At 46.9% G+C, this 56,951-nt stretch overlaps 1 protein-coding gene across 1 annotated transcript; it reads left to right on the forward strand.

Moving 5' to 3' along the window:
* The first annotated feature begins 18,905 nt into the window (after positions 1 to 18,905).
* rbpjb (recombination signal binding protein for immunoglobulin kappa J region b) lies at positions 18,906 to 48,819 on the forward strand. The gene is made up of 11 exons (XM_018735427.2): positions 18,906 to 18,995; positions 37,295 to 37,333; positions 41,520 to 41,615; positions 42,746 to 42,911; positions 43,510 to 43,684; positions 43,978 to 44,115; positions 44,207 to 44,319; positions 46,002 to 46,142; positions 47,221 to 47,376; positions 47,466 to 47,569; positions 48,091 to 48,819. Exons 1-11 carry the CDS (start codon positions 18,976 to 18,978, stop codon positions 48,419 to 48,421), a joined length of 1,479 nt encoding a protein of 492 aa, XP_018590943.2. The 5' UTR covers positions 18,906 to 18,975; the 3' UTR covers positions 48,422 to 48,819.
* Positions 48,820 to 56,951: the final 8,132 nt, after the last annotated feature.

Raw genomic sequence — 56,951 nt, forward strand, 5'->3', positions numbered from 1 at the left:
GCCTGGAGCGCCGTAGTCTCTGCTAACCACATTTCTGTTACATTTCTGTTTCCAGCATCTCCAGCGTTTCCAGTCGCCAGCGCTAACGTCGACAAGGTCTGCTCCGCTCCAGCAGAAGGGAAAAAAAGAGACCTCGGTTTTCTGTCCCGGATCAATTCGTCCGAAAAGTAAGGTCTTGAGCTAACAAAATGGCTTGTGCATGCGCAAAAACGACGAGCTCTTCTTTTCCCATCCCGCTCTCCTTCACGGGCCTCGGAAGCCACTGGAAAGAAGCAAAAGCTGCTGGGACTTTGCCGCACTAACTCGAGCTGGTCTGCGTGTTTCCGCATTTTCGTTCCTACATCTAGAGCCCCGTCCTCGGGCTGCGTGTCAGAATCTGAGATAAGGGAGACGTCGCTGCACGTTTCTTGCCGGAGCGTTTAACGATGATGGGTTGAGACGGAGCCGATTTCCGTCATCTCGGAGCAATGCCGAGTAACTCGGCCCGGTGGTTTGTTCCGTTCCTGTGGGGAGCTCTCTTGCCCAAGTGCTCTTGGAGCGAGCCGCGGAAAGGTCTTTGGGACGCAATGGTGTAACACGAACACCGTGGTGGGAATAGTGAAATGGAACACTGCTTCGTTTCCAGTGCCTTTATCTCTCGCCGCGCGCCGCGTGGTTTGCAGTTGAACGGCGATGGATTCCGACAGGGCGAGGGACCGGATGTTGGCCCTGTTAGAGCAGTTAAATCATGGAAATACGCTCGAGGAAACAGTGCTAATGTCTCCCTGATATAACCTCCCTCTCCCTCCCTCCATTCCTCCCTCCCTCCCTCCATTCTTCTTCAAGTTTGGACTTGTGGGCAAAAATAATTTAATTGCCTTTAAGTTAAATGTAAAGAGGAGAGGAACGAGAACTGCGAGCACAACCTGCCAGTTCAGAAAACGTGAATCTTTTTTACTTTCATCAAGTCTCCTTTTCAGAAACCACAGTTGGCATCATTTCAAGGGAATGTGGATGGGGCACAACGATGGGCGTATCAATCCCATGTCACCGATTTGCTCTTTTTTATCAACATTCTGCTGCTTACCATGTCTATACCCCTAATCCCACTTCTCCCACCAATTAAAGAATAACTATGTTTTTTGGTTTATAAAAGTGTAGCCATCTTTCACATACAGACAACCCTCTACTTACATAAATTCCATCCATCTCTCTTTCATCAACAACTTCTTACCCCAAGTGGGGTGACGGTGAGCCGGAGCCTTACCCAGCAACACAGGGCACAAGGCCGAAGGGGGAGAGGACACGCTCGGGACGGGACACCAGTTCGTCGCAAGGCACCCCGAGGGGGGCTCGAATCCCAGACCCCCTACACGGCAGGCACTGGCCAAGCCCGACGCACCACCGTGCCATCCCTTACATAAATTCGATTTACGTAAAAACCCCCGGCATACACATTATTTACGGATAACGCTTACACAAAACGTCGGAAATACGTTAAGCGCAAGTCGGAGTAGCAGTAGCTGAGGTGGAAAAATTAGTAACGTTATTATGTTGAATGTTGGGGGAGGAGGGGAATCTGACATCCGTAAATTTCGACTTACCTAAGGGGGTGGAAGAACGGTCCATTTGCGTAAGTCGGGGGTGTCTGTTTCTTAAAATGAAAACCCAACAATACTCTGAGCTGGGAAAAAAAGGAAACACAACGACCGAGGGAGGATGCGCTTGGAGTCGCCTGTGGCGAGCGGAGAAAGCCTTGTCACTTTTTCCATGTCACGCCTGAGCAGCCCATGCTTCTCTCTCCCACTCGCTCCCCCCTCCACCTCCTTCCTCTCCGCTAGAGGAAGATGTACCCTGATTTCCGGAAAACGGGATTACTTTAATCTCAGTGCATGCGAAAAAATCCACGGAGAACACCCCCCCAATCCCCCAGCCGCTCTTCGGCTTCCCGGTTTCCGCTGACCTTTGCAAAACTCCTGATTCATCCCTGTTTCATCAGTTTAGCGCCCGTTTGTTTGTGTGTTTGCTCTCAGAGAGAAGGGATGCCCGCTGCTCATCGTGTACCATCCAGTCGTGAAGGAGCCACACGGGCCTGTCCATTGTGATCATTGTAGAGCCTCCGACGCTACATTCAGACGCAGTCCACACTGAGCTTAGTGGGCATGTGTCCCGAACTGATTTACCATAGACTTTCCCTGAAGTTACATGTTTTACAGCGAATTCAGACTGAGAGGCACCTGCCTCGCAGCACACAGAAGATGCAGACGACACGTTGCTCAACAGAGCAGTGATCCTCAGCCTACAAGGTCCTGGGCTTATGGGTTATGAGTGGGGATGTTGGGGAGGGGTTCAGAAGGCAGGACGCTCAACCTTGGCGGGACCCCGCTTCTGCCACCACCTGGACGAGCAATCTGGACAGAGGAAGAAGCCCAACGGCTCTGAGCACGAGCCCACCGCTTTGCCGGTGCCGCTTGCGATGCATCGGATGCCCGCTTTGACAGCCCTTGGCACCTCCGAGGTGCCCGCAGTCTCCGTATCGCAGCCCCCTCCTCTATTCCAGTGACTCTAGCCCAGTGTTGTTTCCTTTCCACATGTTTACTCCCCCATCACGCAATCCTTCGTGCTCATTTTTAATTAGCCGCAATCAGCAACGGGCTGGAACGCAAAGCGGAGAGCGAAGGGTGGAGGACTCCATTCTCGAGAAGGGTTGAAAAACGCCGCTGAAATTCCTCTCTTTTTGCCTGGAAAAGGAACGCTCCCTGACACTTGGATGCCATCCACAGCGGTTTATTAAGTGAGGCCAGTCAAGCAAGCCATTACATCAGCATGTGGCCAGCGCTGGCTACCGTCGAGTGCAGCGCTCGCATGCGAAGCAGAAGTGGCCTCCAGTTTGCATTAACAAGTCAGCGGAGGAGGAGGGGAAGAGGACGAGGGGGAAAATGTGTTTTTGTTTAAGGCTTTTGCTTTCCTTTAAAGTGGCTAAGCACCGACCTCAGACACCGGCATCGGCAGGGGACGAGGGAGCCTGGCAGTCAGTCGCCGTGGAAACGGAGGAGCCGCGATTGCTCTGGAAGTCCCCTCCAAGCAGACACCGAGCTGTTTCGAAGTTAGCTGCGATGCCGCACGTCCAACAAATTCGTGCTGTGATTCCTTTTCGTACTTCGGTACCGCCGAAGCGCCGTTCCAAAGTGATGGCCATTTCGGCATTTGCAGCGACCTCTCAACTGGCGGGATGTCTCCTACCGTCTGCTCTTGCCTCCTTCTGCTGGCTGAGCACTTTTTTTCCTTTCTTGCCACTTTTAGAGTTTCAGGTTCCGGCTACATCAGCAGCCGTGTGTCAAAGGTTATCCTCGGAAATGACGGCGAATGAAATAATAGCGCTCCTCGCTTTGCCCCGTATCGATAGTGCGTCTCCTCGCTTTGTCCGGTGTCAGCAGTGCCTGGTGTGCACTTAATGAATGAGGAGAAGACACAGATAGCACGGGGGGCTCCTGGCTTCCTGGACCAAACATAATAATAGGAAACATTTTTTTATGCACATCGAAAGAAAACGTTCTTCACCGGAGGATATGATGTCACGGGCCCAAAATTTTCTCTCTTTTTTGGCGGATCCGCTCAGTGGAGCTGTTAGTTTCACTTCCCCATGTCGGTGTGCCCTCTCCAAGAACACTTTCCCAGGGTATTCCAGCAGATTTCCTGTCTTCTGTTGCAGAAATTCTGAACCGGACCCCCTCCGCTTCCTCCCTCTCTCTCTCTTGCGCATGATGTCTCGCTCCACTTCCCTTTCTGCTGATCCACCAACACGCTCTCCTCTCTCGTCTTAAGGCCATTTCTTTGGCCGAGTCGCTCTCGTTCGTTTACGATTAATACAACTAGGCTGACCTTTGACCCTGCAGTCTAGGGTCGGCCTTAGAGTTCCCAGCGATTGCAGGTTCGAATCCCACCTCTAGCTGTAGTCATCTGGCTGAAAGTCCAGAGTCACGTCACCCATGATCTCTTAAGTTCATGCAAGGTGCAAATGTTCATGATGATGCCCGGATCAGCCCTTCACACAGCTACCCCTGTAACGTAACGCGAATGTTTATATGTATCTCAAAAAAAAAATTACTAGGAAGGTGATGAGGAATCGTTGATATTCGGATAAAGTTTTATGCAGCTACACGTGTGATAAACGTTGCTTCATATGGCGGAAAGAAACAAACTAAGTGAACGTAAGAATCACACGTCTGCATCCAAGTGTGTCTGGTAATGTAATGAACGCATTGTATTTTCTATAAAATATGCGTCCGCTAAATGAATACATGTAAATGTAAATGTTTTACCCTTGAGCGACACGTCAACTGTAAAATTACTGCAGTACAAACAAAGAAAACCGGGGAGCTGTGTAAACGGGCAAATAATTGTAGCTGTTATATAATTTATTTATACGATAACTGTCGGTCGCTCAACATCGCGAGTTGCTTCGGAGAAAAGTGTCAGCTAAACGTAATGTGAATATGGAGGCCCTACCTGTCTGCTTTTGTTTCGTCGCGTTAAGCTGGGGGGCAACGACCCCTCCCCGGTGCCCTCCTCCCTCACGCACCAAGCTCATAACACGGCTATTTCCAGAGCCACCTCCATGGAAACAATAACCCTCTAAACTGCCTTAACAAGCTCGCGGGAGACCACCTGCTCTCGGACGTGGCTCCCAGGCTGCGCTTCGGATTATTCGGTCATTTATCTGCTCGTTCGGGAGCTGCTGAGCGGCCAGGCCAACCGACAAGGTCACGTGACCCTGTTCGCAGCACAATACGTCCAGTTCCGAGTTGGCCCCCGGTTTAAAAAACGGTAACGCGCAATATTGCGCAACACGTGTCCTCGTAGTTGTATTGCAGCGGAGAAATTAATAAAAGATGCACTTCGGAAGTCAGTTGGGTTGGAAAATTATCCAAAAAAAGAATTTTCGTAAAGCACCAAGGATAGAATAACAATTACGTTTTCATAACATTTCCGGTGATTTAATGATGCACCGTTGGCTGAGAGTATAAACAGATAAACATGATGAAAAATTATTTACATATATCATATTTAAAATATCATCATGTAGTCGTGATATATTTTAAGGTTATATAACCGTGTAATTGTAAGTCACCTTGGACAAGGGGGCTGCAAATCATGGTCAATAATAATCCCTACCAGACTGTTGCCTTTGTTTTGTGTTTTTGTGTTTTATTAGTCCAGTTGCCAATGTTCAATTTTATTTGCACAGCAGATGATGCTGCATTTTACAGATCCCTTGCGTAAGTTGCTTTAACTCTTTGCGCATGCATTTGTCACCCTGCCACCCTGTAAACTGCTCTTTAACAGCACCTGCCGGATGAATAAATGTAGATGTAAACGCGGTGCAGGTTTTGACGGCCGTGTAGGAGGAGGACGAGGGCATGACGGAGTGGATTTGATTTGTATGTGATGCCGGTAGACGCAACATTGAAGAGATTAGGAGGTTTTCCAAGGGCGTAAATCTTCAGCCCATAAACCATTTACATTCACAAATGCATAAAGGCTTAGTGTAAAATAAAGCCAAACAAACATAAGGATTTAATTTCAGTCGTCCCAGCCAATTTCCTGATATATAAACAACATGCAAGACGAAAAAAGCACGGGTGAAGCGCGGATCTCGAACGCTGGGATGCCATCTGTAAAGATCATCTGATAAGTGAAGCAGGTGAAATATGTCAGATTGCGTTTCGAGCTATTTAAACACCTTGGGCGGAACACAGCAAGACTGTTCGATCAAAAAAAAAAAAAAACTGTGCAGGTCTTCATTCGTACACGTATGTTTTTATGCAATGTCTGTGCATTTCGGGTTGCCGACGGCGACGCTGCAGCAAGCCGTGCGTCCGCGGTCGTGCTGCTCTGTACCAGTTAGCGATCGGAAAGCATTAAATCAGCGCAGCGGAGAGGCAACAGAGGACCTGCTCTCGACGGAGGCTGAAAGAGGCCTAACGGCAAGTTCCTCTCCTCCCGGGGCCCTCAGCGCGATGGCCTTTGTAATGTATATCAACTTCTGGGGCCTTTTAACCTGCCAGCGCATTGTTCTGGCCCTGGGTGCCGGACGCGGGGGTGGGGAGGGTCGGCTGCATTCTTTATGCAAATGAGAGCTGGGCCGGCTGGGCGTCTGCAAGGGACGACGCCGACCTCGACACGCGGCCCGACCTGAGCAGATGGCTGGGCAGGGCTCCGGTGAGCCGGCACTAATAGCGTGTGCCATGTCACATTGTCCGGGGCCGATGGCCGAGTCCCCCCGCCCGTGCGCCCCCCCCCCGCACGCTCCTCTCCGCGGCAGCTGGAGAGGCGGCCGTCCGGTGAGGCCCGGGCCCTGCTGTCACCCGTTCGCCCTCGCACCCCTGGCCTCTCGCTCTTGGGTTCAACCGCCAACCGGTTCCCTCCGCTCCTTCAGGACGCCTGCAATAACCCATCCGACAGCACGGCCCGCATGGGCCTTTTTCTCGTTTTTAATGCTTTTTCTAAGGTTCCTCGACGTTTCAATTTCGCTCTCTCGCTCCGACTACGCCGTCTCTGTCTGGAAGAAGGGATCCGGGTGACGCGCCTCGAGCCTCGCCTCTGCTGCTCTCCTTTCTTCGATGTCTATTCTCTTCACCTATTGGTGGGGAATCAGACCCCACCTGCTGCAAATGTACAGATGTCTTGTAGGCCAGAGGCAGAGAGGCAAGCTGCTCTTAGTCCCGCCCACCTTTAGCAGCTTCGGGACGCACTGCGATCGCATCAAGCCCCGACTTGTCTTCCACTGCACGATCTCTCTGGGTCTTCTTATTCCCCAGGTGTGCTGGTGGATACCGGTCTACATGTCTAGAATACAGCGCCGCTCCAAAGTGTGCGAACCCCTTGTGTCCCTTAGTTTTACTGCGAAACGGGTATTTAATGAGAATCGGTGTTTCTCATGTGACACAATAGGTGTGTGACGACCAATTCCATATGTTGCTTCAGAGGAAATCGTGTGTGTGGTAGAAACACACAAGTACTGCAGGTGTAAAAATAAGTGAAGCCCAAGTTAAACTGGTTAAGCCAAGTAAGTAGAGTCAGGAGTGTAAATCATGGTCATTTCTTCATTTTATACGTTTATTTTAATGTTTCAAGAATAACGACCATCCCTGTAGGGTTCACGTACTTTCAAGCAGCGGTGTACACGAGCACACGGCCCCACGCAGTACGGCCTCATCGCCGTCGCCGCCGCCATCGCGCTTCCCTCGCAGGGGTTTCGGCGGTGGTTCGAGAAGCTGCGAACAGTCGGCCGATCTGACCTTTGCTCCAAGTCGTCTTTTTTCTCACGTGACGCCTTTATTCGAAAGTGTCAAAATTCCCCTTTCGCTGACAAAAATACTCGTGCTGCTGAAGACCGACATCAATGGAGCATGAGAGGTGTTTAATGTCTCGTGGCGGAACGCTAAACGGTACCTTTTCGCTGTCGTCGGGCTGTCCGTTTATGGTGATTGATGGGCGGGGCGGTGGGGGCGGGGGCGGGGGGTGCCCTAAAGTGTCTCGACAGGTCCGTGTGCAGCAGGGCGGCCCCAAGCAGTCTTACTCCTAAGCCTCTCGCTTTCCCTTTGTGCGCCGAGTCTCGTCCCGATCCCTTCCCTCGTCCTCCTCGTCCTTCAGCCGCATCTGAGATCTTCAACCCCACACATCTGTTCTGGATTTTTTTGTAATCTGAAACATTTGTTGCTCGTTGTCTGTGTATGTAATAATGTTGTATTTGTAAAGTATTAGGAAAACACATGCGCGCACACACACACACACACACACACACACACACACACACATACACACACGCACATACACACACTTTCAGCTCTTGTCTTGCTTTGCAGCTTGATGAGGGTTTGTGTCTGTTGGCTTGCATACACACACTGCTGTGGAATGGTGGTTGGGAAACGGCCCATGTGACAGTAGAAATATTGGTTTGAATCCCAGGTGGGTCGGCGCTATTCTGTGGGTTAGAGTCGATGTGGGGGGTTGGGGGGGGGGGCAGCGGTCAGAGCCCAGCTACTCTGGGCCCAAATTGGAGACACTGCAGCAATTGCATAACGTCGTGAGGTTTGCACAAAGCATTGCCTGCCTTTCCGCGTGCAGTCGAACCCTCGCCATCTGGGCAAGGCCGCTTCTCCCGTCCCCTGGCCGCTCCGCGTGGACGCGTACCCTGCTATCGCTCACATTTACATCGACATTTACATGCACGATGTCGCCCGCTTGCTGCTTCACCGCCGCCTTTGCACGGTTAACGCACCATTACTAGCAAAAGCAGAAGTGTTTCGTCAGACGTTGCCAGCAGCGAGCAGATTTTCTGTTGTGGCAACAGCGGCAGGATGCTGATCGTTTGCTCTAATTTGTCCCCTTTTTTCGGTCCCATTTCTGTGTTTGTCTCATGTCCTGCGGTAAGCAATCAAACAACTTTTGACTCTGCGGCTGGCCGAAGGCGGATGCTCACGCTGCAGTCAGTCACAGAAGAGTGCGGTCACTCTCAGTTGCAGAGGATCCTTAAAATATGGGAGCAGCTGCCATCGCCCCGCAGCGAGGCACACTTGGTCATTGCCAATCTCCGTCACCCAGGGCCTTCACGTCAGGGTCCCCCCATGATCACAAAGTACCTCCCAATTCTTATTTACTTACTGATTTGTTGATTTATTTATTTCAAGTTTTCTTTCTGCTGCTGAGGGTTGCCATACCAAATGTCATTGTATTGCATACAATGACAATAAAGTTTCTTATCTTATCTCATCTTTTCTTATCTTATCTTATCTTATCTGCAGTCACAAAGTCTACGTGATTCCAAGATGTGTATAAATTTCCTTTAATGTTCTTTTGACCCACAACTGATTATTTCTCCAACCGCTTGGACTCAGTTATGGTTTACCTGCATTATGGTGAATTTAGTGGTAATTAGAATACTTTGTGTTACGGAGTATTTGAGTGATGATATTTGATTAATTTGCAATTTATCTGCTCAGAGGTCCAACCAATAAGTCGCTGGTTCCCATAGATATGTTTTTGTAACAGAGGAGACTGAAGAAGGGCATCAGCTGCATGACGATCCATCCATTTGTTTTCAGAAACCAGTTGTCCAGTGCTGGGTTGTGCTGGTCTGGAACCTGTCCCACAAGCATAGGGTCCCCTGAATGAGACACCAGTCTACAACAGGGCAGTAATACACACTTATTCACTCACAAGGACACACACTATCGGTAACTTACAGCCTCCAGTTCACTTGAAGCATGTCTTTAGCCTGTGGGAGGAAACCAGAGCACTCGTGAAAACTATGAGAGCATCCAAACTCCACACCAGCAGAGCCTGAGAAAACCCATGACCACAGTAACGGTCCTGAAGCTGCGAGACACCAGTGAGACCATCTGTCTTCTATTAGAATGATGGCAACAGTGGTCATAATGACAATGATGATGATGATGATGATGATGACACCAATAATAATGTAAATCGTTTGTGTTATTTCATGTCAATGTACTTAATTTACTTTCTTTTTGCCTTCAGTGATACTGCTGTATGATAACATTATAGGAACCTAAGCTGGATTTTCTATGTTCCTCTCTCCTGTGCTGCCTTGTCAAGTTGTGTTTATAAGAGTTGCCTTCGCAAGAACACACTTTCATAGGACTTCAGCTTGCGTGCGATACCACCTCCGATTCCAGCCAGAACTCGGTCGCTTCTCCATGTCTCCCACCAAAGGTTACAGAATTTAGTTTGCGTAAAAGAACCAGGAATGGCTGGTGTCCAGTAAATTCATGTGAAGAGAGGTCTGCGGAATAATGACTCTCTCAGCAACTACCAGGCGGATCAGAGCCCATTCTTTGACGGGAAGGACTTTATTTGTCTTTGAGAAATTGAATGAGTTACAGATTTTTTAAAAAAATGGAAAGCAAAATAAAAATGATATTTATTCATTTAGTAGACGTTTTTCTCCGAAGTGATGTACGTCTCCGAGAACAACGCAAAAAAAGCGCATTACATCAAAAGGAGAGCTCTAGAAAGACACATGATCTCGAATAGGGTTTGTCTCATACCATGGTATTATACAAGAAACTATATGTAAGTGAGTAGGGGGTGCGGTGGCGCAGTGGGTTGAACCACAATCCTGCCCTCCGGTGGGTCTGGGGTTCGAGTCCCGTTTGGGGTGCCTTGCGACGGACTGGCGTCCCGTCCTGGGTGTGTCCCCTCCCCCTCCGGCCTTACGCCCTGTGTTATCGGGTAGGCTCCGGTTCCCCGTGACCCTGTATGGGACAAGCGGTTCTGAAAATGTGTGTGTGTGTGTATATGTGAGTGTTTTCAGCGTGATGTAATGCATGTTTATGGAGCACCGAGTCGGAGAGAGAAGCATTTTCAGACCCTTCTTGAATGTTGAGAGGGATTCAGCAGTTCCGAGTGACAAAGGGAGTTCGTTGCCAAAAAAATTGGAAAAAACTCTAAAATACTCCAACATTTTAATATAAAGAGACCATTTACCACACTTTCATACTACGAGTGAGTGTTTTACTAACTATTATTGTCAATGGACTTCTGCAGTTAGGCTCCTTCATTCCTGTGAACTCTTATTCATGAGGTTTTGTAGCCCAGATTTTTTTCAGTGTTGTGCAAGGAAATGTGAAGAGCTTATGGCAGAACAGTTCATGCAGAATGAAATGTTTTTGTTCACTGGCACTGCACAGCATTGCACTCATTTATTTTGGCTCCTTCTTATTGGGCTCAAACGGTTGCAGAAACTCTACGCCATTTTTAAAAGAAAATATTGCTGCTGAAGATGTAGGATGTCGCTGTGTGAACCACAATGTCGTATTCTGAGAACCTGGAGATAAAGCACAAAACCACATCCTCATAACAAACATAATAATACACTAGTGGTACAAAAACTGCTGATGATTAAATATGACTCAATCTGGATTCTGTAAAGGAATCTAATGCATCTAGTAAGTCGAGGGAAAAGAAAGTTATAAAACACCACTTACCACTAATAATTTGGAATATGTTTGGAGAGCAGCTAACCGTTACACAAACACAAAAAAAATGTGTAAGGGAATGTATATTACTTGTCCATCCCTATTTCTGTATTATTCACATTACATTTATTTATTTAGCAGACGCTTTTCTCTAAACCGACTTCCGATGAATTCTGTGTAGTGTTATTAGCCCAGACACTTTATTCACCGCAGTGATTTACGCTGCTAGATACACTACTTACAATGGGTCACTCATCCATACCACACTCTGTCACTCACACACTATGGGGGAACCTGAACAGCATGTCTTTGGACTGTGGGAGGAAACCAGAGCACCCAAAGGAAACCCACACAGACACAAGGAGAACATGCAAACTATATGGCACTGGACATGTGTCCGTTGCTGTACAACTAGAGTCTTTTCAGTAATTCATTTAGCTGATGCTTTTCTCCAAGGAGACTTACAGCGTTAAGCAACTTACAATTATTTACACATTTATAAGGCTGGGTAATTTTGCGGGAGTGATTTAGGGTAAGTACGTTGCTCAAGAGTACTTGAGCTAGAGGTGGGGCTCAAACCCATGACCTTTGGATCCACGGGCAGCTAACCCCTACACTACCAGCTGTCTGCAGTGTTACTGGTGTTTCGGTTCATCGAAGCGGGCAAATGGAAACTCCGGGAAAGGGTTAGTCACCGGGACCCGTCCGACAGTTTTACGCCCCGAAAAGGACTCAAGAATTCCAGTGCTGTGAACTCTCCCTTCCTGTTTATTCTCATCCCAGCGTCTGCAGATAAAATGTACATTGAAAGTAAACCATCCGCAAAGATGGCTTTGCGACGCGTGCCTCGTCACATCCGTCCAGCGTGTTGCATTCAAACACTCCCAAAGTCCCGAACGTTGTGAGAAAAGCCACTGCTGGGGGTTGGACTTCTGGCGATGATCTTCGCCATGACAAAAATTCCCAGTAAGTATCATCCTCCCGGCGTGTTTGTTTGAACTGAAGGGGTGTTTCTATTTTTAACCCCCATTTCGTCTCCTCTTTCTGCTTTGCGTGCCATTGATTTTTCTTCCTGGCGACTTTGTCCTTCAGAAAGCAAAGTGTCTGTCACGCCGTCCTCATCCTCCCATTTCTTACACCGTCGCCCAGCGGAAATAATCTTTGGGGCTTTGCACGATGGCCAACGCTCATCGGAGAGCGGAAGAAATCAATCCACCTCCAGGTTTTGTCATGTGGGGCTGCTCAAGCCTGTGGATGAGAATAATTTCAAATGACCAAAAAAAAGCACCCGGAACAGTTCTCTGTACATCTCCACAATACATTTATTTATTTATTTATCAGACACTTCTCTCCAAAGCAACTTCCAATGAACACACACCTTATTCACCAGGGTAACTTACACTGCAAGATACACTACTTACACTGGGTCACTCATCCATACATCAATCGAACACACTCTCTCTGTCACTCACACACTACGAGGGAACCTGAACAGCATGTCTTTGGAGTGTGGGAGGAAACCAGAGCACCAGGAGGAAACCCACACAGACATGAGGAGAAGACACAAACTCCACACAGACTGATCAGGGATCAAACCCGTGTCCTCTCGCACCACCCACATGCTATGAGACGGCAGCGTTGCTCGCTGTGCCACCATGCTGTCGATAAAGCGTGTTGTTCTGACCCCACGGCAGCTGCACTTGAAACGCAGCGCTTTGGAGCAGCGGCTCCCAGGGGCCTGGAAGGTGACAGACTGGAACACCACAACCTGCTGAGTTTGGGACCCTACAGCACAGATTGGTGCAGTTTGCTTGGTCTGGAACACAGCAGTCTGCAAAAGCACAGCATTCTGGGCCTTTTTCTTGCTACGGCACCAGACCGCACCTACGGGGCTTCCGGCGCTTGACCTACAACCACGTTAACATCTCAAGAGGATCCGCGCTATGACACACTACAGAAAGGTGTTGAACCAACCGGCAGATTCCCCTCTATAGCGGATGAACTGTGACATCTTAAGCTGCGTAACTTACTTTTATTAGGCATGTTCTGCCCCCAGGGCTCTCCTTGCTGGGCTTGTTTTAAACCATTACCCCCCCCCCCCCCCCCCCCCAACACACAGTCATGCTTTCATTACCAAAAGGCTGCAGGGGCAAAAACAAGAGTTCCCATGTGGTTAGGGTTTGCGTTCACATATTCAGGTTAATAGTTACAGCTTTTCTTCATTTACAGCCGCAGTGAGGTTTAGAACCGCATTAAGGATTCAAACATTATTATCAGGCTGCTGTTTCCGCTGTGACGTCCCAGTCTGGTCGCAGTGTGTGTATAAGGATCCACGAAGAATCGTAGATAACGTGTTAAACATGCGGCAGCGATTGAGTATTGCCCTGCTCCGCCGCCCGTCTGCTGGCCCAAGGCTCCCACCATAAGCACTTCGTAGGAGCCGATAGGCAGGGCACCCCGGGCCGCTCGGAGCGCAGACGCCGAGAAGCCATGTGACGCGTAGAAGGCGCATAGGAGAAGATGCCGACCCAACGTGGGCTCTTCAGTTGGGGTGGTTCCGTCGTGAAAATGCACCAATGGCTCTGTGTTCACGGTTAGGTATGAAGGTGTGCTCCGCCCACCTTGACTCTTCCCCTGGGACCTTCACGGCTTCTGTTCCATGAGAAGGTGGAGCGACGCTATTGGTTCTGCTGAACAAATCCCTCGCACAACACAGATTGTTTGGAGGACGATGTGCCAAGGAACCCATCCAGCGTCTGTGGCTGCAGTCATGAGCATCCGAAAAAAATTACCATCATTACGACAATGTTACTAACTGAATTATTACAGCACAGCAATTTTTACTGCAGTAATAATGAAGTGAACAGTAGTCATTGTTACAGTACAACTATTGCATTATTACAGTATAGTAATTGTATAATTATTACAGAATTCTTATATTACATTTATGTTTATTTATTTATCAGACACTTTTCCCCAAAGTGACAAACATCTTATAGAAAATACAATGTGTTCATTAGCAGGAAGAGACACTTAGATGCAGACGTGTGATTCTTAAGTGCAGTTAGTTTGTTTCTTTCCACCATATGAATCAACGTTCATCACACGAGTAGCTGCACAACTTTATCCAATATCGACAATTCCTGATTGCCTTCCTAGTAATGACTTTTTTCTGAGATGCATAGAAACATTTACATTTATTCACTTAGCAGATGCTTTTTTCCCAAAGCAACTTACAACGAATACTATGTAGTGTTATGAGCCCACACACCTTATTCACCAAGGTGACTTACACTGCTAGAGACACTGTTTATAATGGGTCACTCATCCATACACCAGTGGAACACACTCTCTCTGTCACTCACACACTATGGGTGAACCTGAACAGCATCTCTTTGGGGTGTGGGAGGTAACCAGAGCACCTGGAGGAACCCCACACAGACACAGGGAGAACGTGCAAACTCCACACAAACTGAGCAGGGATCGAATCCATCTGCTTTTGCACCACCCAGGCACTGTGAGACAGCAGCACTACTCACTGTGCCACTATGCTGCCTAAGGAGTAGCTCTGTAAAGGTTTATCTGGGCACCATCTTACAGTTATAGAGCATGAACATTTACACCTTACATGAACTTAAGAGATGATGGGTGAAGTGAGTCTGGAAGAGGTGAATTTTAAGACCCTTTTTAAATGTGTACAGAGATTCAGCAGTTCTGAGTGACAGGGGGAGGTCGTTCCACCGCAACGGAGCCAGAACCGAGAACCTCCGTGCTTTACCTTTCGTGAGGGGGACCACCAGGCGGGCAGATGTGGAAGAGTGAAGCAGTCTGGTTGGGGTGTCCTTTAAATACAACCGATTAATTTTTATTCATTATTTATATCTATATAGGGGTGCGGTGGCGCAGTGGGTTGGACCGCAGTCCTGCTCTCCCGTGGGTCTGGGGTTCGAGTCCCGCTTGGGGTGCCTTGCGACGGACTGGCGTCCCGTCCTGGGTGTGTCCCCTCCCCCTCTGGCCTTACGCCCTGTGTTACCGGGTAGGCTCCGGTTCCCCGTGACCCCGTATGGGACAAGCGGTTCTGAAAATGTGTGTGTGTGTGTGTGTATATTTAAAGGAGCTGGAGCTGTACAGAGCAGAGCATTTGCAGCGAAATGGGTGCAATGTCATATCTGTTCTGTTGATGCTCGAGTTTGTGCAGCGATACACACTTGCAGCTGTGAGGCTTCCTGGAGCCCCTTTCGGCCAACGCACTGCACGTGTTCCCAAGAGGAATGAAGCCACTCGCAGAGTTCAGTCTCAGGACCTCCCCGAGTGAACCGAAAGCCCAAAAGTGCGGTGATTCATCACACTTCTTCCTGCTCAGATGTAAAAATGGAAAACAAAACCTTGGCCTAAAAGCACTTTTCTTCCTTCATCCTCAGTATTTCACATTATCATTATTATTATTATTATTATTTTATTTATTTATTTATTTATTGGGGGGCGTGGTGGTGCAGTGGGTTGGACCGGGTCCTGCTCTCCAGTGGGTCTGGGGTTTGAGTCCCGCTTGGGGTGCCTTGCGACGGACTGGCGTCCCGTCCTGGGTGTGTCCCCCTCCCCTTCCGGCCTTATGCCCTGTGTTGCCAGGTTGGCTCTGGTTCCCCGTGACCCCGTATAGGACAAGCGGTTCAGAAAATGTGTGTGTGTGTGTGTATTTATTTATTTTAAATTTTATTCATTTTTCACCAGGCTTGTCTTTGGAAAGATGTTCTACTCTCCATATTTCTTCCCGCCTGCGCTCGAAATGCCGTCCTGGACAACAAAAGTGCGGAATCCGCAGAAATGCAGCGTGTCAGAGGAGAGTGAGTGACAGCTTGGGCTGCGATGGCATCTCGCTTGAGGTTCCAAGGAGGAAAATGAGGCCCACATCTGGCTGAGAGCGTGGCTGAGTCCTGAGGAATTAGATGAACGTTCCCCCTGACAATATACGCGGGGAGAATTTATAGGGGGAACCTGATGCTCGCAGCACAAGTTTGATTGCTTGTATTGGCAGCCGGTTCCCTGTTTGTACCGAGCTCTGGAGATCGGTCCTTTCCATTGAAAATAATCATTTTATATGTGCGGAGCTGAGAAAAGCGGATGCGAGATGCCATAAATTGCTTGTGCTGGAATCTGGGACGGTATTAAAATGTAATAGTGAAATCTGGACTCCCTGCTCATTCCGGACGCTCCGAACATATATAAATCCATTGGAAAGCGGCTCGATTTCGTCGATAAACCGAGATGCGAAAACGAAAAACGGAAGATACTGTGTCTTCGGGATAAAAGCCTTTGTGACGCAGTGTTGCGGACGAGTAATTTATAGATCCGACTTTGTCCCCGGTACTTCTCAAAAGTTGCAATTTCACAGTACGGCACATTTTTTTAAGTTAACAAATCTGAAGGAATGGAGACAAACACGGAATAGAAAGAAAATCTTCCACCTTTTTAAACGTCGCGGATTTGAAACTGTCCCTCCCGGAACCAGTTATGAGGGCTGCATGTGGGCCGCAGAAATATTTGTGAAATTAGTAGTAGAGTGCGGGAAGGCGGCACAGCACCTGGGTGGTGCGAGAGGACGTGGGTTCGATCCCCACCCAGGCTGTGCGGAGTTTGCATTTTCTCCCCGTGTCTGTGTAGGTTTCCTCCGGGTGCTCTGGTTTCCTCCCACAGTCCAAAGGTGTTCGTTTAAGGTTCACCCGTAGTGTGCGTTCCACTGATGTATGGATGAGTGACCCATTGTAAGTCGTGTATCTAGCAGTGTAAGTCACCGCGGTGAAGAAGGTGTAAGGGCTGATAACACTACGTGGAGTTCATTGGAAGCTGTGTTGGAAAAAAGTGTCTGCTAAATAAATAGATGTATATGCTATACCTGCAAATAAATACTACAGATGTCCTCATGTCACATGATAATATATTTACAGAGACACACACACACACACACACACACACACACACACTTTAACACTCATTATACCTAAATAAAAATTTTTTAAAAAAGGTGTAGTATTTGATTTTTTCGAGCGCGGCCCTTGTACCTGTTCTCAGTAACGATTGTGGACCTTTGCCAAAGAAGGTTGGAGACCCCTGCTTTAGAGTGACAGTCATGTCACAGCAAATCAGCTGAATGTCACATAGAGCGATAAAGTTCTCTTGCCTGAGGTTCGGCATTTTTATTTCAGTTGTGTTTCCGCCGCAGAGAGCAGCGTACCGTATCTGGGCTCAGAATAAGCTGCAGGAAGCCGTTCGTCGCGAGGGATGGGAACTCGGAGGAAGTCGAGCACCATTTCCGTCACAGCCATGAGAAAAACTGCTCACGGAGGGGATGGGAGAGTATGATGTCCAGGTGTCAGCCCAACACGGAATAAATCATTTTATTGGAAGTTTCATAACATTTCTGCACATCGAAATGTACATGTGTTATATTTCTCACGTACATTGCTTCATGGCCTGTCCACTGTAACAAAGGTGACCCTGTGCGCCCAAGTATTACAAAAAGCCCAAATTTTTAAGATACCATAAAGCCCATAACTAACAGTTTGTTAAATTGTCATTCTACTGTATTTCTCCCTTTTTTAGTCACCAGCCATGGGATGATGGCAGAAGCTGAAAATCATGTGAAGAAGATTCATGTTTTAAAAATGGCCTTGTCTTAATATTAAGAAATATTCATTTAGCTGATGCTTCCCTCCAGAGCAACTGACAATTTGAACCTACTCACAGTTATTGATCTAGAAGGGGAAATTTTAGAGCAATTTAGAGTGAGCGCTGCACTCGGGGGCAGAGGTGGGATTCAAACCTGCAACCTTTGGGTCCGAAGGAAGCAGCGCTAACCACCGTGTTGTCAAATACCCCATTTATTAGCTCTTTCTAAAATTATAAGGTTATGGAGTCTGCTGCTTGGGTTGTGATATAAAATGTGCTGTTTGGGACGTGATGTGGATCTCGTGGTTAGTAAGGTTCGAAGACTGTGTTTCATCAGACGCCGTGGTAAAGCGAGGAGGACTACAGTGTCTTCTGAGTCCTGAAGTTTGTGCGTGATTTGTGCGCGCTATTAAAATGAACCAACCAAGCGCCGCCCTGTCGAACCCTGGCGGTCCATGATACACATTAACATGAGAAGCGTGTGAATCGCGAGTGTCTGCCGTAAATCCCAGCGCCGGGCCTCCCCCCTCTCTATAATTATAAATTCTATTTACACTGCGAAGCCAAGTCACTAATTTTCCGAGGGCGACGGGACTCGATGCGCCCTTTCCCAGCCTACACAACGCATCTTGGGTCGCTTCCCCGGCCGACCGGGGGCCTTCCTCGCACCATTGTTTGTGCGGCGGGGAGGAGGCCGGAGCTCGGCCGGAGCTCGGCTCCTCCCCGCTTCTCGTGGGATCAGGGGACGTGTCGGGCCACACACACCATCAGATTCGTGTTCCTTCACATGTTTGCAGTTAGGGAGGCGAAAGTCGGGCCGCTTTCTGTGTTTCCCGCTCTTGGCGGAGCGGGCAGGATGAGAAGAGGAGGAACGCTCTGCTGGGGGTGTGTAGGGGCCGTTAGTGCCACCAGTCAGCGGGCACTTGATGGAGCTGTGACTGACACACACACACACACACACACGTGGGAAAACGGTACCGGCGCCATAAAACGCGGCGCGGCGCGGCGCGCGCACCTCTCGCGATACGACGAGCTGCGCCCCGTTCTAGTCTATTGTGAGAGTTTTCCTAGTCTCGCGTGCGTTGCGAAGTTTCCCACGCCTGTTGTTGTGGCGTCTGCCCCTTTTTTTTTTTTTTTTTTTTTCCTCTCTGTCGCTCTCAGCCCGCCGCCCCCACCCCACGCCACCCCACCCCGCCTCTTTTTTCCCGCCCCCCTTTCTCTCGCTCTCCGCCGCTCCTCCGTCTCCAGTCTGCTCGCGTGGTCTCGGCGGCTCGTGGCCCGGGAGGACGGATCTCGCGAGAGTTGGAGTTTTGGTGAGAGTTTGTGGAAGATGGCGCCTGTTGTGACAGGGTAAGTCTGAGATTCCCAGTCGATGGGGGCTGAAAGACTTAAAGTGAAATTAATTAAGTCGAGACAAATTGAAGGCGCTCGCCTCGCCGCGGACCGACGCGGCATCCCCCGTACCGTTTACGCCGTCTCTCGCCTGTGGCTCCCGGCCTTTTCTTTCTTTTAAACCTATTGTGTGTGCTTTTCTCCCACTACTAGCTACTCCTCTCAGGCTGTTGCTGCGCCGCCGAGGCGAGTCGAGCCGAGCGGAGCCATGCAGCCCTGTGGCCCTTCGCCTGTCGGGACTGCCGGCTGAACGGCCGCAGGCTCCTTTTTTTGTTCTTGGACACAAGGAGGAGGCGTTCGTAGCGGCCGCTGCGGGGAAATGTGCGTTTTTCCCTTCTCTCCTTTGTGAACTAATTCGGAATACTTACTCTCTGGTACTAGAAGAATACTACTCGCCCGTCCTGACACAAATCGAATGAAACGGTCGGTATGTTATTTCAGCAAAGACAAAGTGCGACGACGTGTAGAAACTTTGGTTTTATTTTTTTTGTAATTTATTATTATTATTATTATTATTATTTTTGCTTCGTTTTCTGTCATTTTTTGCCTTTCTTTTTAACTTAAAAGTTGAGCCGTGCGCTCAGCGCGAGCCCGTCGATTGTCCCGGAGCTCGCGCATACGTGTTCGGAACGGGAACGGTGTTTTGACACGCGCTCGCGTGTATCGATGCGTGCGCGCGCTCCAGCGTGAGTGTCGGGCGCTGTTTACCTAACGCCCGCGCGCCCTGCCTGCTCCTCATTATTTATTTAATGTTTTTTTTTTTTTTTTTTTTAATTTTTTTTTTTTGGGGGGGCAGCAGAGGACATCTCTATCTTTACCCCCAGGTGGGAGCGACGAGCCGCGGCTCCCCCCCCCGTGAAATCGCAGCCCGACGCGTCCCTGCTGTGTACGTGTGTGACACGCGGGGCTTTGTTTTTAACGCGCGTGACGCTCTCTTGCGTGGGGAAACGATATGCATGACGTCAGGTGGGGTCCCAACTTCATTCACAGTCGGGGTTCTTTGTTTTCGCCTGCTGCCTTCTGGAAGTGCCATGATGCTGAAGCAGGTCAACCATTCGGTGCTCATTCCTACAGTGTAAATACAGTGTAAATAGAGTGTTCTGTGCTCCCCCTCTCTCTCCTTGCCTAAGCTGCTTCTTTTTACTTGGCTTGGGGTCACAGCCAGCAAGGTCAACTCCACAGTCGCCTGGGCCCTGCTAGTGTCTGTACTAAAGACTGTTTCTAGTGTCACTTACGCATGCGATAATAGGGCGACGCACCCAACCTGTCCGTTTCCCCGGTTTCTCTGTCATTATTGTATGTCCACTGTAATGTGCGATTATTAATGTGTGATGATGCGTCATTGGAAAGGAGCTGGCAGTTAAATATCGTCACATACCTACGAGACAAATGGAGTAAAAGTAGTGCCCTAAGGAGTAAGGACACTAAAATTAATGACGTTTTTGTGCCATTGCTGAATTTGTAATGCACATAGACAGCTCAGTGGGGGGTTGGTGTGTGTTTTGGTGCAGCTTGTGGGGGCTTTCCACAGGACATGAACCAGTGCTGTTCCAGCGGAGGGTTCTGCTGGTCAGGCCAGACACCTGTCTGCTTATCTTGAGCTCTCAGGTTGGGGAGGGGAAGGAGAAATTTCAGGGCCCTTGGTTGCTGTGGTCACAACTGCAGTGAAGATCGCAGTGCCCTGCACTGCAGCCCCTCTACAATTGTAGTGATATTTTTCTTTTCAAATGTAAAGCCTCTAAATCTGTTTGATCTCTGAGATTGGGCAAATAACCTCAGCTTCTAAGGGCAAGTTGTGCCTGTGTAGCTGTAGTGCTGGTTTTATTTACTATTTATTTACTCACGTTCTTAGGCTCTGTCCCTTTCCCTAGTGAGATATCTGATGTGTGGTTTTGATTGCAATGTCAAGCTTGAAGGATCCATGGGTTAGCATTTACGTGGTGCTTCCTGTTTACGGTGCTGGACCTCCGTATGTCTGCTGGCCCACCCTGCACTACGCATGGTTGACCAGAGCACTTCACCTGAGACAGGAGAGCACCTCTCAAGAGTTCAGGTGGACCTCTGTCTTGTATTTTGGTTGGGGGCAGCAAGTTGCAGAATGTTTAGTGCGCTGTCTTGCAATTTTAAGGTTCCGGGTTTGAATCCCAGCTCCTGTTATTGTACTCTTGAGCAAGGTGCTTGCCCTGAATTCATCCCATGAAAACACCCTGATGTATAAATGGACAAATTATAGTAAAGTTCCTTATTTAACATTTTGGGCAGAGGCATCAGTTAAATATGAACTAATAATTTTAAGGTCTTAACTGCTTAAGTGAACATTTAAATGTGGTAAGATACAGACCAAACCTTCAGAATGATCACTTCGGTTGCCTTCCTGTTACAGCACAGTAGAAACTTTCTTCTGTTTTGTCATGTGTTAGTTATTTGAGTTATTTTTCTTACTTTATCCTGCAATTTACAATTTGTTGAAACACTCATAACTGGAAAAGTAAAACTGATCCGTAGAAAGTAATTTTTAATCTTTGCAATAATGCGTGATCAGCAGGCAAGCAAAACACTTTAAGTGTTGCGGTTCAAGTTATTGTTGCATATTACAAATGCATGACTCAAGCTGACACAAAGGGAAACTTGGTCACCCCTTTCTGTATTAGTTTGTGTGGTCAGAAACAGACAAGTCCTAATTATTACTGGACATGAGTAGCCTGTTTGTTTTTAGAGGAGATTCCCTTTCTGACTGGTTTTGTTTCTCCCTTAAGAAGTGTTTTCTTTAAGCAATACTGTGTGTACACTGTGTGTACCGCTATGATGCGGTGAGTGGTGAGTGAAACAATGAAGAAACTGCAATTCAGGAGAAAGTGAGGAATGTGACTCATGACATTGAATGCTACAGAGAAAGTCAGAATGGGGAGTGAGGCTTGGTGATGAGTGAAGCTGAGCGTCTCACTGTTGGGCTGAAGGTTGTGGTTTGGGATGAAGGAAGTATTCAGCAGGCGCCCGCTCACGTCTCTCTGTAGCTGGAAGCCCAGGAGACGCACTCACCTTTAGGGCTTCCCTGTTTCTAGTTTGCCTGGCTGAACGCAGCCTTCCAAAACCAGAAAAAACCAGATGCGGACACTTTTGCCTTGTATTTGGAGCATGTCAGATTTTCAGAGCTCAGAAATATTAGTAGGAGGGAACTACTGGTGCCTCACCTGAAATGATGAATACGTGACTCACTTGTTTCAACACCACATACAGCCCTAGCCTGAGGATATGTTACTTTTAATTTTATTTTTTTAGGCTCTATGGAAATCTTTTTAGAGCATTGCCTAATCTGAACACATTTTCCAGTTGCAGCCTTATACAGATTTTCTTAGATAGGTCAGCATTGGTTTAATTAAAAAAAAAAGTCCCAGCCTGAGCCTTTTGAGTGGGCTGCTTCACTTGATGTCACTTACTAAAAATATATACAATAAACAGGTGAATTTGCACATTGCATGGCAATACGTTGCTGACCATCTGCTAAAGGGCTTAGTAATGTAATATTAAACATTAGAAGCACGTCTTTCCTAGAAAGAGATGCTGTGTGGGGCGCTTCATTAGACCATCTGCGTTGCCATGTTATACTGGCGGTGGGGTGAGACGAGGAGGTCTTTTCTAGACGTCTTGGAGATATGTTGACAAACCCTCTGTAGTCTGTACAAGGGATGGGAGAGAAATTCCCTCAGCTGCAACTTGGATATGAATAAACGTGAAATCTGTCTGTCTGATTGCTATAGTTTATTATTTATTTTAAGTCTGATGTTTTGCCGTATTTGTTGTTAGGCTAGGGGGGCGCGGTGGCGCAGCGGATTTGGCCGGGTCCCGCACTCTGGCAGGTCAAGGGTTCGAGTCCTGCGTGGGGTGCCTTGTGACTGACTTGCGTCCCATCCTGGTTGTGTCCCCTCCCTCTCTAACCTTGCGGCCTGTGTTGCTGGGTTAGACTCCAGTTTGCCATGACCCCACCTGGGATAGGCGTCTTCTGACAGTTTGTGTATGTGTTGTTAGGCTAGCTTCAGGCCACCTCAGAGTTGTCATTTGCAGGAAAAGTTGAAGTTGGCCCGAAGGGGAAATAATTGGAGCTAATCATGTTTCTGTTTTTTTTTTTTTTTTCTCCTCTTCCTCTCCCCTTCTCTTTTTCAAATTTAACTGAAGGTTTTTTGCTTTGCTTTTGGCTTCATTCGAGAAAGTGGCTGCCTTTAGAGAGAGTGAGAGAGCGTACGCAGTAGCTCCTGGGGCGACAAGTCTTCCCCTTTCAGCCTTTTCAATTCAATAGCAGTGACTGGTCGCGTGAAGAACACGGGAGACCAAAAGCACATTTCTGAGTGATTTGGCTTGGCAGGCTCTGAACTTGGCAGTCGCTGCCATGTTGGTTTGCAGCCACATGCAAGTGGTGTGTGTAAGAAAAAGAGAAAAAGGAGCGTGTGTCGATTTGAATGAAGCTTGGGGCCATTTAAAACCAGTTTAAATTTGCAAGAGGTTGACTTTATTGATTAGTTTTGATTTTTGTTTTTAGATATTGCTTTCCACAATGACAGGGTTTTTTTTAAATAAATCTTCTCGCATTACTTCAGGGAAGTGAATACACAAAATGGGGGGAAACATTATACAGTTATGAAAGGAAAGTAAATGTATTGGTTCAGATTACATTTAAAGGCACTAGAGTATAATTTGGTAACAGCGTTGTTGAAGTGTAGAATATCTATCCTCAGTTCTTGAAAGGAGTCAAAAATGTTTGCTGGGGAAAGGCTTCATATGCTGAGATTTCTGGGAACACAGTAGGCTTTTTTAAGGTAATTTTGAATATGGTTGTTATAACATTGTTTACTGGTCTTGGGGTTATGTCCCCTTTGACCATAGCAAAGCGAGCTCTCTGTTGTTGGTAGTGATTACACTGTTGCCAGGGGTGTGGGTTTCACTGGGTCAGCATTTTTTATATTCAGGATGTTTCATTCAGAAAACATGAAGTGATCCCTTGTCTGTTTCTTGTTTAGTTTCATTCAGCAAGTTTCCAGCCAATTGCCGTGTTTTGCAATCTTTGTAGCAGCTGTAAAAAAAGGAAAGGGAAAGGTTGGAACCTCTGGATGGTACTGGCTGTAGATTCCTTGTTCTTCCTCTGTTCAGATTCTGTTTTCTCGGGAAAGTGAGTCCTCTGAAGGGGAAGCATTTCGTTTTTTTTTTTTTTTTTTTTTTTTCTTATGTCGAGTGTTTTATTTGGAGAATTGAATGCTTTGGCATAGTTTCTACAAAGAACGAGGTGCTTCCACAGGCCATAGAGAGGTTGAGCAGGGGTTTGACGTTCCGTGCAAATCAAGTTCTCTTTAGGTTTCTATAGATCAAGCTTCAAAACTTGGTGGTGGTTTCAGTGTACACAATTGACTGTGTTAATCAATGACTGTGGTTTGCCATGCTGTCAGTGGGTTATAGCTACAGATGCCAGTTAGTTGAAGCTGTGTCTGTGGTGAATTCATGGTGATTGGCCACAATGTGGACTTGCACACACCACCAAGCAGCCTAAACACCTGGCTGGATGCATCCACCACGACTAACCCTATAAACTTATGCCTTCTGATTTGTATTGATTCCCATGTCGCCTCTCTGCTGTTCTGCCAGCTGAAACCTTAAGGCAGCGTTTTCCACTGAACCCTCTAGTTGTATGTAAACAAACCAGGTTTTGCTTCTTCTGGTTGCAGTTAGATGGAGAACCAGTTTTTGTTTTTAATAAAAGAATAAAGAATCATCTATAAACTTTACATTCCTTTAAGGCTGACAGTGAGCCACAATTATTACTCCACAGACGTCCTGCACTGTTGCCTTAAGTCCAGTTTTCAAGTGCAATGAGAAGAACCTTGCAATCATGGCATATCATGTATAACTCTGTTCTTATGGTGAATTGTCATCTTTTCCATTCTGTGATTGGTAGCTTTAGGGACTTTGGAGGTGTGACCCTTTCACTGAACTGATTTGGAGAAAGCCACAGTAGAAGATGATGGAGCTGTGAATGGGTCGTTGAGGAAGGCAAAGCAAGACCGCAGTAGGGGGTGCTCATTAGCTCCTTTTATTTACTGCAAGAAACTTGCAGACAGAGCAGAGGGAGCCTCACACAGTTTGAAAGTGAGACATTGGGCAATGGTGATCACAACCACACTGGTGTCCAGTTAAACAGAAGCAGGTCAAAGCTCACAAGTTTGCTGCTTGCTGAGGCATTTTGCTGAATTTGCTCCTTAGTGACAGTGTGCAGACAGCAGAAGTTTGTTGCTTATTTAAGGGGACAGTTTCTGTTGAAGTACGGTGACACGTGGCACACAGGCCTCTTCCATGTGGTAGCTTACCAATGTCATATACAATGGTCAAAAAAACCTGGGTGGTGGAAGTGCCAAGCTAATTAAATGTCCCTTTTCCATGTGTGATGATCATCACTTTTTCTTATTGGATTTCTCTGGCTTGGCATCTTCACCGCAATCATGATGGCTGCCATTATCAGCATGTTGCTTCTTGCTTTGGGCTTGGTGCTCCAAGCAGCTTCCTTTTCATTGTGATGCGTCATCAGAACTTCATCAATTTATTCTGTTTCTGATGAGGATTGTAGTGTGTTAAAACTTTGCTCTTAATGGGGAGAAGAGCTCTTAGATTTGTTTTTCTTATAAATGCTTTTTTTTGGATTGAAACAATTGAGGTTCAAGTGCCATGGTCTAAAGGAGGAACAGCAGGAATGAACTGGCAAATCTTTAGCCAAATGTCCTTGTCACCTCAGCAGTTCTTAAACTGGGTCTATTGAAATTATGAACTGCAACAGCAAGTTTTTTTTGTTTTGTTTTTTAGGGGTTCTCTTAGTGCTGGTCTCAGTGAAGTCAAGACTGCATAGTGGAAATGAGCAAACCATGGTTGGTCTCGTTTAGCCGCACAGCTCAAGTTAAAACAAAGCATCTGGAACCAAAATGCCTCACTGTGTACCGGAGAAAGCCAGACTGAAGAAAAGGGGAGGAAAAAAAATGGATGCAGTGGGATGTGGTGTACGGTTACACTAAGGACACTGCTCTAGGGGGTGGCTCACACACGATCACATGGCAAACAAAGCACACCCTTGTGGGGGGGTTGGGGGGGTAAAAGACACAATCTCCTTAGTTGTATTTTGGAATGGAGGCTGCGTCACCCAGAAACCGTGGTTTGTAGTAACACATTCCCCTTCACATATGGAACAGAGCAGCTGGCAGCTTCAGTGCAATACGTTTAATGTGTACATGTCCCTCACATGCATAAGATGTCAGTGGGTGTGGTCATGGTTAGCGTTGCATATGAAAACGGGGCAGGGTTGTTTGGGGTGGGGAATACTAGCAACTACATCATAGATATAGAATCACTAGATTCCCCCATTTGGTCAGGACTGTTTCTTTCAAAATGTTAATGCGTTGACGATTGTGGATCTATTCCAGCCCGTGGAACACATACAGAGGCTTCTGCTGGGTAGTGGACTTTGTGGTTGCATGGCCCTCACACACATTCTACTGATGCTTTTAATGAGCAGAGCTATTCTAGTCATTCTGTTTCTATAGCGATAGCTGTCTGGATTGGGCCACGTGGCAGCTCCACTCCCTGAGAAATGGACCTGCTCTGGTTTTGTTTGTAGCAGAAGTAAAAGAACCAATCGCGAAACAGCAGAGACTGAATGGTTGGGTATTTCCTTGGTTGTTCTTATTTTGATTATCTTGTTACTGTGTAGTCATTTTATTCCACAGACATCTTATAGTTTTTATCTGTTTATACAGCTAGGTTTTTTTTTTCTTCACTGGAGCAAAAGTACCACAATAAAGTTCCCTCTAGGACTTAACAGCTTTTGGGTTACAGGTTTTTGCTCGTGGTCAGTACACAGCGCACTGTTCTTGAGGATGTAACAATAATAATAATAATAATGCATATGAGAATTGTTAATTTATACTTTTTTCCTGCATAATGGTATGGATGCAGTGTTGTATTCTTTTAAGGACACACAGCAAAGTATATAGTGTGCATTGAAAAATTTAACTGCAGAAAGGCACCATGAAAGCGTGTTAGCAGTGAGATGGAAAAAAGCAGCATATTGACTTCCTTAGAAGTCAAAGCCAGGCCATCATTATCACACTCCTTTCTTTTGATTGTGCCATGATTACTGGTTTATTTGTGAAATTCTGTGAAATAAGCTGCTGCCTTACATTCTGCCTGCTTATCTATATCCTTTGCTTCACAAATTCATCAAATTTAATTTATTAATTTTCACTTTTACCCCTTTTTTCAAGATGTTTTCCTTGCACATTGTAATGCAACCACCACGCTGTTGTTCTGTAAGTTTAAGTCAAACAGCTTTTGCTCTGTTGTCTTGTTAGTGTAGTGACAGGAATTTGCTTTGCTGTTTCTTCTGTCTCCCTTTGTCATTTGGGAATGAGCAGGGCCAGTAATTTATAAAACCCACAGCTTCTCCAAGCTTGTGGTTGATCTCATGGGTTGTTTCTATGCTGTGCTAGTCCAAAGACTATTGTTTATCTTATTAAGCCTATTCCAAACCTAACACTTTCTGATTTAAAAAAAAAAAAAAAAAAAAGTAACAAACAAAAAATGTAGTCCAAAATAAATAATGCAATTTGTACACTTCAGAAACTGCTGACAGGCCATGGATGTCTTGTTCATCCCTTACAGAAACTTGACAACTAGCTTGTACAAATCTGCTTAAATGGGAGCCAGAATGCACAGAGAGGGTTTCTTTTGTCCAGGGAGTACACCCTTGTGATTTCTTGCCCCTTAATTTTTTGGTAGACCTGTGTGTGAGGCTGATTTCTTTCCTTTCGTTTCAGCTCCCAGATAGTTGTGTAGAGCAGTGGGCCCTTCTGATGCTCAAAGTGGTCTGTTTGTATGATTTTCAATTCATCTGTGTACTTCAGGCACCCTCCCAACTACCAAGGAGTCACCGTGGGGGGTCCGTATGTTTCCCCGAATGGACTTGCACTTTTTTTTTCTCTGGTCCTTTTCAGCCCCTCCACCCCCTACATGTCCCCACACTCATCCTATCATTTATTTACTCCATACTTCTGATTCTTATTTAATTTCTTTTCCGTCATTCTCCAACCTTATTTTTCCCCGTTCAGAAGGGAAGTTGTGTGGTATTGAGTTTTGCCTGAGGTCTACAGAAATATGAACAGCTGGATCAGTTGAACGCAAGGTGGGAGAAAATCTGACCAAATGAGAACTGAGACCAGTTGGATGGTTTGTTACTTGGTGGTCGTAGTTACTGTGGCCTTGTCTGCCTTCTTGATGTGTGTTCCGGTTCAACACATTTACCATAAAACCTGCCAACTGTCTGGTCTGCCAGGTTGACATTTAACCCGATGTGCCATTTGCATGTGCCTGTTGCATTTCTCTCAGGATTTAGTGTTCCAAAGCCTCATGAAATGGTTGTTTTTGGCTGTCTTTTCAGAACGTGTTTGCTGATAATAAGGGTGGTGCATGGATACGTTGACACAACACAGTATGTGTACACCGTGGCCTAGGAAGCACCTCGACTTCTACCCTTTGAGTAGGCTGTGGTGTCTGACGTAGTTATCTCACTGGCTTTCCTGTGTTAGCTGCTTTGTGTGTGTGTGTGTGTGTGTGTGTGTGTGTGTGTGGCGAGGCTTGTCTCTCCTGTAATGCTTTCTAACACTGGCATATTGCAAACTGCAGGTTACCCCCAAGGAGTGGGACCTGTTATTGGTAGCACATTTTTTTTTGCCAGTTTGCACTGCCATTCACAGTGGTAGAGTCTGTATCGTGTGGTCTTCTGCAGGAGGTGGTATAGTCCTGTGACTGGTACCCTTGTTGCAGGTGCTTTACTGCTCCTGTGCAGCTGGGCCTCGGCACACAGTAGTCCTGCCTTGGTGGGCAGCAGCCCAGCAGTTGCGTAGTGTTGAGAACTGGCAGCATATAGTTGCTCCAATGTTAAAATTGTGGTCCCAGCAGCATGATGAGGAGCAGCGGAGGTGTGACTTCACTCATATGGCATTTCCCAGTATGTTGCAGTTGTGAATGGAGCCTCTGCAGTGCCTGCCCTCCCTTGGAGGCTCCCGTAGGGAGGAGTCACAAATGTGCAGAGGGTGCATGCTCTCTTCACCAAGGAGCCAGGCCTCGTGCTGCAGCCCCGAGCAACCGTACTCCCCGTTGACCCCAGTGTCCTCTGGTTTAGCCTGGTGCAATGCAGTTGTCATTTGGATCTGCTGGCAAAATTCTGGCAGCCTTCAGTAGACTCACCAGATGAGACATGATGGTGCAACAGTACCCTGCAGGGGCAGAAACTGCACACCTTCTGCCTCTCTTGTACTCTCCTGCAGTTCTTTCCATAAATGTCCATGGCCACCTTCTCCAAATCTTTGCTTTGTGCAGGTTCTGCTGATTCTAAGCATGGGTCACCTTTCTTTTTTTTTTTATTTTTTAAAAAAAAAAAAAAACCCTGACCACAAAGCTGTCCCTTTGGCTAGCAGGTAGTGACATTATTTGAGTGAACCCAGGACATGTTTTGTGATGTTGGTCATACTGTGGTCAGCCTGTGGTCGTGTTATGAATGTGGCTGAAATGGACTGGCTCATTATCGTTCATTGCTGGAGGTGTATAGTTGTACTTTATAGTTTGGTAATGGGTAAATTTGCACCTTGTGTCTAAATGGGTTTACAGGCTTCAGAAATTATTTTCTAATGGTCTGATTTTAATTCAGTGCAGTTGCTGGAGTGACACTCTCAGGGAAGGTGTGTGTGGTTTTTGTGGTTGTGGTGAGTGTATTAAGAAGCTTAAAATTTTTCCGTGATCTCGTTCTTGGGATAACTCTTCTGCTGCTGCTGTCCACTGTGGTGTGAAAACTGGTTCAAGTTGGTTGCCAGTTCCTTTTCTCCTAAGGCAGTCTTGCGATTTGACTGTGTAAGATTGTTTCCTTCTAAAATGGGTATCGCTGGTAGCTTTAAGGAAACCAGATGTTTGTGCTTAAAAGAGGATCTCCGTTGGCAGCACCTTCTAAATCTGTTCATATTATGTTCATCCTGCGTAAATTCAGATTCTGACTTAGTCTGTCTCTGAAAGCTTTATGAAATACTTGTGATTTAGGTTTACAATGGTTCAGCCTAGGATAAAATAGGTTTGTTTCTGCATGTAAGTTCTGCTCAGAAGTCAGCTTCTATTAGTCTGCTTTCTTGGAATGAATAAAGATTGACGCCTCTATCATTTTCACTCATTTGCTTGTCTTTTGAATACCCTTGTCCATATTTCCCAACGAAATGTTAATTATGTCAGTAAGGGCATTTTTCCATATTATTTTCTCAGAGAGGGTGGGATTTTAGGGCCATATAAAACATTAAAATAGCCTTTGCCAACAGATCTGAACCTGTAATACTAAGAAGAGAAAAATGACATGCTTGTATTTTGCAGTAATCTGTGTTTAAACATAGAGCATGGCAATGGGGGCTCAGGGAGAGGTTACCCATCGATGGACAGATATCTAACACCGTTTACTGACAGCTGACGGTGCCTTTTCACATTTGCTGAGTTGTAAAAGTTGGGCTTCACTGTTGCGCTGAGAAGTGTCAAAGAAACATCCATGTGTGGGACAAGGTTTATTTACACATCCTTCCTCCCACCAAAAATATGGGTAGGGATGCTGTGGCATTTTCTAGGGTTTTTGTACAGAAACTGAAAGTTGACATTTTGATAAAGTCGCAGGTGTTTGCTTTGGTAAAGTACTTTAAAAAAATCAGTTCAAAAACCAAGAAAAGGGGGAAAAATGCACACACATTAACATACCTTTTTTTTTTTTTCCCTCCTTATTGGCACTAACTAATGATCTGTGAAAAGGTGTTTTCAAGGTCTCCACACCCCAGATTTTCTTGCTCAGCCCCATTGTATATGAAGATGTAAGGGATAAATTGATGCCATTGTTGGTATTTAGAACTCTGGAAACACTATAAATCTGGATAGCTGTGCTAGAATATGTGCAGAACATGTCCAAACAGTAATAGTGTGTCTTCCTCCAAACAGAAAAAGTGACACATTCAATTTATTTCCATTTATTTTTACTGTATATTATATGCTGGGGGCCTGTGGCATTTTAGAAAATGTAGAGTTAACTTACCGGCTAGTGTTATGGCTTTTGGCCTCTGCTTCAATGAAGGTGAGCGCAACCCAAGCCTGAATAGGAGTTTGAACACACAGCAATCTCTATAACATCAAAGTTCCACCAGTGTCGGTACAAGGTTACATGCCGACGTGGCTTGGGATCGTGTTGCATGCCGCACTTTCTCTGGAATTGGCCGGAAGCCCTGGAGTGTGTCCTGCTGTGGTCATGTACCATTTTTTGTTTGTTTGTGTTCGCCTTGCCCGCCTTGTGTGTTTAGTGGAGGAGAGTAGAAGATGCTTATTGCAGTGACATATCCAGGAATACTTGAACATGATTGTAATAGATGTTTATGAATTGTGCTTGCTTTGAAGTTAGAAGCCTTACTTTGATGGCATGGCCTATGCATTAATATGTTCTTTTGCTCAAATCAAGACTCAGCTTCCTACATTTATTGATTCATTTAGCTGACACTTTTCTCCAAAGTGACTTATAGCATTAAGCTACTTAGTTATTTACCCATTTATACAACTAGGCAATTTTACTGGAGGAATTTAAGGTAAATCCCTTGTTAAAGGGAACTACAACTGGAGGTGGGCTTTAAACCTGCAACTTTTGGGTCCAAGGTAGCAGCTTAACCACTACACTACCACCTCGCCCTCAGTCCTTGATCTAACTTTTTAAGATTGTGAGATGATACTACAAGCATTGTGGTTTAGTAAGATTTCTCAAAATAATACATGTCGATGATGACAAAGGCCGCTAACTTTGTATATGCATGTGTGTATTTACACATCAGAAGAATATTAGAAAAAGTACATTGTGATGGTTCAGAGAAACAAACTACTTCTCTTTTCATCTTTATTTAAACTGTTATCTGATGTGTAACATGCCCATGAGGGCACTTCAGTTCTGAAATTGAAGCTACGCATCTTTTCTCTGCCTGATTTTTAATTACTTTGTGGGGATTTAGAAAATTGCATAATTTCACAAAATGTGCTGCTGAACCCTGGCTGTTAGGACACCCTTAACACCATGGAACGAAAATACAGGTTTGTCAATTGCATGACAAGCACTTTCCTGTAAAGCTGGCTGAAACTTTTTCTGTCTCTGTAGGGTGACGTGAGGTGATGTTTACTCTCCGTAGCAGAGTCTTTCTTGTAAAAAGCGTGCCAGCGCTCATGCTTTGAAACTGTTGCCTAGTGTCCCCGTAAGGGGGGCTCGCTGTGTTTAACAAGCTGCTGTAGATTGTGATGAACCCTGTCTAAAGTTAGCTGAAAGGAGCGATTCTATGAATTTCCCCACACGGACGTGTATGTATGTCTGTGTGCTGTGTGTGTACATGTGTATAGGAAGATTTTTTTTTTTTTTTTTTTTTTTTTCCTTTTTTCATTTGGGTTTTATATGTTGACTGGTCTTTTCAGGACATCATGCAGGGCTTGTGGCTTTTCAAGGCTTATTTTTGCTCTGTTTCCAAGCTTAATTAAAAAGAGAAGCACTTTGTGGCATGTTACAGTTGTGGCTTCACCATGTCACAAGTAGTAGTGGTACTGCAAGCTGCTGTCCAGCAATTGATAATTAGATTTTAAGGGGGAGCATGATGAAGAAACCAGATTAAGCGAAATGAGTTGCCATTGGCCTTGATGACAATTCGGTCCGTATGGCGAGGCTGCAGTATCATGGCTCTTGAAGAAGCTCTGTCTTTACTCTTGATGCAGCTGTGGTGTGGGTGCAGCTTTCAGCAACCCCACAATCCATGTTGGTGCTGGCTGACCAGGTCTAGGATTGCAGCAGAAACTGTGAGCTCTTTCTCCACTGTTCCATGTTATTGTCACTGCGAGATGGGCTTGGTAACAAAGCAAAAGTGAGAAGTCGTGCTATGAAGAGTATGACATCTTCATGTTTCCATCATGTTCCGGTAGCTCCAAGTACCAATGTTTCAATGTAGTGTTACCTTAGAATGATCTTCACACACGACACCCAGCCCAGTATGAGGCCACATTCGTACATACATGTACTGAACCTCTGATGTTCTAGTAGTGTCTGTCTGAGCTTGAAGAACCCTTGTGTGTCCCAACTCTTTTTTTTTTTTTTTTTTTTGCCTTTTACTCCTATGAGCAGTGGCTTCAAATGGAAAGCCTGATATCAGGTCATCAATTTTTAGGTTAATTCTTTACCAAGGACCAGAAGTAATTTGTCTCCTGTCTTGTTGATATTTTAAAGAGTAGTAGGTATCAGGAACAGCTGCAAACAGGAAGGAAGCTAAAGGCAATAATATAAAGCCTAACAGTAAGAAAAAAAGGTCCGACAGAACTTCCTTTTCCCCGCAGTGCTTGACTTCTAAAAGGGGAATGTCTTTAACTGCAGTTTTGCTGAACCTTTTTCTTTTTTTGTCAAATTCCTGCCTGTTGAGCAAGCATTGCCCATGTTACCAAAAACTGAAATGTAAAAAAAAAAAGATAAAATGCAGAGAATCCATACTACATGATTTGACTTCCAAAGCTTTATTTTTAGACCGTAGTGTCACGATCACGCGTCAGCACCAGCCCATTTTGTTCTGCAGCGAACTGGGCCTTACCTTTGAACTTCTGTCATCTGCGGCAGTGGCCCCAGGACAGGAAAGGTTCACGTTGGCTGCACCCGATGGTTCGTGGGTGGGCTTTGCCGACCTCCTTCCGATTGCGTTGATGTTCGTTAGAATCAAGCTCTCAGCCTGTCGCATGATAAAATCAGTCTTGCTCCGATGACAGAGCTCTTTGAATGTTAATATTGGCATTTGCTTTGACTACCTATTAATTTATAACTCGGTCCCCAAAACAAATGTATAATAAAATGTACTCATATATATACATATATAGAATATAGTACAAATGTACTCATGTCCTGTTGAAGAAAGTTAAATATTCTGTAAATGCAACATTCAGTTTAATTTGGGAAGGAAGAACAATTTATCTGTCCGGCTGAATCAGTTGAGGGGACTTTACTGTGTTTTCTGTGGTTTTGTGAGATTAAGCAGAGACTAGTTACATGTAGCCTTTATGGTACCTTTTTTCTTTCTTTATGGTTGAGTTGTAACCTTCCCCCATCCATGGCTACCTACCCCTGTTTACACAGTGCCTTGAAGCTCTGAGCCCAGTGTGAATGAGTAATGGTATGGTTTCATTTAGGCCGAATAAAACCCAGTCCCCTCTCTGAAGATTGGAGAGAGAGCTGTGTTGTGGCCCTTGGGACCGCCAGGATTAACTGCGAAAACACGGATACGGATCGAGGAGTTTGCAAACCGAACACTGAGGTGGTGCTCCAAAGGGATGTCTCACGCCTGGGCTGGGCTTTCAGCATTTTTTCCTGTCAACTGTATTTCAAGAGCCATTGTGTTGAGAGCAGTTTGATAGGAGAGGAGCACATGGTCAAGGTGTGGTATTCATACATCTCTGGAGAATAGCTGCTGTGCTCTGGCCTTAGTGCTATATCATTGTGGAAGTGCTTTAATTTGAAAGCAAAGAAATGTGTGAAGGTGGACTATTACTGCTCCAGTAAGGCAGCAGGGACCTCCTGTCCAGCCAGCCCCCCGCACACAGTGTTACAGCCTTGTCATGATTGGAAAGTTGAAATGATAGCATGTTACGTGCCAGCCTTCACAGCACTGCTAACGGGTGTGGGGGTGGTCCCCCCCCCCCCCCCCCCCCGATGGGATGGTGTCTTTGAATAGAAATCCTCAGTTGCTTAACTCATAATTCCAGTTGATGTGCAAACAATTCCTTTGTTTAGAGTAAAGACAATTACAGACTTTTTACTATCAATGTTGGTTTGTACAGCTGCTAACTAGCAAGGATAGCTTGTCTGTCATAAGGCAGTGGGTGTCTTTACACTCGCCTGCGGTCTTCGCACTGAGGAGACGATGGCTACGCACCCCCCTACCCCCTATCTCTTTACTGCTGAAGCTCCGCTCTTGAAAAAGAGCAAACGAGTTCCTCTGTGAACCCATGATATGAATTATTTGGTTGCCCTGCCTGAAGGCTTCATGCTCACAGCAGGTGTATTGAAATGAAAAAGGTTGCTTGCGTCTCCTTTTGCTTATTTGCCATCAAATATTTTTTGAGTGCGTTGTGTCAAAGGGGAAGCATTGTCAGTGTGGGGTTGATGGGCTTCTCCCCTTCAAATTAATATGATAATTTTTATGGAACCTTTCTACCTCTGTTGTGCACTTCTCTTTACTCGGAGTTGTATGTCACTTTGGGGAAAAGTGTCTGCAAAGTAAATAAATGTAAAGTAGGTTCTCAAAGTGCTTTACAGTAAAAAAAAAAAAAAAAATAGATGGTACAGTAATGAGAAATAAATGTACAATAAAAATCAACACTGAAAATGTGAGCAATAATGTACCAAATTGAAAGAAGGAAATAATCAAGAAATTGATGGATGGGAAAGTAGGGGCCCACAAGTGTCACTTAAAAGCTATTCTGGGTCTTAAGTGTGGGGAATCCCTGGACAGGCTTGGGGAGGGAATTCCACGGTGAAAGACCTGAGTCGGGAGAAATCCCAGTCTACCATGGAAGTGATGAGTTACACGAACAAAGACTGTGACGTGGGCTGTGATTTGCTAGCAATTCAGAGCAGAGGGGAGCGGTGGTGTCTGGCCTTTAGAGCTTTTTAGGAAATTCTGAGGACTTTGAAGTCAACTCAGAACCTTAGAGGAAACCCGGTCTTTACAGGTGCAGGTATTCAGGTGTGACAGTGTCTCTTCAATGGAACTTGGTCAGGGTTTTAGCTGCTGAACACTGAACATACTGGAGCTTGTGTGAGTGTCCATTCATACACTTTTCTGCACATTTGTTTCTTTGTTTTGTGTACCGAGCGCCGCTTCCCATGCTGAGGGCTTACTTGGAAACATCTACTCTGACCCGTTTTGAGTTTCATCGATAGTGTAAGATTAAAGCATGGCCAGTATCTTTGTAATATCAGGTAATTCTCAGTACTCTAAATACAGATTATACGTCGAGTTGTTTGCACCACATATTTATGGATGCTGCATGTGGGCTGCAGGTCCAGTATAGGTATCTGCTTTCCTGTAAGCTAGAAAGGCATTAGATGAGTCACCTGTGTAGTGATAGTTTTGTGTGAATTCTTTGATGGTTTGACAGGTTACTCCTCTCTTTCTTTGTGCTCCACTCACTGCCTCTAGCTCTACGGTTCTGATGGGTGGACAACTTGCTTTCAAGCAATGAGGAGGATAGAGACGTCCTCCCGCACACTTCTTGAAACTGCTTTCGGGAGGCCGCGTGGCATGTAACATTACCTTGTTGCACTGCTGTGATAAGTCTCAAAGGCTTTTTGTTGTAATATAAAGAACAAAGAGAACTCAGACATGGCTCTGCTATCACTTCCGCTGGTGTGCAGCTCAAACCCAAGGGTGTCGCCTCAAGAATGGTGCGAGGGGAGGGGTTGGTGGCCCGCAAGGTCTTCTCTGAATCAGAAGTTCACCTTGACAGAGGGGCTACATGAGATGTTGTTCTATGTTCTCTGATGTGTGGATGGCCCTCTGGAAGAATGCTCCACATGTTGTGCCTGTTAAAGGAACGTTATTGTCCATTATTTACATTGGGGAACATTTATTGTCCAGCATTACCACATGGTTTCAAGCCATAATCTACAGATGTTTTCCCAGTGATTATCGTATTATTTGTCGTGCTGGAAAGTCTCAAATTTTAGCTCTCAGAAGGTGAATGTACTGTTTCTTTCCATGTGCCCTTGTTGTAATATGCTTTAGTTTGGACCGGCTTAGCTGGTCGTCATTTGTCTGCATTTTCCAGGCCTTTGTGTATCTTCTTGCAGTGTTTACTTCATAGCTGTGGAACATGGAAGCTAAGGTGGTGCACGTGGGCAGCCACACAAGCCACAGGCTGACCAGCGTCAGCACTCAAAGGTCCATCATGTGAAAGCTGTCTGGGGCAGAGGCCACAAGAAGGATGGCATAGGGTGGCCAGCAGTCCTTAAACTTCAAGACAACTCCACATGTCACGAATAAAATGTCTTAGGAATGACTTCAGAAACCACTTTGCTTTATTGAAAAGGGTTACGGAACTAACACGAAAATGTACCTGTTACTAAGGGCTAAGCACTTGTCCTTTTTTTTTTTCTACAGGAAGTTTGGGGAGCGTCCTCAACCACAACGCTTAACCAGGTAAGCTCCTCCTCCTGTTTTTTTCATGCTTTAAAAAAAACATCAAGACTCCATAGTGACAAAACAAAAACTTGTGCTGCTGTTGTTTTAGGCTTTAACCACAAATTGTAATGAGAGAACAAAGTTAGTTTGCTACACTTCCAGCTTTTGGGGTTCTTAAGGTCAAGGTTTAGTGTTCTAAAAAGGAAAAGTTGGGCTGCCTGTTTAATTACACGATGGTGCTGCAGCCCAGGTTTTATAACTTCATGTGTTCTGTTTCAAGATCCACACAAGAGCATAATTAAGCTTTTTGTGATGTGTATATATTTGGTATTTTGGGCTTTTTTCCCTCCTCCCTGGCATTGTTGTTCACTGCCCCAAATACTGCAACAAAGAGCAGTGAATGATTTATGTCCACAAATCCCAGGCGTACCATCAGGAGAAGTAACTGTAGTTGTAGTGAATGGTTGTAATTAAGGCCTTTCTTGGGACATGGCAGATGCTTGGCTGTAGCCTGTAAGAAAATAAGGTTTTGTAGCCGGAGAGAAGCGAGTCCCAGTGGCCTTGGTCAGACGAACTGGCCACAGCCTGGAGATGATGTCAAAAAAAGGTTGATTTGCTCAGAAAAGCAGATCCATGTTGGAAGTTGTAGTCTCCGAGAATCCCGTTCCCGTTGTCCTGTCAGTATCTGCTCGTTTGGTGCATGATGGGTAAGTAAAAGGGGCCGAAGGATGGAGATGTGTGGCAGGAGAACCCTTCGGGAGCTGTGGTCAGTTTGATTTGACCGTGGCTGTTTCAGGATGGCTGAATGTTTGCGGAAAAGAGCTCAAAGCCCAGAACTTTCCCCAGTCTCTGTCTCCGAGGAGCAGACTGTCTCCTGGGCTGTTCTAACTGAAACAGGTGGTGTCTCTATTATGGGACCAGGCTTATGTTCAAAAGGTCGCAGGTTGACATCCTACAAGGGAAGCTGCTGTTGGACTTTCATTGCGAAGGTTGTGCTTGTAGACGGGGTCCGAATCCCTAACAGTGTAACTTGCAAAAGACTATTGTGGCGCGCAGCGCTGTGGGTTTGGATAGGGCGAAGAAGGACGCAGAGGCAGTGTTCATCTCAAAGGTTTTATTAGAACACCGGCACCAGGGAAATAATGCTCTCGGTCCAAGGAACCCGTTTCCTCTGGGACCTGTGCTACCAGCCAGCCTTCCCAGCCTATCTTGCGCCCCAGGCTCTCCCCCAACACACTGGCACACACAGTCACCCCATCATTTTCCCCAGAAGTGCCCCCAGTGGTTGCACACCCACATTTCACATTTTTCCCCACAATGCAGCAATCTACATTTAACAAGTTTCCCCACCTAAAACAGTAATGTGGGTCGTTACGGTATAAAGGAGTGTAAAATCAGCAGCTACTTAGGTTGCTATGAATGAAGGCAGAAGCAGAGATGATGTTTTGCTGAATCAATAAATAGTATGAATAAGTTTCTCTGCAGCAGTGCACTTTGTGTGTGAGGAGATCCGTGGTGCAACTTACTTGAGGGGGGAGGTGGTGTTGGCCTGAGGTGATAGTGCTGTGACCTTATTGGCCTGACCTCCCTTGCCGCCTCCCTCCCCTGTCCCAGCAGGACACCGCCACTGAAGACACTGCAACAGATGTAAGGGGCAGATGCCTGTCTGCACAGTCTGCGTACCCCCCCCCCCCCCCCCACACACACACACACACACACACACACACACACACACACACACACACACACACCACCTCCCTCGGGGAAAAAAAAACATGCACGCACTTCCTTTGCACATTAATGACTCTCGGTCTTCGTGTTGCTGTGCCACAGACCATGTTCCCCCTTCTCCAGGCAGCAGGCTTTGGGGTGACAAGGTGAGCGATGACAGTTTGCTGGGCTCTGCGTTTTGGTCAGATGCCATAGAAGGGAGGAAGGTCATCAGCTGTGACAAGACTGTTGTCGGTGAGCATTGCCTTGTGGCTGTTTGAGCATCCTGTAGAGGAGTAATTCGGCCTTTAAAGCTGGTTAGCAGTAGAGATGAGGCAAAGGGTTGTGCCCAGTGTTACCTAGCTTAGGTCACTGACACGTCTCTCCCCGTGTTTCTTCATGGGGACTTCACCTCCGTCGCACTGTGCCGCTGCTCTCAGAATGCGTAAGATGTGAAGTCCCTGCAAGGCGAGTTTCGAGTTGAATGACAGCTTTCATCTGGAGGCCCGTCTGAGCGGAAGGTTTCAGTTTTGCTGGGCGGAGGTGTCGCTCGGGCGCTTGGCTCTTTCATTTCCTTCTCCAAGTGTGTGTCTGTGTGCCGGAGCCTCGCGGCCCACTGTGTTCGCCTTGAGGCACGGGCCACACCTTTACCTGTCTGGCACATGCTTCCATTTCCTCACAGAGCAGAGTTTCCACTGCACTAAAAATATGTATTTATTATTCATTAAGCAAAACGGTCTCATTGTCGTTTTCCTGCTGTATTCATATTTATGTAATTTCTTGCATGTAAATTCTTTGTGCGGTGACTCTAACTGTGCTTCATTGCTGACGTGATCTGCGCATTTTTGCGTCATCGTAGCTGCAAAGGGAAGCGAGTCGAAACGTCCAGTTAATGCAGTCGGTGCTGCTCGGTGTCACTGGACTGTCTGGCCACCTGCACGTTTCAGTGAATAAGCACTGAAACTCTTCAAGATGGTGAGATAGTTTGTAAGTTGAACAAGGAGAAAAGGGAATTAAAATTGCAGCCTTAGCCTCTGTATAAAAACACAGATGTGAACACAGTCCAGTGCTGAAGGCAGTTGGTGGGAAATGTGGTAACGCTGTTTGATGGGGTAACGCTGCGTTTGCAGCGGAATATCAGAATTCCACATTTATAGTTGACCACCACTGCTGAACTCTCATATATGGGCGTATTTTCGTTTGTTTTCCCCTCACTGCCTATTATTTTTCTTTTTGCCAGACAAAGTCTGATATGTACCGACTTGTGTAAAGTGTTTTTCAGTGCAGTTGTGTTAACAGAACAGTCGATGTAGCGAAATGAATCAGTGTTTATTAAATAGGAATTCCTGAAAGAACAGTGGGGGGAGACACACTTCATGTGCAGTTTAAGGGTTTTCACTGGTTAAAATGCCATGTTATAGTGCGACAAATATGGATGTCTATCTGCACCCCCATGATGTGTTCCAGGCCCCACACACACACACACACACACACACACAGCAATTGTACATTGACTGCAACATGGTGAATCTGTAGCAGCAGGAAAGCGGTGATCAGCTTGAAACGCTTGTAGCTGCAACTCTGTGGATGACGGGGAACAAAGAAACGTGTCAGATCTATGACTGTTCCTCGGCTTTGCACCCACCTCCCTCCCCCACCGTTGCCAAAATCCCAAACGGCCCATCGTGTCAGGTGTCACTGACATCTGTTGGAACTTAGGCTTTTTTTATTCCATTTTTCTGCCAACTCACCATTTGAGACGATGCTCTTGTCCAGGTGTTTGTACACCACCGTCGCTCTGCCAGGCCTCTGAGTGGTGTGTGTTGCCGAGTGTATGAAGGTGTCTGCAGGGGTCTTAGGAAGGATTTCAGAAACCACTTTGCTTTAGTGGTCAAACCATGGACCTTGCAGTAGGATGCCAAGAAATTGGAATTCTTTCTTGGTGAACTCAAGTGTTTTTCCTGCCCCCTCCCCATCCCTGACCACCCCCACTGCCTCCAAGCACCGATCATTAACAACCCTTGAAATCAGGCCAGCTGCTTTTTTTTTTTTTTTTTCCCCTTCTTCCACCAGATTTTTCAAGCAATACATAGTTGAGATCGCAGGAGAATTACCTCGTCGAAGCTAAAACTGTTTTTTGTTCACACTTCAACTGTACGTTCATGGTTTTGTGTCAAGGTCCCCCCCTTTCCTCGAGTATCGGTGAGTTATAGTCCCCTCTGTGTCCGCTCTCCTCGACGTTAAGATGAGCTCAGAGTTTGCGGTACCACTGGGATTCCTTTGTCCTTTGCTGTTTTATGCATCTCTGAGTGCTCTTGAAGTTGACGTCATCGGAGATGCGAGCAGCACCACTTTAGCCCCTGCGCTGCTGCGTAGCCTTTCCGCTCCTCCTGCTTTTCTCCATCAGTAGTGTGTGTTTTTTATGGAATCGGAAGGTTGGGGGGTGTTGTACCTCAGTAAACCTTGACCCTGTCTCTGTGCCATATCTCTGCAGGGAAGCGATGCGGAACTACCTGAGGGAGCGGGGAGATCAAACGGTCCTAATTCTACACGCCAAAGTTGCACAGAAATCCTACGGCAATGAAAAGAGGTAAGGGTTTACGGCCACTTGACCACAGGGCGATGACCTTGACTTGGTGACCATGGCTTTGGGGAGTTGTGCTGCACTTCTTAATGAGGAGACTCTCCTTATTTGGTTCTCACTGAGCTCATGGCAGAAGAGGAAGGCCACATTTGTGCAGGACATTTGCATTTATTCATTTAGCTGATGCTTTTCTCCGAAGCGATTTACAGTATTAGTTAGTTTTTACTGATCCAGGCTTAGTTATTTATCCATTTATACAGCTGGATAATTTTTACTAAAGCAATTTAGGGTAAGTACCTTGCTCAAGGGTACTATCCAGAAGTGGGGATGGAACCTGCAACCTTTAGGTACAAAGGCAGTAACGCTAAACACTGTGCTACAAGCTGTCCCCTTATATGGCAGCCGCTGCGTGTTGCTTTGGCTCAGTGACCCTGCAGGGGGAAGGAGATCAAACTCGGGACCCACTGTTCCCCCTCTTCTCTCTTATTTTTAGGATTTGAAAGCAGACGGCTTTGCGGCGTTGCACTTCAATCTTGTTTCCATGCAGGTCAGGGGGAAAAAACGGCTAAACAAAACTTCTCAGTTTTACTGTCGCTAGATGACAAATCAAACACTTGTGGTAAACGCTGTAATTTTTTTTCGCTTTTCTTCAAACTAAGATGATGCGCAGGCTTCAGAATGACGCAGGATTACTCTCATCTCCAGCTGGGGATTTACTTTTATTGTTAGTTCAAGTGTATTGAATTCCTGTGAGCTCCTCTGCATCAGTGTCCACAGTGGTTTTGCTGTTGTCACGGTGAACCTGGTGCATTAATTATACTAAACCGTAATGTGCTGCTGTCTCGTTCACAAGTAAGAAAATTCAGGAAATGATTTTCTCAGAGACTAGTTGAAGAAATTATCATAGCAATGTAAACAAAGTTGTGGTATGCCTGGATTGAAGTTTCAAACTAGAGAGTGAAATGAAACGTTCAGGTCAATTGATTCCCACCCCCCCCATTCCAAATGTCACTGGATGTGTGACACTGCCACCTGTTGGTCAAAGTGCACATTTCATGGATGGAGCCTCACTGAACTCGCTGCATCTTCTGCAGGAGTATGATTTTGTGTGTGTGCTTCTCCGCCCTCCTCCCCAGGTTTTTCTGCCCTCCTCCTTGTGTGTACCTAATGGGCAGTGGCTGGAAGCAGAAGAAGGAGCAGATGGAGCGGGACGGCAGCTCAGAGCAGGAGGCACAGCCCTGCGCCTTCATCGGAATTGGGAACAGCGAGCAGGAGATGCAGCAGCTCAACCTGGAGGGGAAGGTAGGTGCCAGGCTGGTACATGTCCTGCACACTTAGTGGACCATTCACCACGGCAGCTGCTTTTGAGTTTAGTTCAGCTCGCAGTCCTACCGGACCGAGTGCAGAAAACATTTTTCAAGTGCCTTGAGCGGTTAAATTTGCAAAGTCAACATGGTTACGACTAATTGGGTGTTTTAGTGCAATGCAACGACAAGCTCTGGCACCTTTCTTACTGTAACTGAAGCACAGTGGTGCAGTGAGTAGCGATAGAGCCTCTCAGATCCTGGGCTATGGATTTTAATGTGGCTTCAGATGTGACCCAGTCTCTGTTGAGTTTGTGTAAGTTTCCTCTCGGTGCTCTGGTTTCCTCTCATAATGCAAAGACATGTTTCAGGTGAACTTCTGACTAAATTATCAGTAGTGTTTCTGTGTGTCTGTGTTGCATTGTTAGATTTTTATGCAGTCAAGGTAGGGTATATAACTAAGTACTTTAGTCCACCACACACCTGACTTCGAGGTTCCACTGAATACAAACTGAGGAACTTTTTGCACGGACCTGTTCTGACAAACTGGTCTTTGTTGTCTTCAACCACCACTCTTACCCACTCCCCCTACCCAGAACTATTGCACAGCCAAAACTTTGTACATATCCGACTCTGATAAGAGAAAGCACTTCATGTTGTCAGTGAAGATGTTCTACGGCAACAGTGCGGACATAGGAGTTTTCCTCAGCAAAAGGATCAAGGTTATCTCCAAGCCCTCCAAAAAGAAGCAGTCCTTGAAGAATGCCGACCGTGAGTATTTGTAGGGCCACAGTTCTGGTTCGGGTGTTGTTAAAAACTGATGGAATTAATAATAATAATGAGCTGTTGTGGGTCTGCTGTAGAAATGACTCATCACCATTCTTTGTGCCAATAGGTGGCGCTGATGTTCAGACAGTCTTGCAATATCATTGACCTCATTGTGACTAGCGTGGTACTACACTGTAAAGGAGGGGTCTTTCTGCTTATCTCATGCATTGCCATGTGGGAATTGTTCCCTCGCTGCGTTTGTCTAAAAATAAGGGTATTGTCCTCCCTCCCTGCAGTGTGCATTGCATCAGGGACGAAAGTGGCACTCTTCAACCGCCTGCGATCCCAGACGGTCAGCACCCGCTACCTCCATGTGGAGGGGGGCAACTTCCACGCCAGCTCGCAGCAGTGGGGGGCGTTCTACATCCACCTCCGTGAGTGTGCGGCCCTTCCCTTCGCGGTGCGTCACCGGGGGACTGGTGCGGGGGGTAGCCTCTCACTCATCTCCTGTGTCCCCCTCCACAGTGGACGACGAGGAATCGGAGGGAGAGGAGTTCACAGTGCGCGACGGATACATCCACTACGGGCAGACTGTGAAACTCGTGTGCTCTGTGACGGGCATGGCACTCCCCCGACTGGTAGCTGCTGCTGCTCCTCCTCTCTCCCCTTTCCCTTTCTCTTCCCCCCCCTCCCAGAGTCCAGCACTCAGCCCCACTCCTGTTATACCCAGTTCATGGCAAACTCTGCTCCTCACGCATTGAGCTACTTTCACATAAATGGACTGTTAAACTCATGCGCTAAACTCATGTCCTTGTTACTTCTGGTTAACGCTGTAAATAGCAGGTGCTCTTGCACCGTCCAGCACTGCTGAAACGGGTAAAACCAGGAATTTTATGGTTTCTGCAGTATTCCCCCCCACTTCGAGGGTATGTGAAATACCTGCGCTGTAAACCCACACTGGGACACTTTAGGTCTGAGGGTCAAAGACACTTCATTGTTTCTTCCATTTGAAGGCAAGGCTGCTGTTTTCGAGAAAGTTCATCCTTCACGTTTGCCTGTGGTTTCTGAATATGACCGGTGCTCTGATGCAATTTTTTTGCAAGGACCTCTGTCACATTTCACTGTTTTTGGCCAAAAAAGGAGGAATAATATGCGTAAATACGGGTGTCCTGAGGTCATAAATTAATTTAGCGGATGTTCTTCTCCAGAGTGATGTACAGTGAACACTGTACAGTGTTATTTCACATACCATTGCTGTCACCCAACACAAATGTCTTGTGTGAAGGAGAGTAACACAGGTGTATAATGATTGTAATAGGCTTAATTTGTAGTACAAATATCTCCTGTTGTTGTTGTCGTACAGTTGGCACAATTGCTAGGAGTTGTAGGGCAAAGACTTTTTCATGTCACACAGTATAGTGTAGTTTTGCTGCCTCTGAATAACTTACAGAAAACCTCCTTGCTGCACTTTTTAAAATTCCATTTAAGTGGCACTTAAACATTCCTCTGTCCTGCTCTCCCTGTTTACCATGTTCTTTTGTGCTCTTCTGCTTTCTCTCCATTCCTTCTCTTCTGCTTCTCTTTTTCATATCCTTCCTTCCGCTTTGTTTACTTTTGCCTCTGTTCTTTGTCCCGCTCTCCTGCATGCCCACACAGGCGCTTCCCCTGTCTCTTCTTGCACAAACCCCATCCGGTTGGGCCACAGTGTCACCATTGTACTGCTGGCCAGTGGTTCCACAGTCCAGCTCGCCCACTTTCTCTGTCCGCACTCTTCACCAGAGTAGCAGCCGGGCACACCGAGCTCTGTGCTCCACACACACACACACACACACCCAGTTCTCAGTGCAGCAGCATCACTCACAGGCTTTCTAAACAAAAATGGCCATTTGCGTCCCCCCTTACCCCCCCAGCAGGTAGACAGGGTTCAGACCGATTGCTTGCATGCTCCACCCGCTGTCTGGTTTACATTAATGGAGGAAATGTTGTTTATGCTCGCTTGAATTTATTGTACTGCAGGGTGTGACGAGTCCTGTTTGCTGAAGCAATAGATACCCCCCGTGTTTTGACAGCCTTGACAGCTCTCTGTAGCATCCAAAGGGAGGGGCAGTGTGCAGCCATCAAGCTCGTGCTTCATAGAAAAGGGAACCTTTGTCCTCCCCCCCTCTTCCGGAGACACTGCTTTAGTCTTTTAATGCCTCTGTGGTAACATTTCTTTCCCCCCCTCCTCTGTGTGTGTGTGTGTGTGTGTGTGTGTGTGTGTGTGTGTGTGTGTGTGTGTGTGTGTGTGTGTGTGTGTGTGTGTGTGTGTGTGTGTGTGTAGATCATCCGGAAGGTGGACAAGCAGACGGCGCTGCTGGATGCCGACGACCCCGTTTCCCAGCTCCACAAATGTGCCTTCTACCTGAAGGATACGGAGCGGATGTACTTGTGCCTGTCCCAAGAGAGGATCATCCAGTTTCAGGTCAGTCCCTGCACCACATGACCACCGCACCTTCCCCAGTGCATCCATGTTTGCGTGCATTTATTTAGCAGATGCTTTTGTCCAAAGCAACTTCCAATGAACTCTGTGTAGTATTATCAGCCCACACACCTTGTTTACTGCGGTAACTTACACTGCTAGGTACACTACTTACACTGGGTCACTCATCCATACATCAGTGGAACACACACTCTGTCACTCACACACTACGGGTGAACCCGAGCAGCATTTCTCTGCACTGTGGAGGAAACCAGAGCACCCAGAGGAAACCCACACAGACACAGTGAGAACATGTGAACTCCGCACAGACTGAGCGGTGATCGATCCCGGATCCTCTTGCACCACCTAGGCGCTGTGAGAGAACAGCGCTACTTGCTGTGCCACTGTGCTGCCCATGTGCTACTCAGACCCCCCCATCCCTCGAAGCTATTCTTTCACTAGTACTTCACAAGTGTCCCTCTACACCCCACCGTCTCACTGCCCCCTCCCTCTTGTCCTTTCCCTCTCGCAGCCCATCTGCCAACAGTTCACATCATGGGGTACGTTTAGGTATTTTGAGGTACATTGGTGTCTAAAAGCAATTCTTATCTTATTGGATAAGCACTCAATTGTGGGTTTAGCTTTTGTTTACTGTGAATTTGTTGTGACACTGACGGGTTTTTGTTCATACATTTTATATTGTGTGGTTGAGCGATTAGATGTATTTCAGAAGCAGATTAATCTTGGATCATCGATCAGGGACACGGAAGCGCATCTGATACCATAATGATTGTCCATCATCAGAGCGGGTCGATGGGCAGGAGGTCAGCGATAGTTATGTGACCGGCAGCCCGTTTCCGTCACGCTCCGCTGGGGATAGGAAGGGCTGAAGGAGCCGTAGCAACAGCACGGTTCATTGCTGTACTTCTGACAAGTTTTGGATCCTGTTGTTTTGTCACTGAGCTGATACCGCACTTACGAGTTTAACACCAAGAACTGGGGTCAGGGACGGATCGGAGGCACGGTGTACGTATGTTGGCTTGGTGCCGTGCGAATGACTGAGTCGTGTCCCTACCCCCAGGCCACTCCCTGCCCCAAGGAGCCCAACAAAGAGATGATCAATGATGGAGCCTCCTGGACCATAATCAGCACCGACAAGGCGGAGTACACTTTCTACGAGGGCATGGGCCCCGTGCACTCGCCTGTCACGCCCGTGCCTGTGGTGGAGAGCCTGCAGGTGGGTCCTTTACTGACGCTGCACGCAGACACTTGGGAAGAACCCTTCAGAGACCCTCACGTCGGGGTGTCTGCTGTCCTGTTTCGCAGCTCAACGGAGGAGGGGACGTGGCCATGCTGGAACTCACAGGGCAGAACTTCACTCCAAACCTCAGAGTGTGGTTCGGTGACGTCGAGGCGGAGACCATGTACAGGTAACGGCGGTGCAAGTATGGCGAGTCCTCGTGCAGTCAGGCATCCGTGAGAAAACGGTGGTACGTTACGGTGCAGTAAAGGCACTGCGGGGGTTGTAGAGCCGACAAATTGAGTGCTCAGGTGTCTCATTAAACTGGTAATTCTCAGTCGACATGATGATTCTGATTGCAGAGCAGCTGGTAGCGCAGTGCTTAGAGCTGCTGCATGTGGACCCAAAGGCTGCAGGTTCAAATCCCACTTCTAGCTGTAGGACCCTTGAGAAGGTACAGACCCTAAATTGCTCTGGTGAAATTACCCATCCGAAAGTGCCGGACTGCGGTGGATCCATTTACTGCTATAAAGAAGCTCCCTTTCAACCGATATTTTTATTTGCGAATTTAGCAGGTTTAGATTGAAAGGTTCCCCCCGCTTCCCTTTTTCCTTTCAGTAGAAGCATTTTACCAGTAAATACCAGAGTTGCTGTACATTGAGAGTGTAGTGTCAGTGCTCTGAGCCATGTGCCCCGTGTCACCTCTTGAAGGTGTGCCGAAAGCATGCTGTGTGTGGTACCCGACATCTCGGCGTTCCGCGAGGGCTGGAGGTGGGTGCGGCAGCCGGTGCAAGTGCCCGTCACTCTGGTGCGCAACGACGGCATCATCTACTCCACCACGTTGACGTTCACCTACACGCCGGAGCCGGGTCCGAGACCCCACTGCAGCGCCGCCGGGGCCATCCTGCGTGCGGGGAGCTCCAGCCTGCTGTCCGCTGGCAACCCCAGCAGCGAAACCAGCTACGCCAGCAGCACCGCTGGCAACCCTACCAGCGTCACGTCCGCCTCGGCCGCAGCCGCCGCAGCCGCCGTCGTGTCCTAACACACGGGGTCGCGTGCAGACGGACTGCAAACGGACTCCTTGAAAGTGCTGCATATGGATTTTTAAATTTTTTTTTCTTTTTTTTTTTTTTCTTTTTTTTATATATATAAATCAAAAAGCTTCTCGAAAGAGAGCAAGAGGAGGTGGAGGAGGGTAGTTGATTGCAGAGAAACGGAACAACTCGGGCTCCCTCTAGTGCTCGTGTAAGGGGTGCCCCAGCCCCCCCCCCCCACTCCCCCACCACCACCACCACTCATCGGGCCTTAGCGGTGGAGACGTGTGATGGGGGCTCCCCAAAGTCCCCGCCGGGCTCGAGAACAGAGACCACACCAATGATACATCAGCCATGTATAAAACTTTATTAAAAGAAAAGTCTATTTTTCACTTTTTTTCTTTGTTTTTCTTTTCTTTTTTTGTGTTTGTACGTTTCTGTAAAGGGGCAAGATGTATTACTGGTTGGGTGGAACTCTTTTAGAGGATCACATATAAAATGTGGTAATAACATAGTTTTTATGGACCAAGGATATTGTATAAGCTTTAGTAAAGGTACATTTTCTCCATACCTTTTGTATTAAACATATAGTACACTTTTGTTACCAAATAGTTTCTATTTTTCCTCTGAGCTTGGGCTCCGAAGTGTGTTTCAGGTTGCAATCCTGGCCTGGCTTGTGTATTGTAGCTTCCTTTTCCGTCAAATCCCTGAATTTTTTTCCTTTAAGAAAAAAAAACAAAAAACAAAAAACAAAAAAAAAACTGAAGTCAGACTTTTTTAACACAAAACCGAAGTGTGTATAATTTGAGTTTGGGAGAATCTCAGAGGGTCTGTTTTCTACGATTGATTTCTATGGAGTCTTTAAAAAGAAAAGCTTTAAGCATCGCCTCTGCCTTGTCTGCAATAGTCAACCGTCGCTGCCGTTCCTTTTGGGAGGTAAAAAAGGAGCAAAGCGATTTCTGTTAACTCTTCCATTTTTTAAGTGCGAGACTTCTTACAATTTACAAGAAAAAACAATAGTCATGTGTCTAATGTGTTGAAATCTTGTTAGACCAGTGGTAGCCATAGAAGTGTACATTTTTATTGAACACAGATTGCCATACTCATTTCACGTAGCGAGTATCTAGATCACGTTTTTTCAAGCTGTTGTCATTGTAAACGTATCGAGTGTAAAGTCAGTCTTGAATCTGTAGTACAGCTGTCGGTGTAGGTATACTTTCTACACAGGTTCCTTTAGTCTTCCAGGTGGTTGTTGTTGTTGTTTTTCTTTGTTTTTTTTTTTTTTTTTTGTTTTTTGTTTTTTGTTTTTGTTTTGTTTATTTAAACCTCTGTTCTTTTTAGAGAAAGAAAACCGGTAAAAATTTGTGCTCGGTGTAATGCTGACACTTCGGTTTGTGGCCTTACTGCAGCTTTTGTGAAGGGTTTTTTTTTTTTTTTTTTCTTTCCTCCCCCCCTTTAATTTAATTGCTACTGTTGCCTACAGTTGTTCTCTCGTTTGCCTTTCTGCTTTAACATGTTACTCATTTTTTGTTGTTACTCTGTGAAGACCTGCTAGAATCTGTTTCCTGGAAGACCAACATTTTCTTCTGCATCTTCCGTGAGTTACTGTTGTGTCACGGCGCGGCTAACAGCCAGCTAGCAAGTGCTGGCCACACGTCCTCCAGCAGGACTTTGGCTCATCCCGGCGTACCCAAAGACCCTGGTCTCCGCTGCAAGAGACCCATCGAGCTCTTAACACGGACTCTTTGGAGAAGGCGTAACCTTTTGTGGAATATCCCACGATGCAGTCGAATACCAATCCCACCCCCCACCCTGCCCCGCTACGGGTGCCCTCGGCACTTATCTCCATATCCAGCGGACGTCCGGTTTCTAACGCACTGTGAGGTGCGCGGAGTCCCTGCCTTCGACGGGATTCTCTGACTGCAGCCGATTGGTCGACCTCGGCGGTCGCCGTGGCGGAGGGGTCCGGGTACCAGCCTAGCCCGCTCTCCTGTGGATCGAAAGCGGACGCGTCGCCCTTCATCTGCCCTTCTTGCACGGACGTCGCAGCCCTCCGGATCAGTTGGACGAACACTTCCCGTTTTGCCGTTCTGCTGGCGTACTTCCTGTTCGGCTGGTGTCCGCATTGCTGGATCATGAGTTGCCTGTTGGTTCCAGTACATTTCATGTTAAAAACTAGAGGGTTACATACACAGTGTTTAGCTCAACTGTAGCAGCCTTTATTGGTATTTGTTATTGGTGAATTCTGTGTGGATGGAGGGGGGAACTTTCTAGAAACTCAGCCATTGTGCATTTAGTGTCTGTATTTTAAAGCAATATTTTGATGGGAGCTTTTATATCACATTGTGTGTCTTGTGTTACACGACATAATTACTGTGTTGCTTTAGGGTTCGGTTCACTGGACGCCTCGCGTTCACCGGTAGAAGCGCAGTTCTAGGGGTAGTTTCTCTTGAGCGATGTACGCGTAAAAGTAGCGCGTCGAGGGCTGTGTGTCCCACGTTCCGTCTCCTTCGCACGTCCACGTCCACCTCGGCCATCGTTACCTCCTGTCCTGTCCTGTCGTCTTCACAAGAACATTGATCGGCAGTTACTCCCAATCGTCATTTCGGTATCGGTGAGGAACTGTCCCTGCTGCCGGAGCAGTGTGTGCTTCCCGTCCTAAACGGGCAGGTAAAAAGGCAATATTACCACGCTTTAATCGTAGTACGACTGTGTAGCTTGGGGTTACAGCGGTAATCCTCTGGTCGCAATGTCTCCAAGTTTGTATTTGTGCTACCTGTTGTTTGTTGGCCTGCCTTTGTGTTTCTCTACCTGTCCATTCACAGGTGGGCCTGGGAAGAGGTGGTTAAGGGTCAATTGTCGAGATTCCAGCGTTGTTGAGCAGTTCATACAGCCATTATACCGTGTAACAGTGTACATCTTTAATTAGTTAATGTGAGAACAAAACAAGTGCATTATGCCCTTACTGCCTGCGTTGGCCATGTGGCGCATCGGCCGTCGCCACGGCGATCTTGGTGACAGATGTTGTAGGGACACATGCTGACTGCCTACGTCGTGTAGTTTATAGCATCTGTGCTGGAAGTCCTTCTGATATCAGCAGGAAGTTGATTATTTGTATAAAAAAGGACACTTGGCCTTTCTGAACTTTGGGTTCTCTACACAGTTTCTCTGTGTTAAATAATAAAAAGTAAAAAGGTGGTCTTCAAATGCAGGAATGTGCAGCTGAGCGCTTTAAGGCAAAGGTTTTCACCTGCTAGCCGGGGACTCTGGTTTCCTCTCGCGCCTGGCGTTTCCCTTTCCTCGGGGCTACATCTGGGCTCCACCAGCGCGTATCTATTAACGGGGGGCCAATTAAGCAATGACTCAATGGGGTGGGGGGGGTGGGGGTCAGAACATTTTCAGACATATCTGATCGACAATCTCGACTGGTTCTGACTGTTTACACAAACTTTTCAGAATGGCCCTCGACTGACTGTGTCCCGGTGGGGGGGGGGGGGAGGGGTTCTTCGAGGTCACGGGCAGTGGCAGTGACTTTTCTACCAGCCTGTCTTACTCCACCTGCCAGGAGTGAGAGATGTTACACAACTTTCCGAACATGCTGACAGAACAAAGACTTTCTACTTTTTTTATTTTTCTGTAAGTAATGCTTTTCTAATATCCTTCTGCGCTACGTTTTCCTCCTGTTCTTTTTTCATTATTACTTTTTCCTCCTTCCAAAAGCAGCTGTTTTCTGAGCTCTGAACAAATAGTGTGAACTCCAATATGCCAAATTAGCGCAAGGAAAGACAAAAACTTACCTTTGATTTCTGTGCACTGCTAAGCAAGCGCGGCTGGTGGGGCAGTGGCACCTGGAGGGGGGGGGCAGGGGAGGGGTTGCTTTCCAGTAGAGATGACCGACCACACCCCCCACCGAGGAGGAGGGTGTGAAACAGCTCCTGCTACTCATCTAGCCTTTGTGTCGCTTCTTTATCGGGGACGTCTGCAGGGCATCCGTTCATAGACTGAATCGCAACATGGGTCCGGACTTGGGTTTGACCTCTAGCCCCGCCTAGTTTGGTGCTCTACCCCCCCCCCGATATATGCCATTCAGACCACCCTTACGGAGCCAGCCACGATGGGCCCCCCAGGATGGAGGCACGTCTGTTCTGCTAGCATTCCGACCAATGGCATTCCACTCGAACCTCTGCCCTCCCCCCGCCGAGGCCGTACCCATGTCTAACTTGGGGGTGGGATACTCGTGCCGCCACAGAACAGTGAATAGTGATCGTAATTCGAGCTGCATTTGAATTGCACTTGAGGAAGTGCTCAATCTGATGTGTCGGCGCCTCTCCTTTGAGGACAGCTGGAGCGTCACACTTCTCTCGCTCTGTGGCCTGAGCGGCGCGTCGGCACACGGTGCACGTCCATCGAGTGCTTGGGAGCAGGACAGCTCTTATCTCCACTGTGTGTGCGTGCGTGTGTGTTGTAGCTGTGAGCAGGAGTGTGCGTGCGTGCGTGCGTGCGTGCGTGCGTGCGTGCGTGCGTGCGTGCGTGCGTGCGTGCGCTAATGTCCTCAGTGCTCGGAGAGGGTTGACTCCATAGGATCTGTGCTGTTTGTAACTTAGCAATAACATGAAACAGGGCAGTTTTTGATAACATACAATAGTTTTTTTTTTTTCTCTTCTCCCCCCCTAATTGTACATATTGCACCTGCTCAGTTCCATCCTTCATTACAGGACAATACAAAACCCTACAATATTGGCAAAAAGGATAAATAAAAAGTGAAATATACATCCTTTGTTGTACTTACTCTTTTTTTTCCTCACAGCTTTTAAGTTCTTCCTTCTCTAAGAAAACTGTGCTTTTATTTTCTTTTCCTGTGAACGTTGTCAGCACTGCAACTGGTTATATTTGTGACCATAGTCTGACTGGAAAGGTATCGCTGTCCCATCACACTCCTCGTAGTCCAGGTACCTTCTCCCTGGTGCGCTGCTGGAACAGTCCGGCTAGACATGAGTAAGAACTACAGATGCTCACACTGTATTGTATAGAGACTATGGACATATAAAGTATGAATTCGACATTCTATAATACCTTTTATAAAAAAAAAAAAAAAAAACATATTCATGTTAACACTGAGTACATTTTTTCCATGTTCCTTTTTTCACTTTCATTTAAAGATGAAATTTCTTTGCTGCACCAGCCCAACACTTGTGTTTGAAGAGTGAGATAAATGGAATGACGACCGAAACGCTCAGTAAGTGAAACGTCTGCAAATAAGACACGATGACCTGCACACACACTGAGTGAGTAAGAAACGTGGTGCCTTGAGGGAGCACGGTTTCGGTTAAATGCTCTGACCGGATGTCGGGACTCGAATAAGGTTGAGGGGACGGCCGTCATGAGTCCGGGTCGTCGTAGGTCGAGGACCGCCTCTACGTTGTGTCAGGGTTAGGTAAACTCACCACTATTTGTACCTGTCACGCATGTGGTTTGCCTTGGCTGTACTTTCCAGATGTTTCCGCACGTGTCTCCATGCTGCTGACTGACCCCAAAGCTTTTGTGCTCGCGGCTAAAGGAGCCCCACACACAGCGGAGGCTCTTCCAGGGCCGGTGTGCCGTCAAGTTGAGCGCCGCCGTAGGAGCTCCCGCCCGTGTTCCTCGTGTCCTGACCACCGATCGGGGTACGGATGCGCAGGTGGCCGCGAGGCACCAAGAGTGTAAAAAGCTGTCCCCCAGCCCCCGGGCCCTGGGATCCGTCCAGCAGACGTCCCGACGAACGCCAGGATGAGATAATCCCCTTTTGTTTTGAAGAAGCTGCTCTACAGTTGGGCCATTAAAGGCTTAAAATAATCCTTTGCTTTCGGAGTTCAGGGGCTGCTTTTCACATCGCTCTATAAACACAGCTCACAACATGTTTCCCTGATTTTTACAGCACTGGACCTGATGGCGTCTTTGCACGGTGCCTCGGGTTCGAGCCGTTTTGTGTGGAAGTGCGAGGCTCGGTTTCGGCAGCGACCCGCCGGTAACACGGTCGAATCCCACAGCAGGACTTGCTGCTGTAGCCTTGAGCGAGATTTGGCCTGAACTGGTCCCGGTGAAGAGCGGCTTAGTCAACGGTACCAACTGTTTGCCTTTGAATGGAAGTCCTGCAACTTGACCGTTATAAAACAGGAAGTGGTGGGGGGTGATGATATTTGGAACTATCCCATTGTGTGCAGAGTGGCGTCAAATCCCTCGGATCCTCGATCCAACGAGCCGCCGAACCACAATCGATGAGACCTGTGATGTCGTGAAAATTGTCCCCATGGTCCGGTGTGATGAAGGGTTCTGAGAGCGAGGAAGTTACTGCTGAATGGTTATGGATGATCTGGCGGCGGTGGGAGATGTTAAAAAGGAAGGGAGCTCAAGCACATCTCCAGAAAACTCCACATCAACACCTTTTTATTAGTTGGTCTTTACATACGATATATATTTGTTGCATTTAGACAGGGAATTTCCACGACCTGAAAACAAAACATCGATGGTAAACATAATATCAGACACGTTAAGTATTACACATTCGCTGAAGCTTTGAAGAAAAAAAAAAAAACAACTCTGTAATAGTACATTTACTATGTTTGGCACTTTTGCACCGCGGTAGATAGCGGCAGCTCTTTTGGGCCCATGGCAGCGGACTAAGCGCTTTGAAGGTTTCCCAGGTGTCAAAAATCCCACCGTCATGTGGCAATGTGAACTGCCAGAGATACACAGGACGCCTTGGCTGCATGCAGGGGTTCAAGGGCAAACACACCAAGGGCACATCTGCACAAACTCCCTGTGACACAAGACAGGAGTGAAAAAGCACAAATGCTGGGCCTTGGGTTCGAACACAGACCCCACGCAACAGCAGCTATGAAGGCGATTACAGCTTTCGAATTAATATCCTCGTTGCAGGAGCCTCCGGAAGAGCCCGGAAGGTTCCTTGACAGCCAGTGTGGTGCTGCTGAGGCGCCGATTCTAAATCGTCGGGGTAAAAATACTGAAGATGTTGATGGTGCCCAGGTACCGTCACAGTGACACCTGTCGCCATGGAGACCGTCATCGAGGAGCTGCTGATGCCAGGCAGGACACCTGAACACCTCTGAAGGATTTGGCTCCATACGGTTTCCTAGGAAACCAAGTCCTTCAGGGGTGTTTGGTCGAGACTCAACGTGGCCAAAACATTAACTATTTCGTCCTTTTATCCAGAATGACTTACAACATTAAGATACTTAAGCTCATTTGTACAACAGCTGGGTAATTTTTACCACACCAGTTTAGGGTAAGTGCTGTGTCTTGCTGCAGAGGGAGTGGGATTTGAACCTGCACCCTCTGCGTCTAAAGGCAGCAGCTCTAAACCCAGTGACCCCAACCAGGACTTTGTGTACTAAAGGTCTGGTACAGAGAGCTGGCCCTCACCGCCTGCCTCCTCTCACTGCTTTCCGTACCATGGTATACCCTTGGCTGCTTTGTGCCCCCCGTGTCACACTCCATGCGATGGTCCTCGTTTCAAGACAGAGCAGGGTGGGGGGTGGGGGCTTCAGCATTTAGGGGTCCAAGCCCGAGTGCCTCCTTTACGTCTGTGGTTCCGTGTTTACATTTATTCATTTAGACGACACTTTTCTCCAAAGCAACTTTCACTGTTACTGTTATTTACCCAATTATACAGCAGGGTAATTTTTACTGGAGCAAATTATGCATATTGAATGAAGTCCAGCTCACCAGAGTACAAAACACAGTGCGGTGTGGTGTGAAATAAACCATCTGTGACACGACACGACATGGCATGAATGAGAACCCCAATGGGACGCTAATAATTCCTGTATAAAGTATTAAATGTACAAAATGAGTAAATGACTATGATTTACGCCCCTGACTCTACTTCCCTACTTGGTTTAACCAATATAACTCAGGCTTTGCTTATTTTTGCACCTGCACTACTTGTGTGTTTCTACTACACATGATTTCCTCTAAAGCAACATACGGAATTGGTCATTACACACCTAGTATGTCACATGAGAACCACTGTACCTCATCAAATAACCGTTTCAAGGTAAAACCAAGGGACACCAGGGGTTACCATACTTGTACACAGCACTGTACATGGTTTATACATGTATACATACATATTTCTGAGTGTCTCCACTGACAGCCCACATGTGGCCCACACAGCAGTGCAGTCGCCAGCTTTCGCCTCGCAAATTTGAAATTATCCACAGTGGCCCCCCATCTACTGCTTGTTAACGTTTCAAATCAATTTTTGCAGTAGCAGAGGGTTGGAGAAATTTAAATACTGTGTTTGAACAAAAGCCAAGAATGTGGGGGAAGCACGGCAGCTCACTTATGAATGAAAATCGATCATCGTATCAGTCGCTGTGGCGGTTCGAGCGACGGACTCCGGTCGTCTTCCTGTCCCGTCCTTATAAACGTTCTCGCTCAGTAACCGTGACGCACCTGTAGTGGAAACGCCTGTCAGCCACATTCTCCATGTCCAACATTTGCTTAACTTATAGGCGACTTACAGGATTAGGCTACGTA

Source organism: Scleropages formosus, chromosome 11 (genome assembly GCF_900964775.1).
Source record: "Scleropages formosus chromosome 11, fSclFor1.1, whole genome shotgun sequence".
Lineage (NCBI taxonomy): Eukaryota > Metazoa > Chordata > Actinopteri > Osteoglossiformes > Osteoglossidae > Scleropages > Scleropages formosus.

What these genes read in the sequence shown, in the direction of transcription:
- rbpjb (XM_018735427.2), top strand. Translation starts at nt 18,976, where the DNA reads ATGGCGCCTGTTGTGACAGG. An exon ending in GTCCTTGAAGAATGCCGACC is followed by an intron (nt 43,685 to 43,977) that starts GTGAGTATTTGT and finishes CCCTCCCTGCAG; the next exon opens with TGTGCATTGCATCAGGGACG. An exon ending in GGCGTTCTACATCCACCTCC is followed by an intron (nt 44,116 to 44,206) that starts GTGAGTGTGCGG and finishes CCCCCTCCACAG; the next exon opens with TGGACGACGAGGAATCGGAG.